At 37.6% G+C, this 72089-nt stretch overlaps 1 protein-coding gene and 1 long non-coding RNA gene across 4 annotated transcripts; both read left to right on the forward strand.

Moving 5' to 3' along the window:
• Window positions 1–7047: 7047 nt before the first annotated feature.
• Window positions 7048–18216, forward strand: LOC110719354. Of its 3 annotated transcripts, none has more exons than XM_021898268.1 (4): window positions 7048–7349; window positions 9797–10081; window positions 12263–12442; window positions 17402–18216. In XM_021898268.1, the coding sequence occupies exons 2-4, from the start codon at window positions 9899–9901 to the stop codon at window positions 18032–18034; spliced, it is 996 nt and encodes a 331-aa protein (XP_021753960.1). In that variant the 5' UTR covers window positions 7048–7349; window positions 9797–9898; the 3' UTR covers window positions 18035–18216. The 3 variants fall into 3 exon arrangements, with proteins under 3 accessions (XP_021753960.1, XP_021753959.1, XP_021753961.1); XM_021898269.1 differs by having other exon boundaries at window positions 7049–7349; window positions 9965–10081; XM_021898267.1 differs by having other exon boundaries at window positions 7048–10081.
• A 2387-nt stretch (window positions 18217–20603) lies between these two features.
• Window positions 20604–28928, forward strand: LOC110719356. The gene is made up of 2 exons (XR_002511081.1): window positions 20604–21586; window positions 27938–28928. It is a non-coding gene; the product is annotated as an uncharacterized LOC110719356 (long non-coding RNA).
• Window positions 28929–72089: the final 43161 nt, after the last annotated feature.

Below are 72089 nucleotides of genomic sequence, written 5' to 3' on the forward strand. Positions count from 1 at the left end.
CTTCCTTTTGAGCGTGAACGGGTGTTAAGCATTCCAATTAGTATGAGACTTTCGGAGGACTCCTCGGGTAAAAGTGTTCTTTTAAAGGGCGTGTAGGGGTGCCTTGCCTACTTTATTGGGGCTGAGCAAGCGGCTGCCTGGGAGGGATTATGTGTTATTTATGCGGGGTGGAGGCTGAATCGGAGATCCACTGCGTCATTGCTCGACTTATATGGGATGTGAGTGGGCTCGGGGGTAATGTGCAGGGTTATTTTAACACTTTTGTTGATTTTGCCCCGGTATGTTTTGAGCGCTTATCTCATAGAGAACATGGGTTATACATGACGATTTGTTGGGCAATATGGAATGCTAGGAATAAGTGGATTTTCGAAGGGGAACATTGCAGTCCTCGGAGCTCGATGGAGTATGTCTCAAAACTAATGGGAGAGTTAAGAAGAGAGGATGAAGGTGCGGTGAAAGTGGGTGGAGGGTCGAAGGTTCGCTGGCAGCCTCCTATGGAGGGATGGGTAAAGCTCAATGTTGATGGAGGTGTGTGCGAAGGGTTTGGGTCGTGTGCTGGTACGGTGGTCCGGGATTGCAATGGTGTGGTGAAGCTCACTGCTGTCCGCATGTCTGCAAATAGATGGCAGCCAAATATTGCTGAAGCAAAGGCTCTTTTCTTCGGGTTGCAGACTGCTGTGAGCTACGATTTCCGGCGGGTCGTGGTTGAGAGTGACTTTTTTGGCCTCATCAATGCAATTACATCACATGAAACGGGAAGGAGTGAATTTCATTTAATCTTAGATGATGATTATCATGTTTGTAGTCTCTTAGAGTCGGTGTCGTGGTCTTTTGTGCGTAAGGAGGGCAATAAAGTAGCTCATGTGCTTGCTCATTGCTTGCCATGGAGTGAAGGTAGTTGTGCGTGGTTGTCAGATTTGCCTTCTTGTATTGCTCGTTCTTTGAACCTTGATCTCCATATGAATGAAAGTTAGTGTTCTTAGGAGCGTTCATAAAAAAAAATAAAAAATAATAATTGTCATGTACTACCTGCGTTTTTACTTAATTCGTTTTATGACAGTCTTTATTTATTATTATTTTTTTATCATACACAACCCCACTTTGTGCTACCCAATTTTATTTAATAAATCTGTTACTCTCTATCTCTCTCCACTTTGATACAAAAGTACCCACATGTATGGTCCTCATTTTTACCTTTTCTTGGTTTACGAAGCTATTATAACTGAGTTAATTTGGAGGTAGTACGACAATTAACCAATGAAATCAGCATAATGACTCGTAAAGTCTACTTTCATAGAAAACTCCTCTAAGCTTTGATTATTTAAAAATAATCGATAGTTAAAAATATTCTGGGAATAAAACGACCATAAGTGAGATTATTTGAATTAATTTTACTAATTACATAAATGCCCTTCACGTAGATTTTTCAACCTAAAAGATTAAACCGCCTTGGTTACCCTTGATCAAGTTTATAAATACAGCTAATACCAGACTACGCTAGTAGATTTCATTTTAACCATAAATTTCTATAGGATAAGAAAATGAAAAAAACGTCAATAGCGGTGATAGAATGGAAAGATGAAATAAGAATGAAACATTATTGGAAAGATAGTGCGATGATGAAGGTTACTCTAATTTCATTCAATAATTATAACGTAAATTTCAATTAATAGTAACGAATTATTGCATTTAAATTTGTTCTAATAATTATATCTTTGTGATATAAACTTAGATTTTTTATTTTCATGTAATTTATTAAAAAATTAATATTGCATGTAATTTTGTTCGGATTATTATGTTTTTTTTTATTCCCCCAATTTTCTCAAATTCATAGAAAAATTGAGATCAAGTGACAAAGGCAAGGACATCGATGAATGCAATGAGTAGGAATATGATCATGATTCCAGTGATAAATAGATATATGGTGAGACATAATTAATTTATTATACTTTGATTATTTGATTAGTATTATTATATGTGACTTAGGATGATTGTATGATGTTTTGTAAGAAACAACGCATTGAAGCTCGGAATGATAAAGGATAGGCTACGAGGACTGCAATGAGCATGATGGAGTACTCTTATATGGTAAGACATAATGAATTAGTTATACTTAATTTTTTTAATAGTACTCTTATATGTAAGTAACTTAGAATGATTAGTTAATTATAATGGACATTTTTTTAATTAGCAAGTATTTCAGCCAAGTTGGGAAAAATAGCTGAAATTTCAGGAAAAATTGGATCAGAAATTCTGATTGTTTGGCAAAAGAAACGGCGATAAGGTCTAATTGTTTAGGAATTTGGAAGAATGTTTAGAGACAAAAGAATTATAATTATTTCTAAATTAACAAATTATATGAAACTACAATTTACTCCCTAGATTTGTTGACCGTGTGCAACTACTCGGGTTTTGCATATTATTTTTTCCTACATCAAATAATCCAATTGTAAATAAATTATTAGTTTTTTTTTTATTTTTTTGTAAAATATTTGTAACAAGAATCTTTTTTTTTTTTTTTTAAATGAGTGGGTAAATTGTGCTCTGAACTTAAATCTGCCCCTTATCAAGTGACTAAATTGAAAATTAGAGGATTTTTCTAACATGGTAGGGGAGATGATAAAGTAGGTGAAAAATAATTTTGAAAAATGGAGGAAATGTCGGATTATATTGCAAAGAAATCTAAAGAAATATGATGTTTTGTTGATGATATCAGTGAATTTGCTTAATAACTCAAGGGCGATGAAATTAAATTCATAAGAGGGTATGAGACTTGAAGCCACGGAAGTTTGGTGAAAAAATCGCTCTACGTAAATTTGGATAGACAACTCAACTGGAAGGCATTGAAGCTGCATACGCTCTATGATAGGTTGTCATACAAATGTCAAAAATAAATCCTAGTAAAACCTCCTAACAATATACTCCCTCTGTTTTTTTTTTTAAAATGCACCAGTTTAACCGGTCAAACATGATATGTGAATAGTGCAAAAGTCAAACTGATGCATTTAAAAAAATGGAGGGAGTAGTAAGGTAAGTAGGGTCGAATCCATAGGGATATGATTATTCAATCTAAATTCTAAAGATTTGGAGAAATTAAAGTATGTATGTCACAAAATTGGGATAGAAATGAAAATATGAATACAATTAATATAAAGACATAGGGTTATGGTTTGAGTCCTAAATCTATCAAAATATCAATAACAATTCAATCAAGTATGTAGAACAATTGCTAAACCTACAGTCGGGTCTTAACTCTTTCAGTTCAACATATGTGTACGGTCGCTAATATAATAAGAATTGTTAATTGTAGGAAAGCTTCTAAAAGTATGATCTTTCGATTCAAACTCTTATTAACATGAATTAACCAAACAATTGATCAGATTGTAAGATTAATAATAAAAACACTATTAATTAGAGAAATCAATAAGTAACATATCAATAACAAATAATCAATCTTCATGGTACTAAACATGAATCCCCAAACCCTAGAAATAAAACTACTCAATCATAGAATAAATAATACTAGATCTAAGAAAGAAATCAATATTATTGAAAACAATAAATAAAAGTAAGAGAAATAAAAATACCTTAATGAATTGAAATAATAAACCCAGATATCATCTATGAAAGAATCCATGGAGATTCCATGAGAAACTAGGGTTCAAAGATAACTACAATGAACATAAAATAATAAAAGGCATAAAAGGCCTAAGCAAAAAATAAATCTCTTTTAGTATATATAAGTTCCTAAATTCGAATCTAAAAATTGTTAAAGAAAAGAAATAAGAAAAAAAAAATTACATAAGTTGTATTATTATTAGACCACAAAATATGGTGTGGCACGAAGACGTGGCATGATAACGCGTGATGGAATTGAGCAACAGGACAAGGACGTTATGCAAAAATGCTCCTTTCATAATGTTGTTGTGCTGCTGTTGTGGGCATCAATTCGAGGAGCTATAGCTAGCTTGGGACTACTGTGGGATTCAGTAGCAGTGAGCTATAACTATTTGTCAAGAGACCTATCGCTCAAGAATGTTGGGCTTGCAACCTATGCGAACTAGCTCGCGAGCTCCTCGCTACTTCGCATTGCAGGCGCGACATCAACTTCACGGGCTTAACTTCTGATTTATATGTCTTATATAGGCGTGTGACCCACTATTAAGAAGCTCTTCAAGTCTAGTTTCCAACCCAACCTGAATCATCTCAATCCGATATGTAGAATTCAAGTTATGATCAAAAGAGAGAACAACGGTCATTTTTTACACTTCATAAAGCATCGTTTAACTCCATTTCTAACTCAAATTCATTCCCTAAAGGTGTATATTAACTCTTGTGGATGCTATATTCATTTTCCATGTATATTATCATCAAAATTAACATATACGAACATAAACTATTCGAACAATGAACTCGATCCATAGACTTTCCGTCCCGATATCATCCAAATCAACTCTAAACACTCCAAAAGCATCCAAATGATTATGAAATCACCCGAAACATTAAGAACGCACTAAAGAAGCGTAATAGAGCTCAAGATAGATAACTTATGCATATATGACCCTAAAAAGCGCCTAAAAGACATAAAAAACAATTACTATAAAAGTAGCATAGTCTTATATAAATATGATTCATCACTCGATCTCATAGAAATAGCTAGTGCTATATATTATTTTCATGGTGGATCGTTAAATCAGGGTCACAAAATACTTACATTTTATTACATTCTTGGGATCGTGGTCGTGATGTCTGTGTTGATTTGACAGGGTATTCTCCTTTGACACATTCTGGGCCTATCTGAATTTGTTATTGGACGGGTTGTGGCTAATGCGGCTCATCAGAAGCAGGTTAAGTATGAAGCTAGTTGTCAGGTGATTGGATATGGTTTCATTCCCTTCTCCTTTTCCTCACTTAGGGAATTAGAGAAGGAGGTTGTTGCATTGCTAAAGCAGGTTTAGAAGATTTTGACGACACAAGACATTAGGACATGTGCTGCTGCTCATATCTTCACTAGGATGAGATTTGCTATAGCTAAAGGAGTGGGGCCCAGATTGTATCTCAGCTTCCCATTATTTTTTTGTACGATGTATGACTTTGTCTATTTTTGAGATACAACAACAACAACAATACCACCAACAACAACAACACCAACAACAACACCACCACCACCAACAACAACAACAACAACACCAACAACAACACCAACACCAACACCAACACCAACACCAACACAACAACAACAACAACAACAACAACAACAACAACAACAACAACAACAACACAAACAACAACACCACCAACAACACCACCACCACCAACAACAACAACACCAACAACAACACCAACAACAACAACACCACCAACAACACCAACAACAACAACAACAACAACAACGACAATAATAATACAATTTTATATTTGTTAGGATTAGCTTTGCTATAGCTAAAGGAGTGGGGGCCCGGATTGTTTATCGGCTTCCCACTAATTTTATGTAAATCTTTTGAGTTTATATAAAATCCTCTTATAAAAAAAAAAAAATAATCCAAAGGTTACTGCTTCTGCAAAATCCACATTTTCTTTATCTCCTTGTCAGTCAGCGTTGTGGAAGTCTCAGCAAGGAGAACACACCTCGGCTTGGCTTCAAGCGGTCCCTATTTGTGTGTTGGATTAGACTATGAACGCTAAGACTTATCGATGTGTGTTGTGTTATCGTTTGGGTGTTCCTTTATTCTCTATTTCAACACCGTGCTCTGCTTGCTATAAAGTATTTGCTGGGGACATTTTTGGGGATCATGCGGTGTCATGTGCTGGTATGGTGGGTATTAAACATCGCCATAATGTTGTTCGGGATACCCTTCTTGATGTCTGTTATCAGTCTGGGATTTTGGCTAGAAAGGAGGTTGACATTTGGTTGTTTAGGGGGAACGACAACACCCTCAAACCTGCAGATGTGTTACTCTACTCTTGGGAATGAGGTCGCGATGTGTGTTGACTTGACAGGGTCTTCTCCTTTGACTCAGACTGGGTTGTTTGACTTTGTACTTGGACGGGTTGTGACTGATGCGGCTCACCATAAGCAGGTCAAGTATGAAGCTAGTTGTCAGCCAATTGGGTACGGTTTCCATCCTTTCTCTTTCTCTTCACTTGGGGAATTAGAAAAGGAGGCGGTTGTGTCACTGAAGTGGGTCTAAAAGTTCTCGAAAACTCAAGACATTGGAGCACGTGCTGCTTCTCATATTTTCACTAGGATAGGATTTGCTATAGCTAGAGGAGTGGGGCCCAAATTGTATCGTGGCTTCCCACTAATTTTTTATAGGTTGTATGACTTTGTCCAATTTTGAGATATAATAATAATAATAATAAAAAAAAATTCCTAATAATAATCATCATCATCATAATAATAATAATAATAATAATAATAATAATAATAAGTGAGAACCAGATGTGCTAGTCTTTTTCCAAAACAATAGTTTAACACTTAAAAATCAATTGCTTACGGAAATTATAAAACTGAAATTAAAACAGAGCAAGTAATATATTTACAGATAAAATTAGATGAATTAAAAAGAGTCGTAGCCTTAAGATCACTAGATGTTGATTCCAATTTCGATTATAATTTCATACGAGTATAAATCAATTAAACTGATTTGGGAATCGAGGGAGCCTCGTTGAACTCCTTGATAAAAGGCATCACCAGAATGAGGTAAAAATGGGTAAAATCGCTAACACCAATAGCGGTTTATCCGTTATCCCAAAACGAGATCAACTTGTACTCCCTTCATCCCATAATATAATTTCTATTTTCGTATTTTGGAAATTTAAAATGTTGCTCCTTTATTTATTTTTGGATATTATATAAAAATCATTATACCCTAATTTTTTTTTTAACTTTATTCATTATACTTACTAAATTACTCCTAAATTTTGCACATGCTTTATACTTTTTTTCAACTTCCTTTTTCTAACTTTTGTCTTTAATTATACTTTTCATTTTTATTAATATACTTCTTTCACTTTCTCCTCCTATTTTCAAATACCGTAAAAAAACACAAACATGAACTTATATTAGGGGACGGAGAAAATATTATCAGAATATCAGGATGAGTCAGCTAGCAGCAAAGTAAGATGATATGCTAAGTTTGACGCGTAGATTTGCAGGCTATATAATTAAGTTTCCCGCCCTCTTCTTTCTCTCTCATCTCCTTCTCAATTCTACCACACGTGTCTACCATGGCCGAACTCCTGTTGCCACCTCTTCATCCTTCTCCTAAACCCTTTTCTCTGTCTTCCGCTCTTGTTTCTGCAACTGTCAGTGAAGTGAACGACTTCCCCATTCTCGAACAACATAGGTTATCACGCTTCATCAATTCTCTACTTTCATTCAATTATTTTCGTTATTGTTCTTTTTATCAACTTCTTCAATTATATATGTATATATGTTTTGTGTTTGTAGTCTGCTGATTTGGTTCAATTTTATCCGGGATTTTGGTGTTTTGCTGATTGTATTTAGATATTGTATTTTTTCAATTGGGTCTGTCAGATAGGGTAAAATATCGATTGAGTTTGTCAGAGATTGTAAAATTTCAACTTGGTCTGTCTAATATTAGATATTTTCATTTGGGTGTTTCAGAAATTGTTAAAATTTCAGTTGGGTTTGTCGGATATTGCAAAAAATTCAGTTGGGTTTGTGAGAACTTGCAAAAATTCAGTTGGGATTGTGAGAACTTGCAAAACTTCAGTTGGGATTGTTAGAGAGTGCAAATATTTCAGTTGGGTTTGTCAGGATTTTGTGTTTATGATTTATGTTTGATGTTCTTATTTCCATGATATATGTTTGTTTAGTGAGGACTTGATAAGTTAATGATAAGGTTGCATATATCTGGTTCGGTTTAGATATGTCAATTGCATGTGGATGTTGGAGTTTGTGCACTTGTATCTTGTGTGGCCAGGAGGTTAGCCTTGGCTATTAACTTTGATTTATGATCGTAGTATGGCATTGGCGTCGTTTTGATTTTTTGAATGTTAAAAGGGTGTCTATGTTCAAGGTTGAAGAGATGGTGTAATTCTGCATCTTTAGCTTTAGATATCAGCATATCACTTTGTGAGTTTGTGAGTAGTCTACTATACAGTGCATTAAAAGGTTTTGAGGTTCCTTTGTAATACAACAAATCTATTCTATTTTAGATAATTTGTTTGTTTCTAAGTCTTGGTCGGACCTTTTATTTTTAAGCTTTTAAGGAGTCGAGTACTACCAGTAAGTCTGCTCTTGCCAAAGTCCAGTGTGAACTTATGTGATGAGAAGCCAAATCCGACATGAATGTGTGTCACATTGGGTATGATATAACTATGTATATTGCTATATTATATCAATTTTCTTTTAAGGTGGATGTAAAAAATTTGCAATTCCCGATGATTCTGGTAGTTTTCGGCTGTTGGTTACAGTTTTCAAATTTTTTAAAGTGGGAACAAAGTTGAGTATGTTATTATGATTATTATTATAGTTAGATGGTTAGTCAGTACTTAGTAGTAAATGATTTTCAAAAAAAAAAAAAAAAAAAAAAAAAAAGATTTTCAATTGTAAAATTTTCCGTTATTTTGTCTAAGCTTAATGCTTATCTTATTTGGAACTTACTGTCTGAAAAACTTGATTTGTCAAAAAAAAAAAATTTATTTTGTTTAAAGTTAGTAATTTTTGTGTGTGAAAATTGTTGTCTAGAATAGGTGAAGATAAATTGAATAGAACAATACCTATGAGAGTGTTTGAGGGATTGGGGGAAAGTTGGAGAACATTGCATGAGCTTAATGTATACAAGTGTAAATTAACACTTGATTATGCAATAGATAGGGGAAAATGAACTTTTCCTTGGGTTGCCTCTATTACAAGCAATGTATAAAAAAGCTCAAGGTGCAAGTTTCATGCGCCAAACGCCTTGGTGCACCTCAATGTGCCTTGAAAATTCTATTAACACTTTGTACTCAAACTTTGTTAGCTGTGATTATTAGGCTTGCTAGCTTTAGCCATTAAATGCTTGTTCAGTGTGTAGGAGAGTAATGGTTAAGTCTTTCTTTACCACTGTCAACCACATGTCTTAGATGTGAAGAAAAAAGATTATGTTATTTTTATTGAGGGGGAGTTGGACATTAGTTGATTTGTGCCCATATCTTTAGGGATCTTGTCTTGTTGCTTTTTACAAGTGGTTTTTTTTTTTAGCAAAAGTTGACTTTAGGGGCAGAGAAGAATTAGAGAGATGCCATAATCTGTGATCCTTATGTAGTTGTAGCCAGTAACATACCCTATTTTTGACAAACTGTGGTTAGATGGTTTGTTACTGTTGTTTGTATGTATAATTTCATATATTATGGGGAGATGGCTTCAAGCCATTGCAAGTATTACTCAGTGGCAGGTAAATTCCCCAATTTCTACTTCGAGTCCTCCCAACATCATTGTATATTGACCTTACATAATGTTTTCACTCGTCTCATGAATTCTGGAGAGAATATGGGGAACTTCTAAAGATTTTATTCAAGATCTCTCACATTAGTAGAATAGTGTCATCCAGGATATGTGATAGTATATGACTGTTCGTTTGTTTTTAGTATTTTTGCGGTCAGTTTCCATGCTAGAAGATTACTTCTTGGTACTGTAACATTGTATAACAAGATCATTGCTCTGTTGCATTGTTGTTACAACAGAATTCTATATCCCCAGTTAATTGTGGCTACCTTTACAATCATGTTTCTGTCTACAAGGTACAAGCATATACTTGTACCTTTGACTAATGTAGAAAATTTTCAGACATGTAGTACAGTTATTTGGAGCCTGCTTCAAAAGCTGCTGGGATTGATTCACAACAATCACAAGTACTGGCTGCTGTTGTTTGTGTTAGCATAAATTTTCATGCTGAAGCTCATGTTCTTACTTTTTATGAGAAGCTTTTGGTTATCGATCGTTACTTGGATGCAGCTTCTAGGACTGATTGCTAACTGGCACGCAAATATGTGCTGGAGATTTATCCTATGGACTGTGAGCATCACAACTCTTCCTATACGAGCGTTAGGTGCACTCCGCAGGGAGAAAGTGGTACGTCTTCTCCATACTTTCTTTCATAGGTCTTGTAGTTTTCGTGGTCAGGCTGTCCCCAAGTTCTCAAAATTCTCTAATCAGTCAAATAGCAAATAGTTGTCTGATTCCTAATCTCCATATGTGAATATTACTGGTTTCACGTGCAGGCATCACTAGTTGTTTAGTTAGCCGTTAGCATTAACTCTTTATAATGATGTTGATTAAAAAAAAAAGGGAAATTTTCTTTGGTAACATCGAAGTTTTTAATTTTCTCAGTGCTGAATTGTAAAAAATTTTATAATCCTTGGTAAACTCTAATTAGCTATAATAGTCAAATGGTAACATTAATGATGTTTATGTGCAATTATAAGCCTAACCATGGTTAATTATTTATTTTTTAATAATAAAATTATATTAAAAAAAAAAAAAAAACAATACCTTCCCCCACTCACCCAGCCACCACCTGGCCCCCTCCTCGGCTGGCGGCGCCAAGCTGTGGCGATCCCCTACCCCTCCCTCTCTTCTGGCGACCCCCAACCCTTCCTCATCCCCGATTCCCATCTCCCCTCTCCCACTCCCCCACCCCGATTCCCATCCCTCTCACTCCCCCACCAAAATCCGTCCCCTCCGGCCGAGTCCTGTTCTCTGCCACCCTAAACGCCAAATGCGACGAATCTGCCTCATTTCACGCACACACAGTCCTACAAAACAACCTCTTTTCTTGCGAATTTGTTTGAACAAGCTTAATATAATGTAGTGAAATTGAGATGGGTTTTGGGATTCAAGGGCAAAAGAAGCGATTCCTGCGAAAATTAGGGTTTTTCCGAGGTTAGTGTTGTAGCCTAGAGAGGGAGGAGATGAAGGTGAAAAAAGTCGCCAACGAAATTGAAGGTGAAGGGGAAGGTGAAGGTGAAGGTTGAAATTGCAGAGCTGCGTTTTGGAGGTTCAAATTGGGGAAATTTCAAGCGATTGTTTGGGGATGGGGATTCAGGGTTGAGGCCGGTGGTGGGCGGTGGTGGCTGCTGTCGGTTCGGGGGGAGGGGGAGGCCGGCGTGTCGGCGATAGAGAGGCTGGGCGCCAGCGTGGGTGGGGGTGGAGAGTGGTGGCTGGCTGGAGGGGGAAGGGGTGGTTTTTTTTGTTTAAAAAAAGTTATTTTTTTTTAAAGTAAAAAAGTATCAATAAAATAAATAAATAAATAAGCTAACTATAGTTAAATATTTAACTACAATTTATCATTAATGTTATGGTTAGCTTAAAATAAAAAATTCAAGTTTACCAAGGATAATAAGAATTTTCGCAGTTTACCACTGAGAAAATTAAAAACCACAATGTTACCATAGAGAATTTCTAGGTGCAAGTGTTGGTTGTTAGCTGTTAATATGTAGAATGACTTATCTGTTTTAGCTCACATCAGTAAAATGACTTGCCATTTTACCAATAAGCTGGTCCATTCAGCTTGTTTCAGAGGCTGAAAATTTTGGCTTTCTCAATTAGCCAGCTATCTAGCTAACATATTTTAGAAATCTGGCAACATTATAAGCTAAAATATAATAGTTTTAAAAAAAAAAAATGTAGCCAAATCTGTCTACCAAACAAGGCCTTTTTAGAGAATTTCACTATCGTCTCTTCTTATTGTCATATTGATATTTATGCACTTTCTAATGCATTAGTACTACATAAGGTAGATATTTGTAATATATTTTAAGTTCCTCTTTTCTTATTTATTTGTTGAAAGCTTCTTCAACCTTAGATACCTAGTTGATTTTCATTCTCTCTAGAATCTCCAGAAGGGACCAAGAGGCTTACCTTTATGGACTGGTGTATGAAACCGTAAAATGTAGAACCTTGGCTTCCTTGATGGCTTAGCCTATTTCTGTCATTGATGGAGTTTTATATGGTGCCTCTGTGTTTAAGGCATTTCATCTTGATGTGTTGTTTTTTCACCTTGGCCTTGGTAACGTCTCCACAATATACTATAATCAATTTTTTGTTAGAACTTGAGATGCTTTTGTCCATATATAAGTCTTCCACTTTGTGCACTAAATTTCAAGGCCTGATAAGTGTAGTTTCATTTATGTTTCTTACGATCCCTTCTCAATTTCTTTCTTTGTTATTTTATTTATTTATTTTTGCTGCCGTGTATTTGGGTATGAAGAGAACTTGTGATCGACAACTATTTTAAATATACCTTTGATGCAGATGGAGAGGCTTCTCCAGGAAATGCAAAGTGAGCTAGAGAGCCTCTCATGGGATAGTGAGAAGCTAGCAGGACATTTGAGGCTAGCTGTCAAGGAACATCATCTAATGGAGTCGATGTTGGCTGATTTAGAAGAGGAGCATGACAAAGCTATTGGTAAAATTGAATTCCTTGAGAAAGAGGTGAGAATTTCTCTCTTTTACAATCTGCGTTTGTGTCCTAGATTTCCTTCTCTCTGAAAATATTGCATAATGTTGATCAACTTTAATCTGTGTTGTTTAATTTTTACATATTTTTTTTCCAATTGCTTTTTCTAGATTATTAGACCTTCAATTTTGCTAGAATTTCTGATCTAAACTATGCTATTAAATTCTGACAAACTCCTTGGAATTTCTCTCTTATCTGTATTCTTTCTTACAAAAAAAATGGTCATTGTAATGGCAAAGGTGCCATACTACATCCAAAATAGTAAGCATCCTCAAACTATAGGAGCTTTCAATAGAAAATGTAGGAATATGTCCGTGACTTATCATTGCTTAGCATAGGAGTATATATACAAAGTACCTAGGGAATGATTATACAATGATAGTAAATACAACTACACATTTACATAGGCTAATACACCCCCGCAATCGTAGCGGGAGGTAATCGAACGCTAAGGCTGGCACGAAAGTCTTCGAATAGGAGTTGCGGCAACCCCTTTGTAAAGATGTCATTTGGTAGTGAGAAGGGACATGGAGGACACGAACTTGCCTGCGGTTGACTTTTTCCCTAACAAAATGGATGTCCATTTCGATGTGTTTCATTCTTTGGTGTTGCACGGGCCGGAGAGATATGCGGCGCTGACATTATCGCAATGTACAACCGTCGCCTTGCGAATAGGACACCGTAATTTAAGGAGTAAGTTGCGGAGCCAGCATGATTCTGCCACAACATTTGCTACGCTGCGGTATTTAGCTTTGGCGCTTGATCGGGATAGAGTGGGCCGGCGTTTTGCCGACCAAGATATGAGGTTGTCGCCAAGAAAAAACGCAGTAGCCGGAGGTAGACCGTCCGGTGTCTAGGCAGCCGCCCTAGTTAGACGTCGGTGTATGAGACTAATGCCGAGATAGAGGAGGGGTAAAGATGTAGGCCGAGCTTGAGAGTACCCTGCAGGTACTAAAGGATGCGGCAAAGTGCTTGCATATGTTCTTGGCGAGGGTCATGCATGAAGAGGCATATTTGCTGCACCGCGTAAGAGATGTCGGGGCGGGTGAAGGTGAGATATTGTAAGGCGCTGGGAAGGCTGCGGTAGAGGGTGGGATCCCCGGGGACCCGAAGTGGCACTTAGCTTGGCCTTAGTATCTACCGGTGTGGAGGACGGTTTGCAAGAAGACATGTTGGCCCTGGCTATGACATCTTCGGCATATGATTTTTGAGATAAGAAGAGACCATTTGAGTGGTGTGTGACCGAAATACCAAGGAAGGAGTTAAGAGTGCTGAGGTCCTTCATTGCAAATTCGGAATGGAGCTTAGCCATGATGGACAACCGAAGGGCGGGAGATGAGGCGGTGAGAATAATGTCGTCCACATAGAGGAGTATGTATGCTATTTCCTTGTCATGACAATATATGAAGAGGGAATGATCGGACTTGCTGTGAATGAAGCCAATGGTGGAGACAAACGTGGCGAACCGGCGGCACCAAGCCCTTGGAGCTTGCTTCAAACCGTAGAGTGCCTTTTTGAGAAGGCATACATGAGAGGGCTTGCTAAAATCTCCCGGTGGTTGGTGTATATAAACGGTTTCATCAATAGCACCATTCAAGAAGGCATTTTTTACGTCCATTTGGTGTATGGACCATGCCTTGGATAAAGCAATGCTAAGGACGGTGCGGATTGTAGCGGGCTTGACCACGAGGCTAAAAGTTCCATCGCAATCGACACCAACCTGTTTATTCCTGCCATTAACAACAAGACGGGCTTTGTGCCTCTCAAAATCACCGTTAACATTTTTCTTGTGGCGATAAAGCCACATACAAGGAATAACATTGGCATTATATGGACGGGGCACCAACTCCCACGTCTTATTTTTAATTAGAGCATTGTATTCATCCAGCATGGCATTTTTCCAATTCGGATTGGAGAGGGTGGCGATCGGGTTGCGGGGAAGAGGAGATGGCAGAGAAGAAACTGTTAAGTTGAATTGACGTTTGGGCTTGAATATCCCATGGGAGCTTCTTGTGGCCATTTTGGGTGGAGGTGGGTTTCTGTGATGTTGGGCCTGGGCTGGGATAGAGGGCCGTGAGGGGGGAGAGGGAGGAGGGAGAGTTATGGTTTGATGTGTGGGCAGGGGCGGACTTGGCCTTGTGCCTGGTGGGTCAAATGACTCACCAGGGCCCAAATTTCTAAGTCTTTTTTTTTTTTTTTTTTTAAAAAAAATAAAATTATTAGTTTGTTAATTTTAGTCTTGTCAATTCTAAGCTTGTTAAATGTTAGTTAGTATTGTAATCTTGTCAATTTTCTATTTGGATGATCTTTGTAAATAATTTTTTTTGGGAATTTTGGTAAAAAAATATTTTTTTACATATTTGGTTATCGATTGTGAGTTTGTGACTCACCGGTCAGAAATTCCTGGGTCCGCCACTGTGTGGGAGTGGGCTGATGAGGGGAGCCCACGGTCTGTTGGTCCGGACTGATTGGTGAGGTGGGTGACAATGGCACATGGGCCGTGGGTATAGGAGGGGTTGGAGTGGCAGATTGGAGTTGACTCATGTGATGGATAATGGTGGGAGAAAGCCCAACGTCTAAGAAATCATAAGTGTGGGCTGATGGAGTGTGGATTTTAGCAAATGGGAATTGTGTTTCATCAAAGATCACGTGTCTAGAGATGAAGATTTTGTGACTTGACATGTCGTAACATTTATAACAACACATTTCCTGTAGTAGGCTGCCATAATTAGGAGAGAGATACAATTTCCCACAGGGTATAAAAGAATCACGGAATGATGGGGTAATTTTATTAGATAGTATCATAACTAAATATCAATTAACAATTAAACCATTGCTGGGTCACTGTTTAAGATGCAATCTTATTGTGATGGATCATGGAGGTTAAGGCTGAGAAAGAGTAGGAAGTAGACTAGTGTTATGCTATATCATTAAAAGGTGGTAGTGTAGTAGCTGTGCTGTTTATATGGTATTTTTACCTTTTAACTTTGTCCTATATCTGGTATATGGTGACTGTTGAATCATATGAGCTATCTTGATGATTTTTTTGGCAGTCCTTCCAGGTGACTTCGCCTTTTGTCATATCTAATCTCTTTTGTGCTATAACTGATGAGGTCTGGAATATCAATTCTTATTCCTCTCTGATTCAACTTAGAAAAGGCTTTGTGCTAACAAGATTCACAAATAATTGATGGTTTACAGCAAATTTTGACGGGATCGTGCTCACAAACATGTTTATCTAGCTATTATATCCATCATCATGCAAATAGAAGCGTTCATGGAATAGTGGGTCTTACGTAAGAGAGCTTGGAGGTGGGGGTGAACAGTCACTTGGGAGCCTTTTAATGGGATAAGGCCCATAAGGGTTAACTTATTAAAAGTGACCTATAAAAGGAAGTATGATTGGATAAAAAAAAATTATATGAGAGTTAGGACATGGGATCATTTTACCTGTATTTAGTAAGGTGGATTTTGTAATTTATCAAGAATAAGTGGAAGGGAGGGAAGCAGAATTATATATTTAAAAAAGTTATTAATAAAAGAATCGGAGAAGTTTTGACTTTTTTGAGAGCTGAAGAGAAAGCAAAATTATTTCTGTATCCTTTTCTGAATGAGTGTAGTTGAACACCTTTAGGCTGTCGTGTTCTGCAGTAGCATATTGATATAGGCAATCATCAGTGCTGGCACCATAAGTGTAGAGCAAAAACAATCAAATGTGCATGTTCCAATAGTGGGGTACAGACTACTTTTGGGACTAAATTGGTATGATACTCGCATGTTTATATCCATAGCTGTTGCCAAGTATTGATTACGTGCAAGCTACAAAATATTGTGCACTTGTAGAAAGTTCTGCATGATTTACCAAGTTAGATTTGTTTTTACTACTAAAGAAGATTAATTTTGCTACAGCTATGTTAGTTGCTCAATTGGTTTGCGAAAGATTGGTTGCTAGCAATCGCAGTGACTTACCTAGAGGGTCCCTAATATTTGCAACTAACAGTCGGCTTCCACATTCTAGTTGCTACTTTCCAATTAGCAACCTGGGCTGCAGTTGCAAGAAAAGTTGTAAAGATGGAAACTGCCAACGATCTTGAATATGTAAGAAGCCAGGAAATTACTTCATAATTTCAAACTCAGAAACTCACACTTGTACCATTTCTGCCTTAGAATATAAAACAAATCTCAATTGATTATTAATCCTCTTAATGATAAAAAAAATTAATCACAACTCATGAACAGTTGAAAGTTATCAAGTTACTTAAAATAAAGGCTCAACTAATTACTTATACTATTATAAACCTAATGAATAGTACAAAATATATAGAAAAAAAATCAGACATCTGGTACTCTACAACAAAACGCCTGACTTCTCCAATGAGGAAAAATCCTGTAAGCTGTAGGAATAGAAAACAAGAGAGGAGACGAAAAGAGGAGAAGAATGGAGAGAGAAATGCCAATGGTAGAGAGAGGTCCAAGGGGCAAAGGTTTATTATAGTTCTCATTTCATATGGGGGTGCTGATGCACGAAGAACTGAGTGTTATTGGTTTTTTATTAGCAATCGTGTAGGCAAAAGAAGGAATATTCAGCTGACTTACTGCCTCAACTCTAAAATTAGTGACTGCTGACGTAGTTATCCTCTTTATTTTTGAGCAACCCTTCCTATTCTTTTTGTTGGCTGAAACAATAACAAAAGATAGAATTATTGTGAGAAATGCTAATGAACTTCACATTCATGTACTTATTTTCTGTATGATCATGTCGCACTACTATTGAGAAGATGGAACTCGCTTTTGAATAACATTCCAACAAGTTATACATTTTGGCTTAAGCCAGTATGTATTCCAAAAAAAAAAAAAAAAATGTGTGCATTTTTTAAACGAGATAGTCTAAACAAAATTTAGTGTTTTAAATTAATTAAATCGTCTTCTAATAGGTGGAGCGCCTAAAAGACAAGAATCTTAGACTGAAGGAAGTTCAGACTAAAGGAATCTGTGATCGAGGGAAAGTGGAAGTGTTGATTGATCCTGAAAAGGGTGGCCATCATGAGCGTCTTTGGCATTCTAGCAAAAGTGAAAATGACAACTTGCAAGAAGACCTACAGTTGCCAAAAACAACCAGGGCTACCAAGGAGCAACTCCGAACAGGGATGAATCCTTCAAGGCTTGTGGATCCACTTACACCATTGATTTTCTCAAGCAACGTAGATGTAGATGCAGCTCTTAATCAACGAAGGGAGGTTGCTCTATCCCAGAGTCTTTTTAGTTCCTTGTTATCTCTGCTGGTTGGAATGATTATATGGGAAGCTAAAGATCCTTGCATGCCTCTTGTGTTGGCTCTGTTCACTGTGGTGGGTCTGTCTTTGAGGAGTGTAGTGCAGTTCTTCTCGACCATTAAAAATAGACCAGCTGCTGATGCAGTTGCACTTTTAAGTGTCAACTGGTTTATCCTTGGCACACTTTCCTATCCTACATTGCCGAAGGTTGCCCATATGTTGTCTCCAGTCATTTCAACCTTTCTAGGGCAAGGGTCAGGGTCAGGATCAGGGTCTGAACTTGGTTCTTTGTAGTAGGTCGGTTTTAAGGTGTGTATTATATAATTAAATACTTGACTTTGTTTTCTTCTTCGTAGGTCTGTGTAACTTATTGCTCGTGTAGGAGTCTGTTAAAGTTGATTGAGGCGGTGTGCAACCGTCTACAACCCCCCCTCCCCAAAAAATTCCTTTGAGAAGAAAAGGGTTTTACAGTTGGTATCTGCAGATGTTTTCATAGTTGTATAATAGAACTGGCTTTTGTTTTCGCCCTTTAAGTTTCCCCCCTTTAATGGCAGGCTATGTATAGCCATATAGGTAATCACTTCGTACAGGCAGTATGGAGATCTACCGCAATTTGTAGTTTGTATAGATAGGCTGAGGTACATGAACATAGCCATTTGAAAAGTGCAGGTTCGGATGTGCTAAAAATATTACTCAATTGATGCGTATGTGAACAAGTTAGGAGTCAGAATTCATATTTCGAGTACGGATGAGCTGAATTCTTCATCATGTGGAGCCAGGCCGAATGCATGATGACTGAAGCCCATGTCATCAACAGATTGCCTCAAGCGAAACTTGGCTTTCTCTCGCCTACTCCTTGCAGCATGTCAAATGTCAACTAGAACAATGTCCTAAAAAGTTGCAAAGGATTCAAGTAAAAGGTATCTGGCTTAGCAAACTGTTTAATCCAACTAACTCATCTAATCTTCCCAAAAAAATCAATTATTCTATCCATATCTAGACGCATGCATCACATTTCTTGTGGTTTTTGCACTATCATGCAATTTATGTCAGTATTACAACTTTGCCGATTTCATTAATTTTAATGACTTAATCATTAGGTAAGATCATGTATAGTCTTCACACACTTAGTAAACTTGTAAAAAAATTAGCATCCTTGACATTATTTTTTTATTTTATAATTTTTTATTATTCCAATATTTCCAATTATGCTACTTGTATCTTTTTTATATTCAAGTCAATTAATTTGGCTAATATTATGTATCAGTCAAAGTGTAATGACGGAGATAGTAAAAAATGTATATTATCTGGTGTGCAACTCAAGCTGGATAACCTTGTTTTTTATTCGGGTTGAATTTTCAACTCATGGTTGTTTTTTTTTCTTGACAAACCAAATTAGTCCAAACTTGATTGTGATGTATCAATTTCTTCATTTGCAAGCTGCTACCTTATCCTCTAATTATTGATTTTTGTAAACAATCACATGCCAAAACTATGACAAATTAATTAAGGACAATAAAACACATCAATCTCATACATGCCACAACTATTTATAAGTTTCTTAAGGAACTTTTCATTTCTTAACAATTGTTTCATAAAATTGCGCTATCAAAATCCGTGTTTTCAGCGATTGAACATATACTTCAAATTCTTAATTTTCAAATTATATCCAATCTATTATTTTTTAAAAGGCTAACACTATCTATTCCACTAACTTTTCTACTTTCATATTAAGGGACCCCAAAATCTAAAATTATATTTCTTTGTGCTAGATATTTCTGTATATTTAGCACAAAGACATTCTACAAGTACTAAATTAGTGCTTGTGCGATACACGGTAATAATATAATAGTCTTTTTCATAATTAATTTGTGATATTATATAAAATTGAGGGAATAAACAAATGTTATGCATATAAGAAAGATGAAATAATAAGGCAAAAATTATTAAAACTATAATTGAAAAAAAAAAAAATTTGATTAGTTGTGTTGAAAATATTTAAACATAGGATACATTATATTACATTAATTATGCATGTTATTCGTAATAATACTATATAATGTAGATATCGTATGGCTTTATTTTTTAATGAATTAAAATAAGTAGAATGAATTAATTAATTTAGTTTGAAAAAAAATATACTATACAATATACTTCCAAAAAATAAGCTAAGTAGAATAACTTTTTTTTTTAAGAAAAAAAACCTTAAAGTTGACATCATATATTGTATTCGCGGGAAAATTTTAAATTATAACTTGACATATGTCCAAAGTGATCAATATAAGCAAGACCTGTTTTAGTAATAATTTAAAAGGTTTTTTGAAAGAAAAAAAAAGTTAGTTGGTAAAATTATTACAGAAATACTTAACAGAAAACTAACTCAATTATTATTATTTCATAAGATTTCAAATCAACACCATGAATAGAATTATTTTATTTTATTTTATTTTATTTTGTTTTTTTTTCATTGAACCCCATTATTGTACAATTACATAAAAGTAATTTAAACGTTAACATTGTATTTTTCACTCCGTTATTTTATACTCTCCACCATATTTCAACCATCTAAATTATAACTTATTTTCTCTTAAATAAAAAGTCTCAAAATCTTATGTAGCTATTTTAAGTAAATAGAACACGAAATAAAAAGGAATACAATTATAATAAAGATAATATATATGATTAGGAATGATATATTATTATAGTTGTATTATACAAATATTTCAGAAATAAAAGATTTTTGCTAAAAAGGGAGGGGGGAGTTTTGAAGGGGAAAAACAGCACCAGGAAGTGACACATGTCATTCCTGGTGTTTATTTTAGTATTATGTTATTGATTATTTTTAAAAATAAAGCCAAACAATTTTGTAAAGATAAACTAAAATGAAATTGTAAAAAAAAAAAAAAGCTAAAGTGTAAAAAGAACATGTTTTAGGGTAATGAGTGACATGCAATTTTCTATATGATAGACTAAAGGTGTTTCCCTAACAAAAAAAAAAAGACTAAAGGTGTTCATTCGGATACTTGAGTCGGGTTTGATCGAGTCGGGTTTCATCTATTTCAAAATTAAGTCGGACTAAATTATTGTGTCCATATAAATTGAATTTTAAATCGAATTTTTTAAGTTAGATCGAATCGAGTCGATATTTTGACACCTCAATACTCCGTAATATGAAAATGAATTATTTAACGCAGCAAAAAGTTGAAAAAAAAAAAAAAAAAAAAAACAGAGATCACACAAGTCACAAAACACAAAAACGTTCACACAAACTTTATTGACTTGAGAAGCAAGGTACACAAAAATGGTGGGCCCAAAGTAGAAACCCATCATAATTAAAAAAAACCTAAAAAAAGAAACCCGTTTTAGAAACACCGTCAAGTACGGGCGGGTTATTTACCGATTACCATCATTAAGGTAACCTACAAACGTGTCAAAATCCTAGTCGTCTGTTACTCCTTATAATAACCAACTTAAATCTTTCTCTCTCCTCAAAAACACATAGTTGTTAGATTAGATTAGCTGAAAATAGGTATAGCCTCAGGAAATCAACAGCACAAAACCAAAACTAGACTTTTTTTTTTTTTTTCACTATAAAGAGATTCTCTCTCATTTGCTTACATTCACAAATCTAGAGAGAGAAAGTTGTGATTTTATTAGAGAGAGAAAGAGCGGCGAAGATAGATTTGCGGCAGCCTCTGATTCGCTTGGTGCAGGTCGGGAACTGGTTGAAATTAATGTTCCGCCGCCGTAGTAGCCGCCGCGTAATCAGCGGCGTGAGTTTAATTGTTTCTGCTTAGCCGGTGGTATTCCGGATCCCGCCTTGCATCAACTGAATCGGAGTCTGTGGTGAATTACTTACTCGTTTTTTTATCAGATCGGATGAGTTTTGTTTTCGTGGTTCATTTTGAGCTGGTTATTGATTCATTTCTTTGTTTTTTTGTATTGATTGATTGTTGGTTAATGTTGTTGGATTGATTTTGATAGCTTTTTGGTTGATTTGTTTGTTGATGTGAGTTATTGAGATTTGAATTTGTTTGGAAGAGTTTTGATTTGGGGAAATGTGATTTGGTGATTGAATTTGTTTTTGGTGGATTGGAGTAGGTTTGATTTGAATAGATTGGAAATTTAGTATGTTGAAATTTACTCATTTCGCGATATTGTGTAGTATGTTTTGTTGTAGAACTAGGTGACTAATCGATGATAGATTAATAATTAAGGTAGCTGAGCTTATTAAATGATTAGATAGACAATGAATTTAAAGTTTTATTGCTGTAGAATTGATATGAAATCGATTGTTATTGGTCTAACCTTGTTGAAGTATGGTTGACATCTCTTGTTCTGATTAATGAATTACATCTCCAATTGATGAAATTGATTGATATTGGTATAAATAAATCTCTTGTTTTGAAGATGGTTTGGATTTGTATTGGAGCTTGTCTCATTTTGTGGTTGATAGGGATATTGAAGTGTAAAGTAAAGGTCTTTTGTTTTGAATGTTGGGGTGAGGGGGTGTGAATCTTTTGGATGGTTCATTGTTGATTATATATTCTTCAGCTACTTTCGGGTTTACCTTGAATGGATTCTATTAGCTTTGAATGCTGGCTTGATAATTGATGTCTTGATGACAGCGTTAACTTTTTAGTAAGTGTCTTTGTAATTAGGATTTGACTGTTATTGCAACTACTGAAATTTTGTTGGTGCATCAAAGCACCATATGAAGTGGCTAAGAGCACAGGGGATTCTAGGAAGCTGTGTTGATAAGTTATTGCCTCATTCAGTTTGATTTACAGACTATATGTTGAGTGTTACAGATTATGGACTTGTTGAGTTTTATTGTTTAGGTGATGCACCACATGAAGTGGCTAGAAGCACATGTGGAAGTGGTAAGCTGTATTGATAAACTACCGATTCATTTTGACTGAACGGACTATGTTGAAGTGCATGAAGGTTTTACCATACATTAGAGATTAGACTGTAAAATTTGTATTGCTTGCATTTGCCAGCAGCATGGTCCTCAACACTCATTTGTTAGTTGTTACTAGCTCAATAATGACTAAAAACCAATTTGTTTAGATTTAAAGAGAAGATACTGTGAGGAATATTGTGCATTTATTATAAATGGTTCTCTGTATTGCACTATTGCTTTGAGTGTGATGAATATATGAATTTGCAGCATGTTGCATTTGGTAATAACTAATAAGGTTTAAAGGATATCATGCATTCTTTTGGGCTTCTGGGCCTGGAAGTAATAACAAGTGACCTTTTAAGTTTATGTACAATATACCCCTTGTAATGGTCAACATCATTGATGTTAGTCAGTCTGATATGTTAATTATGAATGGTCTGAAAGTGGTGATGTTTACCTTCATATTTGATCTTCACCCATTGGAAAGCTAGACTCCGGATTCAGGTACAAATTGCTGTTCTGATGGACTTTTCTGCAGCTTATGGCCTGATGCCTGAAGTGTTGCATGGAAGTAATTTGGAGCTATGCTTTGCAATTCATCTTTCTTTATGTTTTGGCTTCATATTCATAAAAATCACTCTAGTTAGATTTTTGTCCCTGGCACATGTTTATTGGTTATGGTTAATATTTGCTGTCAGCTACAGGAGCTACAGATATGTATGGCAGTAAGTGGTGATTGATTTGTTTGTTCTGCGCAGCCATGGTTTGTGGATCCTGCATTCATCATTTAATCAGAGTCTGTGGTGAACTTGCTTATTTTTATCAGACTGGATGACTAAATGTGTTTTTTTGGTGGTTATTTTTGAGCTAGTTCTTAATTCATTTCACTAGTTTTTTAATTAATTGATCAATAAATATTCTTGGATTGATTTTGATAGCATTTTAAGTAGATTTAATTGGTTTTATGAGTTATTGAGATTTGCATTCAGATTGCAGAAATTGAGATTTCGTAATTCAGTTTGTTTGTGGTGACGTTTTTTTCGGTTGGATAGGAGTAGCTTTGATTTGAATTAATTGGAGATTTGTTAATTGTAATTTGGTATGCTGTTGGAATTTGCGGTGTTAATGTTTATCTGTAGAACTAAGCACCTAAATAATGTTAAAGAATTAAGATAGTTGAGGTGCTTGAATATTTAGATAAACAATGAATTTGAAGTTCCATTAGCTGTAGTATCTAAATAACATCGATTGTTATTGGTGTTGTCCTTGTGGAACCATTGTTCTGACATCCATAGTTCCGTTGAATGATTGAATGAATCCCATTTTCAACTATAATTTGGATATATATTAGAGCTTATCTCCCTTTGTGGTTGATAGGGTTTTTGAAGTATGAAGTAAAGGTCTTTTGTTTTGAATGTTGGGTCGTTGAGGTGATGGGGATGTGAACTTTTTGGATGGTTCAGTGTTGATTCTTCAGCTAGTTTGGGTTTTCCTTGAATGGGTTTTAGTTGTTTTGATTGCTGGCTTGAATTATAATTGATGTCTTAAGGACAACGTTTACTATTTAGTGTCTTTGTAATTCAGGAATAGACTGACATTGTAACTACTGTATTTTTTGTTGTGCACCATATGAAGTGGCTAGGAGCTTATGGGAATTTAAGTAAGCTTTATTGATAAAAAATCACCTCATTCAGTTTTGATAAATTGGATATACAGACTATATATGTTGAGTTTTATAAATTATGGAATCATTGAGTTTTATACTTTTGGTGATGCACCACATTAAGTGGCTAGAAGCACATGATAATTAGTAAGCTGTATCAATAAACCATCGACTCATTGAGTTTTTTATAAGTTCAAATGATACCATACATTTGACTTTGAAATCTGTATTGTTAGCATATGCCTGCAGAACAGTCCCTAATAATTTTTTTTTTTTTTTTTTTTTTTTTTTTTTTTTTTTTTTTTTTGTTTTGTTATATGGTACTAAATGTTGGGCTTCTAAGAAAGAACACATTAAAAATATGGATGTTATGGAAATGCGCATGTTAAGGTGTATGTGTGGAAACACTCTAAGGGATAGAATCAGAAATGAGGTTATTCGCCAGAAAGTAGGTGTGGCAGGCATTGCAAATAAACTAAGGGAAAATCGCCTGTGTTGGTTTGGGCATGTAAGACGGAGACCCGAGGGTGCACCGGTGCGAAGTGTGGAAGAGTGGGACCATGGAGGGGTTAAACGAGGGAGAGGAAGACCGAAAATGACTTGGTTGGAAAAAGTTAGGAAGGATATGAAGTGTATGGTTTACATGAGGATGAAGCATTGGATCGTAAGGTATGGAGGAGGAAGATTTATGTTGACGACTACACGGAATAATCAAATTTGGTTCATGTTAGCTGACCCCACTTATGGGATTTAGGCTTTGATTGATTGATTTGTACTAAATGTTGGGTTGTGAAGCATTGTCACATGCATAAAGATGAATTTGGCGGAGATGCTTATGTTGCGATGGATGTGTGGTCGTACAAGAAAGGATTGGTTGAGCAATGAGATAATTAGGAAGAAAGTAGGGGTTACATCTATTGAATATAAGAAGCGGAAGAATCGCCTAAGGTGGTTTGATCAGGAGACCAAGTAAGACTCCATTAAGGAAATTTAGAGTGGCAGAGTGTTACATCTATTGATTATTTTGTTCTGCTCTTTTTCCTTTTCAGACGGTTTCTTATGATGGTTCATGCTAACTGACCTAAATCATTTTGGGACTAAGGCATTGTTGTTGTTTTTTATTAGCTTAAGAGTCAGAATGACTTGAAAGTAATTTATGTAGGTTTTGACTCTTTTGAGAGAAGTTATTGTGAGGAATATTGTGCATTTGTTAGATATTATTCTTAGTATTGCACTATTGCTTTGAGTGTGATGCATATGTTTACGTGATTTGCAGCATAACGCATTTGGTTGTTGAGCTTAATAAAGCTTAAAGGATATCTTGTAATCTTTTTCGACTAGTAAACTGTAATGTCCTGCGAATTCTGGGCCTTGAACATACCTGAGCATAAATATTTACCTTCAGATTATTAGCTATTTTCTGCCATCAAAGACAAGTGAGGGGCTGTTAAGTTATGTACTATATATCCCTTGCAACAGTCAGTGTCATTGTTATAGTTAGTGGGTAAGTCTGATATGTTAATTATAATTACTCTGATAATGGTGTTTGAGTAATTGCCCTCATCTTCTATCGTCACACATTTTAGAGCTTGACTTCGGATTCAGGTACAAATCGCTGCTCTGCTTAACTTTTTAATAGCTGATGCCTGAAGTGTTGCATGAATATGATTTGCTGTTATGTTCTGCAAGTAATCTCTCTTTATGTTTTGGCTCCATACTCATAAAGGTCACTCTAATTAGATTTTTGTCCACGGGTGCACATTTCGATTGGCTATGTTTAGATTTTTCTGTCAGCTACAGGAGCTACGTATGTACATGCCATGATATATGCTTCGTATTTAATATGGCATGTTCTGTAGGTGAGCTAATTTTTATTTTTTGTAAAAAAGATAACAGAGAGAGTTGGTTAAAGTTATCTTTCAGGACTGGCTTCCTATTGCCTTCAAAAGGACATTTGCTATATACTTTGTAGTTAAGTGGTTAACAGTTTGAAAAGAAGTTTCTGAAAATGGATTACCTGCAAACTTTTGGCTTCATCCCATGGATTCCGGTAATCTTGTCCAATTCAAGAATACAGTTGTCTTTTAAGTTTTTTGTTGTGGCTATATAACTAGTTTCATCCCTTCGATGATTACAGTATAAAAGATGGATGAATAATTATTCCTTGGGTTGCACCTCAGTAATGTTTGATATGGAAATCTGCATTGCTATACCTGTTAGTTGCTTCTGTGATCTGCGGACGTGCTTGTTGCCCCAAGTCAATGATATCTGCAGATTTTGAATTAATAAGTGGGGTTCAGTGTTTGCTGCGGTCTTGCCAGATTTTCAATTGAATCCATGGCCATCTGTTTGATTTTTAATCTTAACCAGCTTTTGCCTCTTATATGTTGAAGCTGTAATATACCGCTATTATAAAACTGTCCTTTTTAACCTGGTTTGCATTATCTTGTCCAAGAGCTCTTGTTCATTTTGTCCATAATTGTGGAGTTTACTTGTTACTATCTTTTTGGAACACACTCTCTACTCCTTACTTGTTATGTGTAACTAATAAGCTCATATCCATAGCCTCTGCTTTGGGTGGGACACATACCAATATTACCTTTTGCACTGGTGAATGGTGCTGCCTATTTTTTGACGTAGTGAATTTTCATGATTGATCTTCTGATGACGCTTATTCTTTGGAAAAATTGCCCACCTATCTGCATCTATCATCCTGATTCTTGAATTTCTATAACCACACCCCTTATTGGAAGTCTGTATATTTTACCCTATAAGCTTTTTAAAACTCTCACTCTCTCTTCTATGCAATTGAGAAGAAAACCGCTTCCATCGTAAACCTCATTTTTTCCTCTTCCCAGAGCCCAACTACCCTTGACTAGTTGGCTGCCTTATATTTAACAACGCACCATCAGTCCCTCACCTCTCTGCTCGCCCTGGTTATTGATTACGCACCATGTGAAAAAGGAAATGATTTAGGACTATTTCACTGGTATCTATGGCTGTAAACCCTGCGGGTGGCCTTTAATATCAAGTTTCATCCTAAACCTCCTCCCCCTTCTGAGCTACCAACAGTAAGGCAGTGACAAATTTTGGAGAGGTGGTTATTCTGAGTTTGACATCTTGTCTGATCTTTGAAAACAGTGAAGGCTGTGAGCTTTTGACTTAATATTACAGGGAGGAGGAGAGGTGGGTTTATTATTTAACTGTACTTGGTGACAACTTATTGATGGGTCAAGTATGACAGAGAGGAGAGGCAGGTTATTATTAACCTTTACTACTTGACAACTTATTGATTAATAAGTATAGATTATGGTTGATTAAGGATTTTTTTTTTTTTTTTTTTTTTGAAGAAGGTTAATTAAGGATATAATGATGAATAATATATGAATATCTACATAGAAAACTAATGGTTTTAGATGGAAATTGTTTGGGTGTGGATTTTATACCCTGATTAATATTTTGGTTATGTTGATGGATAATAAAATGTTTAGTTGATAAATTTTATGTCCTTTGATGTCAACTGCATTATTACTTTGGTCTTCCTTTTATATTTTTAAGCTATTTGTCTAAACATCGCTTTATGCATCTTTAGGCATTTAACATTTCAGTTTATTGCATTATTTCTCAGAGATATCACGAAACTAGATCTCTATCTTCAATTTTTATGTGGCTGGTGCTGGTTCTCAAAGGTCTAAAATTAAGACATGACGGTCAAGGAAGCCTAGTAGATGCTGTTGGTTGCCTTCTTAAGTCATCATCGATGTAACTTGTTCCACATCTCAGATGTTGAAAATAGCAGCTCCTGGATTCAACCATGTTGTTGGCAGAATAAATGGCTAGAGATGGCTATCGAGTGAGAAACTCCATAAGTTGTCCAAGATTTGCTTAAGATGATGCTTTAAAGTTGAAAACGGAACACCTTTGATCTGTTTCATTCAGATCATGCAGTGTTCTGAGAAACCCAAAAGACATCATGGAAAGTTTCAAAAAATTTGGACCATGGAGCTGCACCAACTAATGTTTCTATCATTACGTATATTGTGTGTGTCACCCAAAAGTTAACTCTAAACTTTGATTGGAAATTTACCTGATAGCCCTGCAGTATTTGAGCCTGTTTTTCTGAAAGAGGCCGATGTCCAGTGATGTGCGTCATGATTACAGATGGATCTATCTATTATGTGGTGAATGAAGGCCGGCAGGGGTGACCTGAGAACACATGTGCACCACAGGATAGCAACCTACCCAGAACCCTGAGCTAAACCACCCTTAAATAGGTGATCTGGTTTGGGAAGGTGCATATGCCTCAGCCATGTGGTCTCAGGTCGCTCCTGTGGGACTTCACCACCTGTTATAATACAAACTATTTTCATAATTTCATGATATTGTGCTGAATTGTTGGTAATTGTTACTAAGATTTCTGGATGTTGTTTTTATAGTGCAACCAGAATAGTACACGAGTACTCCAGTGTTGTACTACATGAAATGTTGTGGTACTACTGTACTAGCTTTGGGAGTTGTACAAGTCACCTCAGAGTTTCAGTTTGTACTACTAGTCTACTACTGATGATGTGGTACTAACGAACTCTAGAGAGTTGTATAAGATCTTCTAATTTGTACCACTGTTGGTTTTCTTGGCTTACAACTTCCCAGCTTTGAAGATTATGATTGTTCATCGATCCAACCGATCCCGGAATGTCGGTACCATTTACCACCCTAGAAAAACCATATACCTCCCAAATTTACGAAAATATCCTTCTAGTTTCACTCTCTCACTTACCTTCCTCTCCCTAACCACCCTCTTGCTATGTGGTATTCTACACATGATTAAGCATTCATTATCTCATACCCAAACCTCATCAAATTTAACCAACAAGCCAATGAGAAAAGTGCAATTGTTTGGGAAAAATAAAAGTCAATTGTGTGCTGTTTATACAGGGGATAAGTAATAAAGCCATATTTCTAAGATATTTCCTCCCACAGCCATAATAATGCAGCTTCTTCCCTTAATAAAGATTTTCATAGTCCATAAATTTAATTTTGTTGAGGTTATGCTATAGTATTAGTCTATTTTTTGGCATCATAAGTTCATAGCCGGATTACCCACAATAAACATTTTCATAGTCCGTAAATCTAATTCTTTAACTAGGGCTGTGTTTGTTTGATACATAAGCATTTGTTAAATTTTGTTGTAACGTACTCGTACAATGCTTTTATGTCTTTCTGCTAGGGTATCAATTAGCAGGGTGAGTTGGTTTTTACCATGCATGTATGATGCTATGCGTATTTCACAATTGCAGACTTGCAGTAGCTCTGAAGTCATCTCTGGTTATGATTAATTCATTAGCATTTTTTTTTTAAATAGTAAGAAAAATTCATTTAAAAAATTCATACCACATCTACAAAAGAAATTCGACTTAAACAAATACATAAGATATTGAATCAAATAAAAATTTCCTTTATAAAAACTACGATCGTCGAGTAGATCTTGCACTGTGCAACATCTCTCACTGATATCGCTGGTAAATACAGCCTTGATGGAGAAACAATCTAACGATCCTTTGTAGCCGTGAGAATGTTTTCCTTCTGATTCATCCGATTGTATTTGAAAGCTTGATAACCCTTGCGATTTCGCATAATTTTGCACCAACGAAATAATTTCATGACAATCCATTAGATCTAATACCATGGATTTAAACCTAAGAAAATTCTTCCCGAAAAGAGGAAATAAACCTTGCATTTCGAAGGAGGTCGAAAAACCCTTGTCTTTTTTCTTTCGAGGGAGAAAAATTCCTCCCAAAAGGAGGAAGCATTATTATAAACCTAAAAAAACTTTTAAAGAAATAAGGATTGGGGCTTTCCACCGGTTAAAACCAATAGAATCCCCTTAAAAAAACAACAATGGAGGCTAGGGTTTGATTAATACACCGTATATATCTTCTTTTGGCTATTGAATATGTATCAATTCAATGTTAATAGCTGATGGAGGTACAGGGATCAAAGAGTTACAATTTTTACTCTTGAGAGCATGCTTGGATTGAGGGAGATGTATTATTAGGGTAATAAAGTCAAACTAAGCAAAATGAAAGTGAATATAAGAAAGGAGGAGATAGTGATAGTGTGATTGTAAGGAAAATTATGTATTGATGGTGTAGTATGAGATGAATAAAGAGGAACTAATACCCTCATTTTGGAGGTAATAGTTACACTAAGGGAGAGCGGGTAACTATTACCCTCATTATCAAGATAATAATTCCTCCATCTCTCTCTTTTCCTCATGACACAACTATCTTTCTCATTTATAAACACCTTGTCTCCTACAACAACACTGCTAATTACTTATGTTTTTTCAAGTTTGACTTTTATTACCCCTTAAAATATTACCTCCAATCCAAGCATGTCTTGAATGTAAAAAAAAAAAAAAGAGAGAGAAATAACCTATTTACCTGTGGTGTGATATGATATGCATGCAAATCTTGAGCCTTCGTTTCAGAGATTTGTACCAACTGGCTCAGCTATCAACAAATAACTGAAATTTATATCAGCATGAGAAAATTTTAGTCATTTGATGAATTGCTGAGCAGTTAGTCCGCATCCCTGATCTTAAAATCGCGGTATATTCATTAAGAAAATTTTCAGAAGGTAGATGTTTTGCTGCTGTTTGCAGGATTTCTGATGTTTCTAAATGATAAGTAGTTCTTTGCATTTGTAGCAGCCAGATGTTAGGCTTATTGGAATGTAACCACAACAGATTGATACACCCAAAACCCAACTCAATTATTAAAATAATATACTCTATACAGTATAGGATTTTCTAGAAATGAATCAGAAGTGATATATAGTTTTTTCTAGATTTTCTTACATGTACTTTTCTAAATGTATTGTACTATACCAAGATTCGGTTCACTTTAACTTTAAGAATTTTTTTTTTTTTTTTTTTTTTACTATACATTAAGTTTTAAGGGGTGTGTTTTTTTTCACTTGATCTATTGTAAAAAGTTTTATGTGTGTCATGTCTTTTGAAGGAAAAAAATCTTTCTAAAAGAAGAAAAATCCTTTCTTTCAAGGAATTATAAACCTAAATCAAACAAAAATAAATTGAAAAAGCACTGAAAATAAATAAATAAATTAGGGCTTTACACCGTTAAAAATTGATGGAATTCCCTCCAAAATTCAATAATAGAAGCTATGGTTTTACTGTTTTAGAAAGAGAAGTGGGGAGAGAGGAGAGAGGAGAGAGGAGAGAGGCCGTTTGCGGAAGTATTAAGACTATTAACACTATTATAGCTAATATTGGTAAATTATTATTATATCAGGAGGAAAACTTTAACAAACTGAACAATCTCCCTAACTCTCTCAAATAAGACTTTTATTTGATTGGGATGAAAAAAATACATACTCATAGTATTATATCCTTGTGAACCGTACGTGAGCCTTTATTTCAGGAATGTGCACCAATTGCGTCTGCAATTCACCAAATCACTTATAATGTTTAATATCTCTACTAAGACAGAACCCAAATCATATGATGAATTGCAGAACATTTGGTGCATTTTCCTGTTCTCAAATAATTTGTTGGAATATTTCCTTAGCTTTAACCATTGAAGACGATTTAAGACCTTAAACTTTATGTGTATATTGGTGTTTAATAGATGATGAATACTTGTATGTTACAAGAAGTTGATTACTGTGTATATATAGTAGCCAAATGTTTGGCTTTATAATATGATATGTAATCATAAAGGATTGCACCTATTTAAATAAATCATGTACATATATATGGAAATGTTAGATCTCATGAACCGGTGGAAATGTGAAATGAATCATCTATAAATTGAAAGATATTTTTCACTTTTGGGAAAATTGTTGTCCATACTTTGCTAATCAAATAATAGAAAATGTGAAAAAAAAAATTTCATTAGAAAATGTTTTCCGTCAAAATAAATAGAGCCCTAACTTCTTATGTATGTTCAAAAACATCTTTCTCGTTCCATACTATTTTACATTCATGTATAGCAAGTTAGCAACAAATAAATTAAAAGGTACTCCCTATGTTCCTTAATTTTTGCCCCATTGTAAACACCAAAAATTTGACTATGAATTCTCGTTAATTTATAAGTGATAATATATTAATGTGTGGCCTTGTTAGAACCGTCTCATTATATAGCTTATTAATATCAAAATTTTATAATTTTTGCGCATATAAAAATGGAGATATATAGGTTTGAAGACGCGTCATGAAGATAAGGAAAAGTCAAATTAAGACAAAAAATAAGCGACAGAGTAATGATTTACGAAGACAATATTTTTATTTTTATTTTTTTGAAAGAAGGAAGACAATATCTTTGGAAGAGCACTAAATAATTTGGGTTACAACCAACCGTACATTTGCTTCATCGGGGATGCCAATTAGCTTGTGCTAGGGGGCAACCAGAAAGTGTGAAAATTAAGTCTTTGTTTGGTTTAATATTAGTAAAGAAAAGAAAGGGGAAGGAAGGAAAGGGAAAAGAAAGGAAGTAAAGGAAAAGAAAGAAAAGGAAGGAAAGAGAGGATAAAACTAATTTTAAGTTTGATAGATTTAATTTCTTTCTTTTCTCCTAAATTTATCCAATTTTAGAAAGAAAGGAAAGGGAAGATTTTGTGAAGGGAGCTTTCCTTCCATTTCCCATCAATTCTTATTGAATCCCATTTAATTTTTAGAAACAAACATAGGAATCCATCCCAACTAAAAAGGACCTTAAGGTTCAATTTGGTATTATTGTTTTATTATACTTCCTCCTTTTTTTATTAGATATGATGCATCACTTTCTATGTATGGAAGTTTTAATTTAGATGCATTGTTTTCCATTTTAGTCAATAAAATCTCTCTATCTCTCTCATGTCATGTGGATCCTCTTTACTTTTTGTCTCTCTATCTCTCTATACTCTAAAAATTGCCTAGGAGTCCATAATTTAAAAGTGATGTATCTAATAAAAAACGGAGGAAGTTTGTGTAATAAAGCTCAATATATGTTAATTTGCCTTTAAAAATAATCAATTTTGCCATTATAGTACTCAATAGTATTTAAACAATATCATTAATAAGTGATCGGATATTGGATATCCGAACTATTATGATCCCAAAGTTTTTGGATATCCGAAAATTTCGGATCGGATTCGGATATCAAATATTGGAATTTTCGAATACGGATATCCGATCCGAAATCCAATTCTGAATTGGATATTTTCTGATCGGATATCCAATCCCTGCTCACCCCTAGTTACACGGATTATAAAACTTAAAACATCAATGAGTAATTGTGTTAAATTTCAGTATTAGTTAAGACGTATTTCAATAATGTTAAAATGACCAACTCAACCAAAAGTTTAAATTTATGGTTGAAACTCATGATCAATTAATATACTTCATCCTTTTTTTTTATAATTTTTTTTTATTATTTTCATCACTTGCAAATGCGCGGATTTTTCGAGAATTAATTTGATATAATATAATAGTATGAGTGGATGAATAATATATTGTAGTTAAAGTAATGTAAGGACCATGAAAGTGAAAGTATGTGAGAGAGACTAGTGGATCATGAGAGAGAGAAATGATAAATTATTTGAGTGGGGTTGTTTAAAGTAAGAAAGAGAAATAATAAAATATAGTATGAAGTTACTATATATAGAAGTAATGTAAATAAAAAAAAAACATCCATAAAAGGAAAGTGATGCAAATAAAAAAAACACGGAGCGAGTACTGGATTTGGGCATTTTCACCCCGCCACGTGGACCAACTAGAGCGTGACACATGTCACCCAAGGGAGAGCCCAAAGTGGACTTACCAGGGCTAAACACATGGCAGGCATATACCCCATATGGAATTGGCGGCCTTCAAGGCCCAATTCCCTAGACCGCCCAAAAACGGCGCAGCCAAATAGTCCTAGGTTTCCATAACCTAGGACAGGGGCACAAATCCCAATGACCCTATAAATTAGGGAGATTTACCCCACCTTGGGAACGAGATTGAATGATTGCACCATAATCAATTCTTGATCTCGGAATCCGAGAAGATCTCACTTTACTTTCCGCACCTTTTTACATTCTCTGTACATGTTCTAACTTGATCGTCAGAGCCGAAACTCCACCCAACCGGAGTCTCCGTTGTTTTGCAGGTACAGGCGCCCGGAATCTAGACTTAGTGACGTAACTCACCTAAGGGACACAGAAAACACCGAAACATTTGGCGCCGTATGTTGGGAGAGTACCTCTAAGATGGCTTCACAACAGTTTGTACCGCCTCTTAATGATAAACGGCCTACGGACGAAGCTGAGGTCTATTCGGACCATGACAATGATGATAAATTGAAGTCGAAACGTATGTAGCCGCTGATGGGTCACTCAGAACCAGACGCACCCGTCCCAAGGAAAGAAGGGAACGGGGCGATGATCAAGATGGTCCAAGTAAGTCATCCGGACAGTCGTCTAGACAACACCAAGCGGCGGAATGCATAACCCCAGTCACTCAAGACGAACTCATGAAATTCATGACAAGTTTCAAGGGGGAGATAAAGGACCTGATCAACAAAAGGACGCTTGGCTCCAACAGATGACAGTCGGCCAAGAAGCCTTTTCTTCCTGAGAAGAACAAGCCAATCAGGGACCGAGAGCCCACTCCGCATCCTAAATCAAAGGAGGGGAAGCGGCCCTTGGTTGATCTTTCCAAATCTGATTCCCTGATACAGGGAAGAGAAAGGCCATCCGGCATGTTTAGCCGGATGACTCTAAGAAGACATACTCTGATGCCCGGTTCCTAATTGAGCAGAAGAGAAACCAGCAACTGTCTGAGTCGGCTTCAACGTCGAGTTACCCAGACAACTTTCAGAATATCTCAATGAGGTATTCTCAATCTGTACGAGAGAGCCAGTCAGGCGGCCTGTTTGTTTACACTGGTCCTCAGATGATCCATTCGGCCCCGTTTGTGCCTCAGCAGCAATACATGTCGTATGGACAACCTTACATGCAACCGGCCCTCTTTGGAGTTTAGGCGGCACAAAACGTCCAACCTTTGACTGGCAGCTCTGTCTACTAAAACTTGGGGAACAACCTTCTACATTTTATAAGGAAATAACCAAGGCAGCACAGTCGACCAAGGTTAAGAATGTCATGGTGGGTATTTATGATGGTACCACCAACCCTGAAGACAACCTCATGGCCTACACCAACCTCATGTACTTGCAAGTGCTGGATGACGCCACCTGGTGCAGATGCTTCCCGACTACATTGAAGGGCATCACCCAACAATGGTTCGGCAACTTGCCAGACGGCTGCATCAATAGCTTCAAGACGCTTGCGTTCTTGTTTGCTTCTAACTTCTTTATGAATATCCCTGCCAAGAAAACAAGTCTTGACTTGGGTGCAGTGCAGCAGGGGGATAGAGAAGGGATGAGGTCATACGCCAGGCGGTTCAATCTGGTGAGAATCCAGATTCAAGGGCTGTCGGACGTTGTGGCTTATACAGACTTCTTCAAGGGTCTGAAGAATGGGTCGACTTTTAAGTTTGACCTCGTCAGAAAGAGGGTTTCCAACCTCTAAGAAACGCTGATGGAGGCGGAAGCCTATATACAGGCGACCGAGCTCTGCTCCACGAGCAAGTAGTCGGACTCCAAGAAGTCTAACAAAAAAGAGAGTCGCTAAGCTCAGCCGGCTAAGAAAGCCGAAGAGAATAAGAAGAGAAAAGAGATTTGGGCTGTTGACGACTCTAATCAGCCGCCCCAGAAGAAAAAGAAAGAGTTTAAACCGTACGTCCCAAAGTACAAGTTTAACAAAGACTGCTACTTCATCCTCATGGAGATAAAGGACTGGGTGACCATAGAGAAGATCGGTGCTATGAAAGGTTATGCCAAAAGCCAGAATAAAAACAAGTACTGCCATTTCCATGAGGATATTGGCCACGACACCAACGACTACTATAGTCTCAAGCGTCTGTTAGACCGTCTAGCTGATAAGGGGGTGCTGAAGTCTTACATCTTGAAGTCTATGGTGACCTGAAGACAAACCTCAGGCAGTCGTCCAAAAAGGATGCCTAACCTGCTAGTAGTTCGGACATTGACAAAGAGTCGATCTACATAATAGCAGGCGACTTTGCTGGAGGGGGCCCAACAATCAGGGGCACCAAGGACCATGTTAGACGGCTGGATGTCAGTTCAGTTGATGAGGGCCAGGCGTCTACTAACACCTTCCCTAAGGTCATCATCACTGAAAAGGACAGGGGCAAGGTCCGCCGACCGCATGATGACCCCATTGTCATTGAGTGCAAAGTGGCCAACCACAAGGTCGGCCGGATCCTCATTGACACCAGAAGCTCGTCTGACATCATCAGCCATAAGTGCTTGTCAAAGCTAAAGTACAAGCCCGGCAGCATGCACAAGGTGTCTCACCCCTTGGTTGGTTTTGGGGGTGGGGTTGTGCACCCAGTCGGACGGATTAACCTACCCATCCGGCTGGGAGAGAAAGGAGAAAGACGCCACATGGGAGTCCGGTTCTTGTTCGTATAGGAGCTGACTGCCTATAATCTGATATTAGGCCATCCGACTCTGAACGAATCCAAGGCCGTTATTATTCCATCCCTCACGTTGTTGAAATTTGAGAAGGATGATTGGTCCGTTGGCTCCCTGAACGGGGATCAGAAGAAGGATAGAGAGTGTTACCTCTCAGACGTCAAGCCCACAATGGCCGCAGCCGACCAGGGTGAGGAGCCAATAGATCTTGACGATGTCAAGGAAGCCGAGCCTGCTCCAATTGCAGCTAGCAAGAAGAGAAAGGCCGACTAGCTGGTGGCCTTGAAGAAGGAAAGGCAATAGCAATCACTGACCAGGGAATGGTCGGATAAAATTTGTCCCTAGTCGGCTGGTGAACACATTGATATTGCTCTGAACGACACACATTCAGAGCGTACTGTTAAGGTGGGGACGGTTGCTTTTGCAAAATTGGGTGTAGACTTGCACAATTTGTTGAAGGTATTCAAAGACATCTTTGAATTTGAGATGGAAGAGATGCCAAGCATCAGCCCAGATATAGCTTTCCACAACCTTGCCGTGGATCCCAAAAAGAAGTCGATTAGGCAAAAGAAAAAAACCACGGTGAGGAGAAAAGTCAGGCGGCAGCCGCCGAAGTGAAAAAGCTGTTAGACGATGGGTTCATTCGGTAGTGTCACTTCATAAATTGGGTTGCGAATCTTGTGCTTGTAAAGAATTCGAATGGTACCTGGCGCATGTGTGTTGATTAAATTGACTTGAACAAGGCATGTTCGAAGGATAATTATCTACTTCCAAAGATCGACGGTCTGGTCGATTCTACAGCCGGACATGCTTTGATGAGCTTTATGGACGCCTATTTAGGCTTTCACCAGATACCCTTGTGGAAAAAAGATCAAGAGAAGACGACATTCATCACTGATCAGGGGTTATTCTGCTATAATGTGATGTCGTTTGGCTTGAAAAATGCGCCTGCTACTTTCTAACGAATGATTAATACAGTCTTCATTAATCAAATTGGAAGGAATGTAGAGGTTTACATCGATGATATGATAGTCAAATCCAAGCTACAGGCGGATCACCTTGCTGACCTCCGAGAAACCTTCACCACACTCAGGCGACACAAGGTCATGCTCAATCCCAAGAAATGTGTCTTTGGTGTTGAGTCTGGGAAGTTTCTCGGATTCTTAATTGATCAAAGGGGAATAGAGGCCAACCTAGAGAAGATACAGGCGGTCATTGACATGTAGTTACCCTGCACTATCAAAGAAGTTCAGAAGCTAACAGGTTGTCTGGTGGCATTGGGGAGAATCTTCAGCCGTCAGGCGACAAGTACCACTATTTTTTCCAAGCTATCAAAAAGAAGACTAGGTTTGAATGGAGGGATGATGCTGAGGCGGCCTTTTAGAAATTGAAAGAACACTTACACTCTTTGCCAAGGCTTGTTAACCCTCTACCAAAGTAGACACTTTACATGTAGTTAGCCGTCTCAGACTATGCTCTCAGTGCTATTATCCTTGCTAAGAGAGACGGCATCTAGTTGTGGTGCCGGGGTTATATGTCAGTCCCCTAAAGGGGACAAGTTTGAATATACACTACGGTTCAAGTTTCAAGTCTCAATAACGAGAAGGAATATGAAGCCTGTTAGGTTTTGTAGTGTCTGACACTACGCGGAAGAGAAACCCACCCAAGACCCGCACGCTGATTAATGTAACTAAACATGCAATCACATAATTATACAACAAGAGAGAGAAAGAGAAAAGACAATTTTACCCTCGATGCGTGCTTCGCTCGCTTACGAGCTCTTACTTCAAAGCTCTAGACTCGCAAGTGCGTAAGCCTCCGACGGCTCGCACCCTTGACCTGACCTGAGCGGTCTTTATCCCGAAAGTTAGTCGGGTCTTGACCAAATAAAAACTAGAGTATTGCGAACTTAAAGGTTTTCTCACTTTCAAGGAGATGCCTTATTGAGTTCAACTCAAGTGATTTTTCCTAAACCCAAAACTTGGGTATTTATAGGGAAGGGAGCCTTGATCTCCCTTCTCCCATCAATTTGGGAGAATTGCATTTTCCCTCAATTTATTTTAATCAAAAACAAATTAAAACGCAAAGCAATCAATAAGCTCTAAGTGGCACATGGTGAGCAAGGGTTGGTAAGGACCACTGAAAGGGGGGGGGGACCAAAACCCCTTGCTCCCCAAGCAAAGCCACCAAGAAAATGGTCCCACCTTGACCGAGCTGACCAACGCACACTTGGCTGGCAGGCAGCCTGCCTTGGCAGCCAAGGCTGCCCAGCTGGCGCCTAGCACCAAGGTAGTGCTGCCCAGCCAGGTCGCACACGCATGGGTGCTGCAAGAAGGCCACGCATGCATTGCGGGCTATTGTTGCGATGCATTGCAAGTGTGCGAGAGTGCTGAAATGCGAGGCCTAGCTCCTTGTGACTGGTGCTGCTATGCTAGCACGTAGCCCCACAGCACAGCGCGCAAAGCATGCTGTTGTGATGCTCGTGCTAGCGATGATGCGGCTGGTGCTGCTATGCTAGCAAGCACGCACAACAATGCACGCATAGCCACAACACACACACGCATGGCACGCAGCTTACGATGCTCGTGCTGTGCGATGTGCCTGTGCTGGGCAATGCTAGGCACGCTAGCACGCATGCGGTTGGTGACCTTGCCTAGCTTTGAACTTGCTTGGCTAGGCTAATGCGAGGCTACGGCTTGGCTCGAACTTGTCGCTTGCTTGATTCTACGTCTCATCGAATTCTAAAATCGACTTGACTTGCGACGCTCGGTTTTGACGTTCTAAGCTCGATATCCGACGTCTTTGTTCGTAATAATCTAATGACTCATCTAATTCGTCGATTGATTCATCGTTTCGGATTAGTTATTCAATTGGGGTGCGATCCGAAGGGTTCAGTCAAGATTGTGCTTAACATTGATTATACATTAATATTACTGATCGGAAGCGGCCTCCACCTAGGCATTCCGATCACTTGACCTCACTGAAGAATTATCTTTCTAATAATTCCGAACCCTCGATCGAAATAATACACTTGTTGGAAGGACACCATTCCTTCCAATCTCCCATTTGTTCTTCCGAACAAGTGTGCCTATAGTGTATAGCCCATTTCCTTTTTCGCTTAATGTCTCTTCATGAACTATAAGGTAAGATTCTTCGTCATCCTCATTACGTCCCGAAGTGTTTCTTGATTTCCGAGTTCGACTGTCAATAAGCTGATGATTTCTAAAATCCATCTGTGCACGGCCATGCATTTTCACAGTCTCGCTCTTCGAGAGGCCTTGTAAACAACAAAGACATGTTCCCTATTGTTAATAGGGGGACATTCCCAGTCTTGCATTGTTAGCTTCCCTTACTAAGAGGACCTAGTCGCTCGAGTGTTGCCGTTATAATCCCCTTTTACGGCAGACGTTTGGCAACATCAAAATGGACTAGTAATCAAACAAGAGAACTTACAATACTCATGGTCGAGGAAAAAGGTTTCGATAGCTATAATGATAAATATACTTATAATGATTTTAAATCTCTTAAAGTATTCTCATAAGTCGATCCGGTACAGTTCCAAACCAATACATGTGCAAATGATTTTGACAATCATGTCCTCGTGGCACAAGAAACGGTGCTATAAATCATACTACACACTAATCTCAAGTGGTCATTAATCGCCCATCATTTAAATGACCTTGATTAGGGATAAATTTCAATTGAAATATTCAATGTTCACTTAACAGGTTTTTCTTTATCCAAGACATGGTCTTAATTCCCTGTTTTAAATAATCTTTAAAAATCGAATGGACTCATTATTTTATCCTAAACCACAATTAAATAGCTGGTGGAACATTTAGAAATTCTTTTATTCCACTATGAAACTTTTCAACATTTCATCTAATGATAAATGGTTTCCCCCAAATGTTTCAAGAGTAACACTTTTCACAAAACATTTATAGAAATCACACCAATATTTAATATGCTTGATTTCTTTCATGCAATTCTAGTGAATGTTGTCGTTTTCTTATTGCATAGGTTTAGATATGATTACTTTGCAAATCTTAGCATCTATATTATCGAACACTTTCATAATAAGATGATAAAATTTGAAAGTGTTATTGATCATATGTGATTTAGGATTTATTGTTCAAGTGATGACTCCCACTCATTTTCATGATTTGAGATCTTTCAACTTGACAACCTACAATCATCAACGTTCGACAATTCATTAAACATTTTTCTTATCAACAATATTCTCAACATATATTTCAGTAGACTTTCTGATGGTGCTCTACTCAAATTTCATTCCAAACGGCTCACAATAATTTGGGAGACCCTAGTCACTTGTGATTATGGAAATTTACCTTAAATTTCCGCACATTATACATGGATACACGTCCATGTTACCACTCTCAAGCTACGACACATTCCTTCTCATGCTTATAAACAACTTCCTTATTAAGGATCTAATCCTTGCTAAGGATGTGCTTGCAACATCAATTCTCAATTTACATTTGTTTCCATGCGTTAAGAACTTATCCTCTTTACTTATCAAAGTACTTTGGACTTTTCTTGATCATAATTTAACGATCCATCACTTAGATTTTAAATGATTGGTATTGTATACTTCTCATGCTCTAAGCATGTAAGTTGAGTGGCGATTCCATATCATAGCATACATGATGGTTTTAATTGAAGAATTATTCCCAATATATATTCCATTCATGTGAGCTTTTAGCTCATCTAGTTTCACCGAGTCTTGCTAAACTGTTTACTATGTGATACGGTTGAAAGTCTCTACTAGAGTCTTTCTTGTTTGACTTAGTATTTGCCTAGCTTATACTTAGTTCAAACATTTACTTAGTTTTATACATATGGGTCTAAAGACTTTCAAAGTCCTTCATGTTTAACATGGTAAATTCCTCTACTCGTTTAAACATTTCATTAAGTCTATCCAATAGATCTTAATTCCCACTATGTACTAAGTATCGCCTTTTGCTTGGTCCATTGTCGAAAATCCTTTCAAATCTAAGCATTTAGCATTTGACAGTCATTTCACAATAGAGTTAGTAAACTTCTTGTTGGACCATACAAGATTGACTCTTGCTCCCACTAAACTTCTTGTTTCTATGATTCTCCATAAGCCAAACCTTTTATTAACTTTATGAGAATACATGTTCCAATTCCTCATACAATGCTTCACTTAATCCCACAATGGATTTCTTGAGCTTGCTTTCAAATCTAGCATTATTTAGAATTATAAAGCCCGTAGACTATTTCCATAGTCTCTTCCAAAATCCCATTTTAGGAAGGCGGTTTCGTTTTCTATTTTTCCCTATTTCATATGCGCAATTTTGCTAGAATAATCACGAAAAGACTTAAGCGTTCCGATTGGTGAATAGATGTTTATTAAAATCAACGCTGTGAATTAATTGTATCCTTTTCAACCAATCTAGCTATGTATGCTTATGCATTTCCACATTTGTCAGTTTTCTCCTTCATGCAAATAAATCAAGTTTCAAACATGATTTACAAACATGGAGTCTATTTCGGATTTTATGGCCTCTAACCATTATTCGAAATTTGGATTTGCCGTAACTAATTTACAAGACACTATTCCCTTACCATCCAATGATAAATAGTATGCTTGTAAGTCTTAGGTTTATTTCTAACTTAATAGAAATTTATAGGATTCAATCCAAGCCTTTGGTGAATTCTATACCTATACGGGGTAATTGCATCAAACACTGAGTTTCAAGGTGTTTTTGAAGCCCTTTGATTATATTGATCTTACTCCACCACTTCTAAAGTTTTGTGAGAATTGAATTCTCATTTAAGGCACTTGTGAAGTCCTTTGAGTATTCTTGATCAATTATTCTCATGAAGCCCTTCTAAAGTCTTCGGAGATTCTCAGTTTAAGTTTGTTGCTAATCTTGATGGTCATTGAGTTCATTTTCCTCCCACTTGTAGTTTTGGAAATGTGTTACTTTCCAGAAAGAAACCACTTAGAGCAACAAATACTATGTTCTCAATTAGGTTGTGGAAGTAATGCCCGTAGTCTCACTTGAATACTTACAAAGAGACATGTATATTGTCTTTGGGTAAAAGTTCGTTGTGAAACAAACAGTTAGCTCCTTCTCGAGCTACCTTAGCCCTTATTGAGCCACTTAGCTCCCACTGAGCCAATGAACTCATATTGAGCTAAGAGCCCTAGACATATACTTGAAAAGACGCTAGAAACTATTTCTATCCATAACTGAATATGGTGTCCTTTCTTAGCTTCAACAATTTTTTTGTTTAGTGTAACACTAGTCATTTGTGCAAATCCTTAAGAACTTTATAGGAAGGGATGTGATCCATCATCATTCGAGTCATTTCAAAATGGAATCGAGGTCTCCGTCAAGACATACTATATTCTTGCATTATGAAATTTCAATTTCATAACTTTGATATGATCACTCTTGGCTCAAGCAAACATCGCTCGATATAATCTAGACATTTTGATATCTTGCCAAGTCAATTCTATACTTTACTGAACATTTGAGCTACTCAAGGTCCAGTTTGTTCACATTTGATGAATGTAGATACATTCTTGTAAATTCTTGTGAGACGTTGAAGTAATGGAATCCTCTTTAGCTTTTGGAGTCAATTGTCTATGCCAAGAAAAATAGCTCCTTTCATTGTCGATTTCAACAAGTAAGACTTGTTTGTTTTAGAACGATTCCGAATCGATCAACTATTAAGAGTCTATCTAATAGAGCCTTGAGTACGTTCTTGTCGATGTGACATTGCTAAAGATGTTTGGAACAGAAATCATGTCCATGACTTGAACCTTGTGAGTTTTTCATGTTAGGGAAATGTTTGGTTATAATATAGCATTCTTGACTCATGGCTTAGACAACCATGCCATTCAAATAGAACCCGTAACTATTTCTCTTTTACTTTGAATGTGAGTCTTTCCGTGTGTAAATGGATCGTTTGCTGATTATGGAACATAATAGCCATTATTTGTTTCAGCCTTGGCTTAAAAGGATTTTAAACAAAACAAATGACCTTACAACTGATGTACCACTACTTGCTTCATTCTAAGCTTGTAAGTCAATAACTTAGCTTGACTTCAATGGTTTGAGGTCACTTTCAAAGTGGAACACTCAAGAAGTATCCAATATGTGTGAAGATAACGAATTGCTAAGTTAACCACAATAACATGAACACATGGGTAGAAAAGGAATCTTATTCCTTTCCTTTGTTCCTTGTTTCCTATATTTCTTATCATACACCATCTCATAACTTTAAGAACAATTTCTTTAAGTGCCTTGACTTTTACACTTTGTTAGGAATAATTAAGCATCTAATGCGCCGTGAGACAAAGCTCCATCTTTTCCTTCATTTCTTACTTGAATTACTACATCAATGAGTCCTACTCATTAGTGTATGAAGCAAAAAGATATATATGTTGGTTGTCAACTATTGACAATTTGAGTTTTTCAACTAATATTTCATATTCATCAAAACTACCTACTATTTTGAATACATGATATCCAATCGTCCTTTTGGACTTTAGTTATAAAAGTCAATTATGAGAAGTTGTATTTTAGATTTCCCTTTCTTTCCTTAAGAACCATTCTCAAAAGATTTCCTTTACCAATCATTAAAAACAATATAATTGATTTAGAATTATACAAATATAAGTGCAAAGTATAACCATTTATCAAGTTCATAACATAATAAGTTCTAAATTCAAAGCATACATGAAAACTTTCAATCTTATACAAATATAAGTGCAAATTATAACCATTTATCAAGTCCACGCATTGAAATTTGTCCCTTTTAGGCGAGAATAAAACGATTCCAAGATCCCAAAATTCAGAAAGTGATTAAGCATGATTTGGCTTGTCTTAACACTTAATATTTTAAGGTAAGCAATCCAATTGCTAATAGCTCTAAGCTACTCTTGGTTTAATAAAACGTCGCATCTAATGCTTCCATGACATTTTATCTCCTTTGCCACGAAATCTAAGGACTCCTTACTTATATCGTTGAGTTTAACCAAGACCAACTTGTATACCTAGTATACCTTACGTTCCTAGGGAAGTAGTGATGCCTCGCTTTGGTGTAGCCCATCACTACGCGCATTAGTTCAGTAAGTGTTGTTCTTGGAATGGAAAATTTGGCTCAATATTATAGGGACCTAGGGTTTCTATGTTAGTTGATTTAAGTGAACTTAATAAATCATCGCAACATTTGAAATCCTAAACATGCATCTATCATACCATTCAATCATATATAAACACAATTATATAGATAGAACATAAGTAAAAGATGCATTTGGCAACTAGCCTAACCCCTTGAGTCTTCAAATCTCCATGGTTCTTTGATGCAACTTCTTGGCTTGTCTTCTTAGAAACGCCGTCTTCGAGACATCTCCACCAAATATGCAACTACTAGTTACTATGACTAGGATTAATCTAAATAATAAGGTACAAAAATACACAACGGTACGCAGGACGTATTTAGATTTACAAAAATACATAACGGATCGCAGTCCGTATTTACTATCCTAGTCGGGCCCCACTAGTTTCCATTTTCACAAAACATGTGATGGAATACACATTCCATTCATCCATTCACTACATGTGAATGGCCCATGCATTTTACAACGAAAAACAAGTAACAATGCATAACGTGCGCAAACTAGTAACTAACTTAGGTGGTTAATCTGATTAACACGTCTAATTAAAACAAGTCAAATTTGTTAACCGATTATGTGATTAAGACGCAATAAGTTAGCTCAAGTAATTAACGAAGCTCCCACTAAATTTCGCATCCAACTTAATTAATCCAATTAACCCATATTTTGCCAAATTATTTTGCAAGTGCCGGAGGAACCGAGGCTTAGCCTCGTTAAAATAATTAAATAAAATAATTAAAATCTGCTTAAGTAACGCAAAAAGATAACCCACCAAATGGCCAAGTGCCTAGCATCCATGCCATGGGCTAGGCTTGCTAGGCTTGCTTAGGTGCTAGCCTGCCTAGCTAGCAGCGCACGCCACGCCTGCTGGCACCAGCAGCCTCGTAGCATGCTACGCATGCTCGTATGCTGCTAGCGTTGGCAGCTTGTGGGTGGCCTGCTAGCATGGTTGGCTTGCTTCCCCTAGTGCCGCACAAAACGCAGCCTATTGCACAACTCGTAGCACCAAGTGTGCACCACACTTGCACACACCACATACTTGCGCATCAACAAGGCAAGGCAGCCCACACACGCACATTGGCAGCCATATGTGGGTTGCTTGAGCAAGCCGGCTAGCCTAAAGGTGTGTTTTGGGCGGTTTTGCCTCGATTTGCGTGCACTTGTCTCGGGATTTTAATTCCGATTTGTGTGTGGCATAAAATTGATTCTACATTTATTTTAGAACCAACATTGAGCAAAAATGAAAATATAACAAGTCTAACTTAAATAAATTCTATTTTATAGTGCGCAAACCTAAATTATTCAAAAATCATTCTTTAAATCATATTTAGGATCATCATGATGCTAAAAAATGAAGGGCTATACTCACAATTAATTTAACCATACATAAACTAATAATGAGAATTGACAAAATTAAAGAGGTTGGAAAAATAAACTCATTCATCTAATGAAAAAATTTCCAACACTAACTTGTGTATAATTAAAAAATTACACCTTCCAACATGAAGATTAATTAAATTTGAATCACAAGTTTTGAACTTTTAGGACTTTAATCAACTCAAAAATGATTAAATCCAAAAATTAGTTCAACATGGAATTTAGAAATCAAAGTTCTAACCAAATAAACAATTAAAGATTACATCTTTAACATATTAGGGACTTCAGAATTACACACTCACCATAAACATTCACACTTGAAGCAATTGATTTGCAAAAATGTGAAATTTCAAGTTTATGTGAAAAATGAGCTTACCAAATCAAGCACAAATTATGACATCATAAACATGCTTAATAAGGTTTATTATTGTAGTAGATTAGTGTGCAACCATACATTTAATCTAACTTTAACATGCCATAATTAATTAAGGTTTAAAGATTTAAATTTTTTCGTCAAAAACAAAAACCCCTCGAAAAACATGTTTCTGGGTGGATTTTGGCTTCTGGATGGTTTTCAAAGAAGGTCAAAAACGATTTAGAACATTGATTCCACCCAAAATTCACAAGTTTTAGGTCGAAATCTGGGTTCATGAGCCAAAATTAGTAAAATATGAGATTAAGACTAATTAAAACGAGTTTCTAATCTAATTGGAAAACAAAAACAGAAAATTGAAATCCATTCTAAATCACCTCAATTAATTATTAGTTACAATAATCAAAGTGAGCGCGACTCCGATACCGCTGTTGGGTTTTGTAGTGTCCGACATTACGCGGAAGAGAAACCCGCCCAAGTCCCACACACTAATTAATGTAACTAAACAAGCAATCACATAATTAATCAACAAGAGAGAGAAAGAGAAAAGACGATCTTACCCTCGACGTGTGCTTCGATCATTCGCTCGCTTACGAGCTCTTAATTCAAAGCTCTAGGCTCGCAAGTGCATAGGCCTCTGACGGCTCGCACCCTCGACCCGACCCGAGTGGTCTTTATCCCAAAGGTTAGTCGGGACTTGACCAAATAAAAACTACAGTATTACAAACTTAAAGGTGTTCTCACTTTTAAGGAGATGCCTTATTGAGTTCAACTCAAGTGATTTTTCCCAAACCCAAAATTTGGGTATTTATAGGGAAAGGAGCCTTGATCTCCCTTCTCCCATCAATGTGGGAGCATTGCATTTTCCCTCAATTTATTTTAATCAAAAACAAATTAAAACGCAAAGCAATCAACAAGCTCTAAGTGGCACATGGTGAGCAAGGGTTGGTAAGGACCACCAAAAAGGGGGGACCAAAACCCCTTGCTCCCCAAGCAAAGCCACTAAGCAAATGGTCCCCACCTTGACCGGGCTGACCAACGCACACTTGGCTGGCTGGCAGCCCGCCTTGGCTACCAATGCCCAGCTGGTGCCTAGCACCAAGGCTAGGCTGCCCAGCCAGCTCGCACACGCATGCGTGCAGCAAGCAGGCCACGCATGCGTTGCGGGCTGTTTCTGCGATGCGTTGTGAGTGTGCGAAAGTGCTGCGATGCGAGGCCAAGCTCCTTGTGGCTGGTGCAGCTATGCTAGCACGCATCGCCACAACACAGCACGCAAAGCACGCTACTATAATGCTCGTGCTAGCGATGATGCGGCAGGTGTTGCTATGCTAGCAAGCATGCACAACCATGCACGCATAGCCACAATACACACACGCATGGCACACAGCTTACAATGCTCGTGCTGTGCGATGTGCGTGTGCTGGGCAATGCTAGGCACGCTAGCATGCATGCGGTTGGTGACCTCGCCTAGCTTAGCACTCGCATGGCTAGGCACATTCGAGGTTACGACTTGGCTCGAACTTGTCGCTTGCTTGATTCTACGTCTCGTCGAATTCTAAATTGGACTAAACATGCGACGCTCGATTTTGACGCATTATGCTCGATATCCGACGTCTTTGTTCATAATACTCTAATGAATCATCTAATCCTTCGGATTGATTCTTCGTTTCGGATCGGTTATTCGATTGGGGTGCGACCCGAAGGGTTCAGTCAAGATTAAGCTGTAACATTAATTATATATTAATATTACTGATCGGAAGCGGCCTCCATCTCGGCATTCTGATCACTTGACCTCACTAAAGAACTAGCTTTCTAATAATTTTGAATCCTCTAACGGAATAATACACTTGTTGGAAGGACACCATCTTTCGAACCAAGGAAGATAGTGAAGGGTAAGGCGTTTGTCGTCTTCATTGTCGAAATGACAAGGCCGGCTGATCCGGGGAATCTTTACCGGGTTTGGAAAGTGTATGTAGACGGGAGCTCTACTATGCACTGCTGTGGTGCCGGGGTTATATGTCAGTCCCCTGAAGGGGACAAGTTTGAATATGCACTACGGTTTAAGTTTCAAGTCTCAATAACGAGGAGGAATATGAAGCTCTGATAGTTGGTATCCGCATGCGCAAGGCGGTAGGGGCAAGAAAAATTGACGCTTGCTCCGATCCACATTTAGTCGTTAGCCAGTACCATGGTGACTATGAGGCCACCAATCCGGCCATGATCAAATATTTGCAGGCGGTCAAAGAAGAGGCTGGGATACCTGATGAATTTCATCTAAGTTAGGTGCCTAGGTTAGAGAACAATCAGGCGAATGCTCTTTCTAAGCTAGCATCATCTGCCTCCTGTGGTACACCTCAGTCGGTCTTTTGGGAAGTAATGGAAAAGCGAAGTATTAAGGAACCCATTCGAATACTAAACTAGAGTTCAACCTAGATGGATGGCATCCGAGCCTATCTTCTAGGCGGCACTTTGCCGAATACATATCCAGAAATGGCTGCAATGAAAAACCGTGCGGCAAACTTTGAGATTCATAATGGAGAGGTTTCAAAAATGGTATTCTGCAACCGCTTTTGAATTGGATCGCCCCAGAAAGGGGACAAGAGATTCTGGAGGATCTGCACTCGGGATTTTGTGCCTTCCACATAGGCGGCATGTCTCTAGCAGAAAGGGTCAAGCGGCAAGGCTACTTCTGGCCCACTCTTGAGGCAAAAGCCATGGAAATGGTGAAGAAGTGTGACAAATGTCGAAGATTCAGCAGACTCATTCACCGCCTGGCCACTGATCTAACGGCCATCCATAACCCAGTACTATTCGCCAAATAGGGCATGAACATTCTGGGTCCATATACGCTTGCACCAAGCAGATGACGCTATATTCTAGTCGTCGTTGACTACTTCACCAAGTGGGTAGAATCAGAGGTGGTGAAAGGCATTAAGACAAAGGATGTCATCTCCTTTATCTGGAAGCATTAAGCGAAAACATGTAATCTGCACCGGTTCAAAACCCCCATTTAGCACCGGTTTTGATCCGGTCCTGAGTTGGGGGGTGCTAAAACCCCAGACATTTCGCACCGGTTCTGGGTGAGAACCGGTGCGAAAAACCACACTTTTCGTACCGGTTTTGACTTAGAATCGGTGCCAAAAGTCCCCAAAAATATTTTTTTTTAAAACTTTTAGCACCGGTTCTTTTCCAAAACCGGTGCCAAAAATGCCCAAATTATTATTATTATTTTTTTTCACTTAAATTGTACCAAATACTTATATATAATCATAATATACATAAAACACATAATTTTCTTCAATAACTTGTAATATTACACTTTAAAAAACTAAAAATAAATATCGGACTTGTAACTAATCACTTAATTTTATTAATTAATGCACATAATGTGACAAAATGCAATCGTAAAGTACACTCCTAAATTTAGTGTTCTATACAACAAGCATGCATAATAACATCAACATGAAGACTAGAATAGACAAAGTAGAAACATGAACAAGAGGTGCAAATCAGAGCAATTTAGAGCAGCATTGAATATATTTTGGGCAGGGGTGCCTCTACCAGTTCTAGAAAATGGGGTCAGTAGGAAAGAGAGCAATGGAAAACACCAATCCCCAACAATGTAGGGCCTAACAGGATGTCCCCTCACATTGACGACTTTATCCCAGACAACATCACCAAAGATGAGCTTATTGTAGAGAACACTATCCCTGATAGCATGTGCACAGTGCTGATCGGTGCAGTATGCCCTTTGAGCCCTTCTAGAACTTGGTGTGTTTTCTTATCCCATACCAAGAGAGATTGATTGTCTGATCCTGATACTATCTTTCCTCGGTCAGAGCTTATAGCACGCACGGCTCTGGAAGACAGCAATACTTAAGAATATACATCAATAAATGTAAAGAAGACAAAGAGGGACATGAAAATAAGAAATAAGTCAAGACAATACAAGCCAAAAGGGAAAAAGTGAGTCACTTGTCTTTGGGAAAATAAGAGGTACTAACTTTAGTGTTAGCACATTCTTTATTTGGTAAAAATGTCTACACAAGTGTTTGCCAAATAAACAGTTTTTGTGATACTGATACCAGGTCAACTTTACTAGGAATCAGCTGAGGTCTCAAATTATGGTTATTTATTTTTATATTTTCAGTAGATGCCATCAAGATGAATTCACTTCTTCATCAGACCAAATTCAGTTACCTCAATCAACAAATTTTCAGTAGGATCAAAATAGAATTTCCAGGACCCTAATTCCAATTACATGTATTGTTTCAAAGCTTCATCTATAAGATGATACCATAAAAAATGCTAGGGGAAAAAAAGTTATGAGGGAACCAAGTATATGGAGCACGAGCCTACTCAAATACTATAAAGCTGAACTAAGTGCGACCCAAATGGTCCCTATCCAAAAAAATTGAAACTGACTACTGAGCATACTTGATTTGACCTGACACAAACAACTGATTTTCAGACAATGTAACATTTAGCACTATAAGGCATGACAAATATATCTCTACACTTCCTTTTAAATGAGTGTCAGTCACCAACTAGTACTCCTTTTAACACTATAATCCTTCATTATTTATCCCAAAAAGAAAACAATAAATAAATATAAGATGTAGAAGTTACCCGGTATGGCCTTGCAAAGTGGCCCGAAGCTCAGAACCACGAAGACTTGGATCCCATATCTTAACCTGGAAGATTTTGAAGTGAATGAAAGGTAAATCAGTTTCAAAATCTTAACAATCATTAATATATCCTCGTCAAGATGTAAATGCACACAAATAAACACTCCTAGACAATTAGTGCTCCCAAGAGCTCAACAGGCAACATTCAACTTGACTTTAACTTCAGTTGATAAGCTACACTTGAGAAACAAAACAAACTTATATTTTGGTGGTGGGGGGGGGGGGGGTGGAGGAACTTTTTTTTTTTTTTTTTTAAATCAAGAAATGGCAAACATTTATAACTAAATTGTATATTTTTTAAACAATGGTCTTTCATCTATTTTAGACAGGTAATAGATTCTATTTTACACAACTTAACAACATACTTGAGATCAGAATAATTGTGAAAACTACACTCATATTGATTTAAGAATCTAGTAGATATAATTTTTAGATAAATTATAGTACTAAGTTAATAATAACAATAAACACTCTTAGTTGTAAATCTTGTAATACATGTATAGGTGTAGGTGAAAAAACTAAACAAGCAAGGACATAAGAAAAACTATAACCAAAACTATGAAGTGTAAAATGCTTCTCTCCAAGTAAAAATTTAAAAGAGAAAAAAGATACAGTTTCACATAAGGCTTGATCCTGTGAACTTCGTATATATGTTTGACACTGGATGCTTTTCAAGGAACAAGATTTACCAACCCAGCTAAATTTTTCTTTAGCATCAACCACTATAGCCAACATTTAAAGATTGCCCCTCACCCCCAAAATATTTCCCCTCATAACGCCCCCAATATAAGGCAACAGTATTAAATGTTGACATGATTAGGAAAAAATGTTCACATACCAGGCAATCAGTGCTTCCACTAATAAAGAAGCTTGCATCCTCACGGTCACCAACAAGATCCCACACCTCCTTTCTTGTGACACATTGTAAAGCGTGATTGCACCATTATGGCCCCTAAGTACACGCACATTTGTTTGAGGCTTCTTTTGACCGACAGCATTTGCCGGATCCAATTTACCCTCATTTGCAACTGAATCCATCAGAATATGCAATTAGTGATCCAATTTATCCTCATTTGTCATGTGCAGCATCTTGTGGGCGTGGAGATTGAACTCCATTAGCGGACAATGATTGTACATTTGTAGCAGCAATTCCCCAGTAAGCAAAGCGAAGTTGGTGGATATATGACAAAAGCCCTCTTAATTGAATCTGGGACCAAAAAAAATAGTTAACAATCAATAAAAGACGTCATAAATCTATCAACTGCAACAAATAAAAAGAAATAATGTCAGACGAGGAAGCAAAGGAGAGGAGAGAAAAGAAACTTTCCAATGCATGTCACAACACATGTCTACTTGCGTTTTGCTTTTTATATTTCCATGTTTGAATATTTTGTATGGGCTCTATATTAGATTGGTCAGCAATTTCATTGCAAATTGTAGTGAAGAGACCCAACTACGCATAGCACAAGGTGTACCCGGGATTCTGGGAACACCTAGAAAATTTATTTGTTGCATGAGATAAAAACTAATTTAATAGTCAATAACTAATGTATTTAACTCTCTCAAAGTGATTATGCAGTAGTAAATAATTAAAATTCAGTAATCAGCAGCAGTGTCAATCATGTGGTTAAAAATAAGAGTAGAGTGTACCATATGTGAAGCTACTACAATAAGCTGTGTCATAACCAGAGTGACGTAATTGGATGACCTGAAGGGACCAAAAGAATCAGAAGTGATGCAAAATCTGATGAAATAATACTCAAAAAGTACATCACGGAATCCTCAGCTTATTACAAAAAGTTCTAGCAAAAAAAGTTTAGTAAGAATAAGTTCCAAAAAATTCAACTAAGTACATTCCATTTTAAACAAATTTAACCAGTATCACACAGCCTAGGCATTTTAAACAAAGTCCTCACATTGGTTGGGATCAATAGGAACACATACAAGACCTAAACATCAACACAGAATAATTTAAGGAATGAGATTTTATACAGGCTCATAATGCATAAATATTTTGGAAACAGATTCTCGAAAAGAAGTCTAACAATTTGATAAATCAAAGAAATATATTCAAAGGGCCAGAAAAATTCAAGCGGAGGGTTCACACTATTGAAACAGAACTCAAAAATATCCAGAACTTGGAAACATATCCTTAGACAAGCAAGAACAGCTGCTAACCTGTTTTTGGATGTATACAGAATGACGCCTTCAATAAATGATTCATGTGTTTTGAGACCTGAGATATTGAAACAAAACATATTTTTGTTAGCTTGTCACAGTTGTGGAGAGAGTATAACACTTGCTCTAAGTTGAGGTAATGACTTGTTTTGGAGAGAACAAGAGTGAGCATACCTCACTATCTAGGGTGGGGTATGTATAAGAAAATACAATCTCCTCAACACATCTGCGAAGTCCTGCCCCTAAAACATTGGGAGCCATTAATTAACTTTGACTGGTTATTCAATCAAGAGTTGAACTAGTTCTAATTATCTGTGTGAACAATGTTGACTAGACACAAATAAAACTGACAACCAGCAACAATCAAACCACCACTACAGCAACCACACCCACCACCGCACCCATGAAACCACCACCGTAACTCCTATCCATCTCCAATTCCCCCAACATTCCACAAACAGCCTCGAGAAATTAGAAAACCCTTAATTTCATCCAATTAACCTCAATTGGCAAAAATCACTCAAACATAGAACAAATTCACGAGTAAATCCATTAAAAATCAATCCAATAGCACAACCAGATTCGACAACCCTAAAACAACAACAACAAAATCAACCAACAATTCATCAATCGCAAAGAAGATCAAAATTAAGAACATCAAAAAAATAAAACAGAATCAAAACCAAAAGGAAGAAAATCGAAGCAAACCAAGAGCAACAAGTCGTTCAAGGCCGATTTCTTCAGTAGAAACCATAGTTAGACGAGCGCCAACTTCTTCATGAACAACATCACCAAATTTAGGCCAAGAACGACGTTCAATCTAGTCTTCATCTTCGTCTACTTCCCAATTCCTTTGTTGATTAGGGTTTGTTTGAGAAGAGAGGTAGATGCTGAGAGAGGAGGAGAGATCGAGGAAAGAGAAATTAAGACAGAAGATAGAAAGAGAAATTAAAGAAAGAAGAAAAAAAAGACCGGTTTTTTTTTACAATAGCTTTCGCACCGGTTTGGTTCGAACTGGTGCGAAAAACTCATTTTTCGCACCGGTTTGGTTGGAACCGGTGCGAAAAGTCTTTTTCCCCATCCCGCCCATTTTTTTTAACACTGGTTTTCAAAAACCGGTGCAAAAACTACGGTGCCTATTTAATTTTTTCAACTAGTGAAGAATATCATCACTCGGTTTGGGGTACCTATGTCTATGGTATTTGACAATGACCCTCAGTTTGAGACATCTACCCTCAAGAATTTGTTGGGAGACCAAGGGATCTCTCATTGCTTTGCATCAGTCGGCCGTCCCCAAGCAAACGACCAGGTTGAAGCCTTCAACAAGCTTATCTCAGACGGCATTAAAAAGAAAATTGAAAGAGCTGGCGGTCTATGGGCGGATGAGTTGCCTCATGTCTTATGGGCCATCAGAACAACATCAAAAGGGGCAACCGGCAAAACCCCATTTTCTCATGGTTTATGATGCTGAAGTTGTCTTGCCCATCAAACACTATGAGTCAACTCTTCGAGTCATGCTATATGATGAAGAGGCAAACTGGGAGGCCATGTGGTTAGCATTGGACCCGCTCCCAGAGCGCCGGGGCAATGCTGCTTTGCATCATGAGATTTACCGTCTGAGAATGACAAGAGCCGACAACAAAAGAGTATACAAGCGGCCCTTGAAATTAGGGGACTTTGTGTTATGGGAAATGGAGGCAACCGGTAGGGCTAATGAGCAAGGAAAGTTGACTTCCAATTGGGAAGGACACTACCGGATCTATGAAGAAGTGAGAGGCGGCACCTACCGCCTAGAAACTCTTAAGACTTGTAAATTTTTTGTAAAAATCCCATCAATGAAAAGTTGATTTTTATTTTCAGCAATATTTATTGCTTTAACTATATACATCTCCCAATGGGAATACTGTATGTGCAATGTGCAGAGGGCTTTATTAAAACCCAACGTCTGCTCCAACATGAGTAAATATCCAGCGACACCCATCCGGGTGAATTCGTCGCAGAGAGCACCTCCCATCCGGATGGTACATTGCTCTATAAACGTAAAAAAACAAACGACCCTACCGACTTTCTAGATTAAGATAAGCTCGCAGCCGTTTGAATTGATTTGATGAGACCTAGATAACTAAAGATTACTGTCTATTCTATAACAAACAGTAATCGACTACTATCTTGGTTGGATATAACCTTATTTCGGTACACCGTTAAACCCCTGCTATTGCACAGGGTCAATACAAGCGGCAAAATTCTAAATAATAAATATAAGCTAAGTCCAAAAACTTAGCAACTACTATCTTGCTCGATGGTTGATCGTTTGCTTAGTTTGGGGAAATCACTATAGTGATTGATTGACTTGGAAACCAATCATACTCTCTAAAGTATCAAAAATTTCCAAGTCAATCAATTCACCTTTGGAACCAAGCGCACAGCCGTCCAGGGGCAAAAACAGCGGGTATAGTGAAAAAATGTCATTGAAAAAAAGCAAGTTAAATACTTAGCTAAAATCTATGCATATCAAAAATTCAAAGCAAGTGCAATATGACAAAACTGGACTCATGGCCGGATAATTCATTGATTAACTTAACTGACCTCATGGTCGACTAAAAAAGAGAGTTAACCGGTACAACCGGCATAAATTGTCAAGTTACCCGACCCCTTGGTCAGTAAAAGATGCAGAGATACACGACAAACAGGCCGGAGAAGTTTATAAATGACCATCTGGCCGCAGAAGCAAATAGCAAGCTTAATTATCAGGAGGGAGCTCCTCAGTATCAACAGTCGCATCCTCTTTCTCCTAGTCAGCTGCCGGTCATTTTCATCCTCCTATTCCTCCTCCTGATCAGACCCCCCGGATGATCCCCGAGTAGAGGTGGACGACTCCTCCTATTCCTCTTGGGCTTTTCTCATAAGCCTATCATTGAACTCAAGGGAGGCTACGCCAAATTGATGCTTCCACCCATCATAGTTAGTACTAGGGAAGAGGGACTCCCAAGTCATCTGCATGATGGCCTCGCAGTCCCCCATCATCTGCTTCACCAAGGCCTTTTTCTCCTCCTCGGCTCTTGAGGTATACTTCTTTCCAAGTTGGACCTCCTGGTTTTGCAGCCTCTTCTTGAGGTTCTCCACCCGGGTGCGGAGTCCGTCTGCCTCAATGTCCACCTCCTAAAGGGGATCGAGCTTGGCCTTGAGGTCCTTAACCACCTTCTCTAGCTCGGATATCCGCCTCTTCGCTCCATCCAATTCGGCCTTGACCTGCAGATTGGTCGCCGCTTGAGAATACAATATATCAGTTGTCAGTAGTTCATTTTGAGAAATCTCAAACGTGGTCGTATCTAGAGAAAAGGCGGCCAAAGCGTTTGCGGCTTTTACCTCTTTGGTCTTCTCGTTGAACAGTTTTTTAAGGCCATTCACTCGCAGCATAGCCTGCATCCGGCAAAGGGGCAAAACATTAATATCAAGCGGCTCGAAGAGTTGCACAAAAAACAAAAATTACAAGTTATTGCACCTCAGCAAGGAGGGCGAGGATGGCATCAAAATTTAGGGAGCCGACTCCTTTGATAGACTCCTTGTCCTCACAGGAGATGGCCCTCAACATGGTCTTCGCCAGATGTTGAATATCCGGCCTTTGGGGGACATCTGTACATTAAACACTCTGTAAGTAGTAGACGTAAATCCGGCCATTAGACCGGGTGTCTTCAGAAGTGCTGGTCAATTGTTGATTGAACTTGACCTTACAAGGGTAGGGAAAGGGATTAAAAACTTGTAATACCTCCCGCGTCCGCCTCATCTCTCTCTCTCTAGGGAGCTTGCTTCCACCAGCAGTCGCCTTCTCCTTGGAGGCCTTGTGCCTACCAGACGCCTCCCTGTCTTTTGGGGGTTTTCTTTCCCAAGCTGCTGAGCCGATAACAGCATCGAGTGGACCCTTGCCACTCTTCGACGCTTTATGGGATTTCGGCTTCTTTAAGGCCTCTAGGCCTGCTGGAGATTTTACCACAGTTGAGGGGTTGGAGCCCTCTCTTGCCTTGGTCTTTCTAGGCTTGTGGGCCACATGCTTCTTGGGCTTGCCAGGAGTCTTCACATCACCGCCCGACTGCTTTTGAAGCTTCGGGTCCGATTGAGAAGAGGGAGAAGGTTTGGTTAATAAATCGCCCTACACATAAACCAAAGTGAGTAAATAGCAGGCGGGGAAAATAAATCCAACCTATCCAACTAAAGAATATGGCTCACCTTGGGCGTTTTGGCTGCCTCTGGATCCTTGTTCTTCCGCTTGCCCAAAATGGAGCGGTAGTAGGCGGCGGAGTGGGCAGCCGACTTCTTGGAGGCCGAAAACTTTTCTTTTGCTCTGTCTGCATAAGAAGTTAGAAGTAGTTAGTAAGATGAACAAAACATACAAGTCTTACTGAAAAAAAAAATCAAAGCACATTTGGTCGTCTACCTCTCGACCTCTCAACACTCAAGTCGCAGGCGGCCAAGTAATTCCCATCAGCCAGCCAATCATGGCGGGGAATGTGGCTGTGGGGAATGACTTCTTTCTCCCCAGTCTCCTTATTAGACTGCACGGTCACTTTGAAGAGACCCTTGTCCAGTATATACTGCCTAGCCCTTCTTGGGACAAGCGACAATTCAGCTCTGCCTGAGAGCAAAGGGGGACTCCGATTCCACCGGTTATATATATTTTGTTTTTCATCCGATCAGGGGAGGTGATAATGTAAAACTGTTTCTCCAATCCTTCGATTTAGACTCCTTCACTAGTAGAAAAAATCAAATAGGCACCCCCCCTTTAGCATCGGTTCTTGAAAACCGGTGCCAAAAGAAATGGGCGGGATTGGAAAATAAGGAGTTGGCACCGGTTCCAACCAAAAGCGGTGCCAACTCATTTAATTAGCACATGTTCAAACCGGTGCCAACCTTTAAAAAAAAAAATAAAAAAAAAACAAAGAGAGCAATAGAGTTGGCACCGATTCGCCTTAAACCGGTGCCAACTATAGTAATTAGCACCGGTTTGAACCAGTGCCATTTTAAAATAAAAAGCCCGGTTTAAGGCGCGTCTTCTTCTTCATTTCCTTGCTCTTTCCTCTTCGTTCTCATCTGATCTGCCTCTCTCTCTCCTCCATTGTAGCGTACTCGAATTTCTCCATTGAAGGGGCTTCTGAGCTTTCCTAACACTCCGTCTCTCTCCTTCGATCTTCTTCTCCATTAAAGGCCTCCATTCCTATTTCCTAAGTCTCTGAGTTATTTCATTGAAGCGCACTCAATGTTCTCCGTTGAATCTAATTCTTGTATCCCCCATTGAAGCAGCTTCTAAGGTAAGTTGTTTGTTGTTGTTATCATCACATCAATTTCACAATCTAGGGTTTATATTTGATCTAATCTAATTTAATTATCAGTGCTTTAAGTTTAGGGTTCGCAAATTCTTAGATTATGAAACATCATATCCAAAATAAAAGAAAATTATGAGCTTAATTTGATTATTGAATTGAATCAAGTATCCCTAAAATTATGTATTTTTCGTGATAATTCGATATGAAATCAAATCTCTTTTCCCTGGGCCTAGGGCGGCCGCCCCTCCTGCCCTGCCTCTGGGACGGGCCTGATTGAATTATATTTTGGTGTTTCATTAGTTGCTGAATTGCTGGAGTTTTTCTACTGATATTCTTATAAGTGAGAAGAATTTAATTTGAGAATTGTGTCAAATTTGGTTTGCTAATGTGGTGCAAAATCCTTAAATTATGTGAGAATTAGTGGAATTTGTTAGATTAAAGCTCGTATTTTTATAATAAATTAGCAGTATTTTTTTTCTTTTTTTTTTCTTGATGACATATAGATGGCATTTAGAGGTAGAGGACGTGGGAGAGGATTTGGTGGAAGTGACTTCAAGTTTGTGAAGCCAGAATCTTTTGTACTTTTTCCGGTGAATATATAATTTGACCCAATTTTATCATTTTTCATTGTTTTGAATCTTTTGATCTTGGATGCCAAAATTTGTTCTCAACAACTGTTGTAATGCAACTTTGCCAGCTTTTTTCTTTGTCGAAAGAACCTGATTATTTAGTTTATGTTAGTGGAACCCAATTCATTTCAGGACTACGGCTTTGTTGTTGTTGTAGGAGAAACCAAACTATTCTATGAATTTGATCACTTTAAACCTTCATAATTGCCCTGTTCCCGTCTAGTTTCACTAGAGGTAAGACTCACATATGTGGCTGTTGCCTGGATCATTACTGGAAAAAACGCAGACCATAATTTTTTTTTCCTTTTTAGAAGAGAGGGTAGAGGAAATGTCTTTCAAGTTGGACTTGTTGAAGATGTTATTGATTTATAGTTGGTCGTATATATTTTGTAAGGATATTATCAACATACAGGAATATATGCTAAGTTGAACCTTGGAAGTTAGTAATCTCTTGTGTTGGACAATCTGTTGGTCTTGAATAGTCTTCAATCGGATCTATTATTTGTGGAAATGGTAAAGTGCACTTGCTCAAACTCATCAAATTTAGGCTACGATGATATCTTTTGACTGGTGGTAGTGTAGTGATTTTGGTTAGGTTTATTATGTGTACCGCTACATTCTTAATTAGGGGAACTTTCACTCTTAATTATTGTTTGACACTCGTTCCTGTGATTTATTTATAACATTTATATCACTCCCTAAAATCCTTGATTTCTGTCCTCAGTCCTCACCTTCATATTTGATCATTGCTGTATCTATTTGTTTAATGCTATACATTTTTTTTTTAATTTGCCACAGGATATTGAGTTGCCTGACAGAAACAATGTTCCTGAAGAGAAGGGTTTAGCATTACGTAATTTTAAAATTCGGAACTACTTTCAAAGCTCACCGTACCACCTTGAGGAAACATTCTCTGGTGGTAAGCAATCTGGCTGCATTTTTTTTAATGGTGTGCTTGTATTTTATATTCAGAAAGTCAACTGTCAAGGAGAATGAAGTTTGTGACAGTGTGTATCTATACAGTTTGGTTTTGTAATTTTATACTGTATGTAAACTTATTGAAGATCACTAAGCACAATGGTAACGTGGATGTACTTGAGCTATGTCTGTTCAGGATGCTTTTTGCACTACCTGTGTTGTCGGTTATGTGCTCTTGTCTCTTTACTCTGTTTGACATTGCCCCTCCCGACTTCCTGAGTGTTCCAACACAAACCAGTAAATTCTGGTGAACTTATTCTGTAAATTCCATTGGTATTGAATTTGGTATTTAAGCATAGGTGTAGAATTAAGTTTTCTCTTTATTACTGAACTCAACTTCTCTCAGTGATTGGAAAGTAGATATTTCTTTTCTGGAAATTAACATTTAACATAAATACTCTTTGCATTTAAACATAATTATTGAGATTTACATGCTATTATTTTAACTATCCTTATTTTTGTTGTTTGTCATCTTGGCAGAAGAAGCTGTAGACATTGAGAGATATTCTGATAAGGTCAACAAAAAAAAAAAATAGTATTATTGTGTTGATGCCAGTTAATGACAGATTACTACTCTGGCTTGAAACTAGAGTATTTCATTGAAGGTGTATAAATTATTATTTGTATGTCTCTTTGTTCTGCTATCAGATATTAAGATTTGGATATTAGTGTTGTTGACTTGTTAGCTCATCTTTAAGCAGCTCTCAGTTCTCAGTTTCTTATACTCTTACACTACACAGAATTGACCTTTCCAGTATGCACATAGAAAATGTGTTCAGCGCTGGTGCAATGAGAAAGGGGACATAACATGTGAGATATGCCACCAGGTATGCTAAAAGTATTCTTCTTTATGCCACCAGGTGCAATGACAGATTACTACTCTGGCTTGAAACTAGAAGATTTATTGAATGTGTTTTAAGGTGGTCCATGTCAGTTATAGGATTTTGATTTTGAATTTGTGGTTTGCTTTTGTGGTGTATTCATTCTTTGGCAAGAGTTGGGAGTTTGGGATCCACAAGTTGATCATTGAAAGTGTGTTGATGTAATTTGTTGTGGTTGTTGTTTTCGAATGGCAGTTTGTTTAGCAGTGTGTAATTCTACTTGTACAACTTCGTATCTGGTTATGAATCTAAATGTCGTATGATATACACATTGAGACTCATAAGTAAAGTTCATTGAAAAAACATATTATTTAGTTACTTGAATATACAAAAAAATATGGGAGACCATGTATGAATTCTATATCCTTTGAAAATGGGGTTGGGCAGAGTATCCACCAGTTTGAGATGGCATAGAAGATTGAAATTGCTTATAGCCTGACAACAAGGAACATTATGTGATAAAACAATTGGCATTGCTAATTTTAACTATTGATTGAATTAGCTCTATGGGGTAAGTTGTTTGTGTTAGTTTAGAATTTCTCTTGATATTAAACATATGTCTTGCCTGCATCAATCATTTATTTCAGGTCCAGGCGGTTCTGACAGTGCGTCACTAGTAAATAACCGCTTAAAGTCTTGGGATTGCTCCAGCCCTTCGTGTATAGCACACACTCTTTTTGGAATGGATATATTTGAACAAATGAATTGCTATAGTTGTCATTTGGAGTCCAGGCATATGAAGTACACTTCTTTTTTTCATCACATTAATGCCAGTGCCCTGCGAACAATGAAGGTATGACTTTTAGAGCGATATATTAGACACTATCAATCATCTTCTTGTCTTATGCTTCATAAGTTCAATAGGGCTTAAAAAAATTTTATCCGTCAGGCATATCTTTGGCTTACTACTTGACTTCCTGTTATTTTCAGATAATCTTTTTTTAATTCACCTTCATTAAACAATGTCTTGACTTTTGAGGTTAATATGCTTGATATTAATTAAACGTCTGACTTTAAAATAGGTCTTTCTGCTACAATGGAAGTCCGCATAGTCTACTTTGATATCATGAGACCAGCAGAACAGCAGTAGCAGTGCAGAACCAGGACAACAGTACCAGTGCAGACAGAAGACACACAGCAGCCAGAAACCTTGGACACTTCAAATTTTTTTTTTGGACGAAAATTGTAATATTTTAGCCTTTTTAGTGAAATAATGTAACTTTATATATATGTTAATGTTTCTATATCAATTTAAGTGAAAAAAATGCAAAAAAAATTTTTTGGGGTATTTTTGGCACCGGTGCCAAAAGTTTTTTTAAATTTTTTTTTTTTGAAACTTTTGGCACCGGTTCTTGCTTTGAACGTGGGGGTAATAGGCAACATACTGTTCTCGGCGATGGGCAGAAGGCTCGGCCCATCCCCCACCCATCTCTGAGAAAAGGGACTCTCTCGCTGTCTCCAACCGAGAGCGCTTTTCATCAGAGTCCACAGAGACTCTGTCAGAAGTAGACAGCTTTGATTTGTCGTCAGAGCTGTTGGACCTTACGTCCGAATGAGAGGCCTGATGAACAAAGCCAGAGACATCACTCTTGCAAAATCGAAACGCTCGGGGTACTTGGAGTACCAGGCTGCCATCCAGGATTTTGCTGCCTGGATGTTTGTTTCTTTCTGGCCATGGTGTCCTGCACAGACACAAAGATAGTCGGATTCGGGGAAGTTCACAAAGGGGAGTCCAAGAAGGGGCAATCGACACTCTTAGTTCTAGACTTAGCTGTCCCCGGTAACCGACTGATCACTAACTTAAGCCGTGCTGTGTGCGTTTGGGAAACCATTTTCAAAAGAACAGAAGCAAAATTAAATAAAGAAAGAGAAAAGCAGACGGTTACCTTAGATTTGAAGGTACTGAGGACGCTTGAAAAGTCTTAGTCGGTTGTAGAAACAGACGGACAAATTGCAGGCAGCAGGTGCTTTTCTTAGAAAAAGACAAATTCTCTCAAAGTCAAAGATTCTCTTTCGAAGACTTTATCGTAAATGTGCGAAAGTGAGAGGGGGGTGAAAACTATTTATAGAAGGGTTAAAATTTGGGAGTCAACCCTAATTTTACCCCCAAAGGTGAACAGTAAAAACTCTTCACCAATGTACAAGGGAAGCCTGTCACAGGCGCCACGTGGCACACCACGGCACCCCTGTGAGGGGCAAATGATTTGGGTATTTTCACCCTGCCACGTGGATTAACCTGAGCGTGACACGTGTCACCTAAGGGAGAGCCCAAAGTGGACCTACCAGGGCTAGACTCGTGGCAGGCAGATACCCCATATGGAATTGGCGGCCATCATGGCTGGTAGGCGTGTCGCGTACCTATCAAAAATAACCTAACAGACCAATACTAATGTAGACTGGCAAGTAAGGGTCGGATCCCAAGAGACTAAGGTTCAGAAACAATTAATTAGACTCGAATTTCTACTAAGCAAGAATCAATTATAACCAATTATCTACAGAACTAAGTATGAGAAGAATTCGAAAATAAACTAATTAATATGATTAAATCAAGTACTTAAAACATCCAAGATCTAGTTTCACCACAATTATTATCGATGCAATTGTAATTCTACCCTTAACATACGATTTCAATCGAACGGGGAAAAGTAAACCCTAATAAATACCAAGGATCTCTCTCGAGTATCAATGGCTTCCCTAACATACAATCAAGCCTATTCTCATGGTATCATGCATATTAGAGACATTAAACACATTACTCTCACTTCCCAATTATCAAACCCAACTACTCTCGCGTTGAGAATCAAACCCTAAATTGATTTACTCAAATCCGTTTATACCCAACTCTCGTTGTGATAAAAACAATGGAATAATCGCAATACTATAGTTACGTCTAACCTAGCATTGGCATAATCATAATCAATTTAGCAATTCAATTGTTAAAGTTATTAAAGAATTTAAAGATTTAATTCATGCATCAATAATAATAGGGCTACACTAGATCTTGAATTAAAGAATCTACTCACACATGATTAAAGAAACAAAAAAAATAATAAATAATGAAAACATAATTAAATAACAAAGGATGAAAAATAAATACCAAATCTTAAATAAAATTGAAAGTAGAAAGCTTGAATCTTGAATTACAAAAACTTGGAAAAATAATAATGGAGAACTAGTTCTTAAGGAGAGAATAATAAAAAAAATAATAAAAAAAAACAAGGCTTAATGAATGAATAATCCTCCAAAAAAACACGGCTAAAAGGTTTTTAAACAAACCTATAAAGATAAGATTTAACTCCTAAGTTTGGCGTACTGAAATTCCAGGAGGCACGGACGTGCCTAGTGTGAGGCACGGACATGCCTCTCTATAAATAAAAACGCTGCTGAGTCTGTCTTCCAGGCACGGACGTGCCTGAATACTGGGCACAGACGTGCCTGCTTCTTTCTCTAGGCATGGGCGTGTCTCCTTGTTAAGCACGGTCATGCCTGCTTCTTTACCTAGGCACGGACGTGCCTAAGGTCTTCCTTTGGCGCAGCTTTATTCTCAGAGGCACGGACGTGCCTCATAGTAGGCACGGCCGTGCCTACCTCTAAAATGGCCTTTTCTTGACTTTTCTTCAATCTCCGAACTTCATGGGCTTTGACTTACTTCGTGGATCTATAATTCATCCAAATTAGCTCCATTATTCCTGAAAATCATAAAAAACAACAAAACTACCCGTAAAAGCATCAGATTATCCAAAATAAAGCAAATTACGCCAAAACGGACTCAATTACTCATCTAAACTAGCAAAACTAACTAAGAATAAATCAAATAATATACACAAAACACAACATATCAAACTCCCCCAAGCTAAACTAGTGCTTGTCCTCAAGCATTTAACCATGAATCATAAAGGAGGAGAGTGACAACTCCTCAAACAATCACAATGTGCTATAAGTTCAAAATCGCGATAAAAACAAAATCAAGAGTCAACATGCACAAAAACCACCATTCATCTCATATACTTGGACTTGACAACCAATCTTACCACACATCTCCCCATACCTACTCACACAAACATGAATAGTTCTCACTTTAGTCGTGAAAAATAAAAACAATAACGCTCATGTGTTTTCGGGGTGGAACATGAAGCCACTCAACCTAAGTATAGCATGCATATCAACTTCACACAATCGGCCTCTTTAGGCTTGCAATGTGACTTTCTCCACTTTCAGTGATTGATGCAAACACGAAAATCATGAAATCCATATTAGGTAAGCTCGGTAGATAAGGGTTGGACGACGTATTTTGGGAATGTGGTGCTCAAAATAAAACAAATCCTAATCCCACTACACATTCAAATGTCGGGTTCAAACCAACCTTATTTCCTCCAACTCCATACAATTACAAACATAGCCCTTTTATTCTTTCTTTTCTTTTTGTGTTTTTTTTTTTCTTTTTTTTTTCTTTTCTTCACAAAGAGGAAGGAATTAATAAATAAAAACAAATGGAAGAACTCTCAATTTTTTCAAGAGACTTTAAGACCATATTTCTTTTCTTCCTTTTTTTCTTTTTCTTTTCTCATAATCTCCCTTCTTTTCTCTTTGTTTTCTTTTTTTTTTTTTTTTTTTTTTTTTTTTCATTTTTTCCATTTTTTTTCGTTTTTTTCCAACATCATTCACACTCATAGGGCTTAACAAATGTAAAACACCTTCAAAATAAACCTAGAAAAAATAGCTCTAAAGCTTTAAATGTAGGGTATCAAGAAGGGGTTAATATGGCTCAAATTGGTTCAACCTACGGGTGAATGTAAAATAAAAATAAATAAAAACAAAAAGAAAAAACATGAAGGCCTAAAATGTGGAGGCTCTAATTTCTACAAGGAAATTTCAATCATCTTTTCGCGACATGCATCATAAAGTCTCAAATAGTCATAAAGCAAGACCAAGAATTCGATTATATGAAGGACAATCTAATCACACAAGAAGAAACATGACTGAGGTAGAGTGAAATCAGTCAAATAAGGCTCAAGACTCTCACCGGGTACACAAACTATTCACATAAGTAGAGCGGGGAGACCATCCTGGCCACAACCTAGCTCAAATCCAAGCACATCAATGAATGGGTTTTCAAAAACTCTTTTTTTTTTTTTTTTCAAAAAGCACACATATGTGATTATAATCATAGAAGCATAGTCATGCAATGGCATATTATTCGACACTAGAAAGAAATAAACTACCCAAAAACTGAAATAAATCTAATATATACAAAGTGAAAAGCATATCCTCCCCCAAGCTAAATCATACATTGTTCTCAATGTATGCATAAATCAAAGCAAATAAACAAGGGAAAGGGAAAACAAACTACTGATCAGGAGGGCTGGGGGGAAAGCCATACCTCGGGTCGGTGCTAGGACCGCCCTGGAAGTGTTGTCGCATCATGCCCCCGATGGCTTCGAAGGTTTGGGGTTAGGAGAGAGAGCTTCGAAGGTTTGGGGATTTTTTTTTTTTTTAAAATAAATAAATAAAAAAAAATAAAAAAAATAAATAAAAAAGATACGAAAAACCTGAGGCACGGACGTGCCTCTCTAAAAATTCAACCCCCAAACTTTCTGCCTCAGAGGCACGGACGTGCCTCTACAGAAATTGATTTTTCTCCTTTTTCCTTCCTTCTGGCGCTTTTCCTCCTTGTTTCTTCTTCTTTTTTCTTACTTTTCACCTATATAAAAAGACCACAAACAAAAAAAAAGCTAGACACAAGAATCAAAACAAAAAAAATCAAGAAAAATAATGAAATTAAAGAAGAAAAATTAACGAAATAAGAGTAAGAACTCGAGAATGGGTTGCCTCCCATTTAGCGCTTGTTTAAAAGGTCTTTAGCTCGACCTCCCTTGTTGGCTCAACCGAGATCATTACACGGAGGAGGAGGACCGCGATGTGGTTCATGAATTCCTCCAAGTGACTCTTTCATCGGCTTATTCACTTGCCTTATAATCGAATTCACCTTCATATAGCCAAACATGCCATCGGGTGGAACTTTATCCTTTCCTTTCACAAAATTCCTGTCAAACACATACCTATCAAACGGGGGGTTAGTAGCATCGATTCTCAAACAGGTACCACCATCGAACGTAGAGTTATGCCCATCAAGCACAGCTTTTGACAACCGTTGCGAGAAAGGCATCGGTTCATCATTGGCCGGTGGAGCTACATATTTAGAGCCTTGAACATCCTTGCTCTTTACGTCCTTTCTAGGCTCCTTGATGCACACCTTCTCAACAATTTTCTTCGGGAATAGTTCATGTCTTCTCAGGGGCATTGTTCTTTCTGAACCTTCGCTTGATCTTGAAGAGTCGATAGGCGGTTCACCTGTTGCGAAAGTTGGCTTATCTGATAAATAGTGTCTCCCGTAGAGGGAACACCCATGACATTCAAAAGTGAGTATTCCAACTTTTCATCACCTACTTCAAAAGTGATCTTACCTTTCTTCATGTCTATGATTGCACCTGCAGTAGCTAGGAAAGGTCTACCAAGTATGATCGGAACATTCACATCTTCTTCCATCTCCATCACAACAAAATCACATGGAATGAAAAACTTACCTACTCTGAGGGGTACATCCTCAAGTACACCCAAAGGAAACTTCACTGACCTGTCTACAAGTTGTAGAGATATTCATGTGGGTTTAAGCTCACCCAGATGTAGCTTCTTACATATGGACAACGACATAAGACTCACACTTGCACCTAGATCGCATAGTGCCCTATTGATCTCAATATCTCCAAGCTTCACTAGAATTGAATAGCTACCTGGATCTCCTAATTTCTTAGGGAGAGTGTTCTGTAAAATAGCACTACACTCTGCATTCAAAGCAACAATAGTATTCTCTTCTAATTTCCTCTTGTTAGATAGCATATCTTTTAAAAATTTTGCATAAGAAGGCATCTCAGATATGGCATCTAGGAATGGAATATTAATATGAAGCTTTTTAAGAATATCGAGGAGCTTACTGAACTTTTTCTCAAGTTTAGCTTGTGCTAACCTTTGAGGAAAAGGAATCTTGGGCACATATGGAGCAAGTGGCTTTGGTGGCGCTTTCTTTGATGCCTCCTCAACCCTAGCATCTTATACTTCCTTCTCACTTGCCTCCACTTCTTCATTGACCTCCCTTGATGGCTCCATGGTAGGAGGATCGTCCAACTGCCTTCCACTCCTCAGGGCTACAAAATTCATTTGGGCTTTTTGAGGTTGTTCTGTCTGGCCCGGGAAGGTTCCTGGAGTCTTTAAAGCTTGGTTAAATTGGTTGGCCAGTTGGCTTATCTGATTCTCCATAAGTTTACTCTAGGCCTGCAACTGTTGGATAGAGCTATTTTGATGTTGGATGGCACTGTTTTTTGCGGTTATGAAGCTCTCTAAGGTCACATCTAGGCTTGATTTCTGAGGTTGTGTTTGCATAGGTTGTTGGGCATTGGGTGGTTTCTGTTGGAAGCCTGGTGGTGGTTGGTTGTAGGTATTGGGTTGAGGTGGTGGTGGAGGGTTTTGTTGCGCTTGGGAGTTTTTGTAGGAAAAGTTGGGATGGTGTTTCCATCCTTCATTGTAGGTGTTGGAATAAGGTTCATAAGGCCTCTTTGGGTTAGAGGAGTAGAAAGCATTGGCTTGCTCGATTGACATTTCTTCCGCATTCTGCAAATCTGTGGGCAATCTGGAGCAACATGACCCTGCACATGACATAACTGACACAACTCCTGTGGGGTGTTAGAAGTTCCTGCTTGGAACTTATCAAACCTGCTTGTTAGTGCCTGCACAGAACTATTTAGCATAGTTAAAGCATCAACATCAAGTTTACCTCCCTTTTTCACAGTGTTTCGGCCTCCAGGATGATAGTTATCATTGGCCGCCATCTTCTCTATGAGCTCCCTAGCTTCAGTGGGGTTCTTTGTCAAGAGAGAACCTCCTGAGGCAGCATCTATGTAAATACGGAACTCATGAGTCATGCCATTGTAAAAGGTCTGCATCAAAATCCAATCTGGAATGCCATGGTGAGGGCATTGTCTCTGCAATCTTTTAAATCTCCTCCAAGCCTCATAGAGAGACTCATCATCTAACTGCCTAAAAGTTTGTAGCTCATTCCTCAATCTTGCAGTCTTCTCATTCCCTAAAAACTTCACTAGGAAGGCTTTCACTAACTTGTCCCATGTATCGAACGAGCCAGTGCCTTCATCTCTTAACCACTCCTTTGCCCTGTCTCGAAGTGAGAAAGGGAAAAGGCGTAGTCTGATTGCATCATCTGTAACACCGTTCAACTTCATAGTATCACATTTCTCCAAAAAGCTATCTATATTACTTACGGGGCAATCATGTGGTAGCCCTGCGAATGGATCATTGGAGATGAATTGTATGAACTGTGGCTTGAGCTCAAAGTGTTGAGCCGTGACTGGTGATCTTATGATGCTTGAAAGGACTCCGGTAGTCGTATCAGGAATACCGTACTCCAAGAGGGATTTCGTTGGTTGGTCTACCATGTTTCTCTTGCGTCTGTTCCTTGTTCTCCTTCTTCTTATAGTTTCCTCGATCTCAGAATCAAATGGTTCAAGATCTTCTGAACCTGAGCTACGTGTGGCATGCACAAGAAAAACTAGAGAAAGGTATCAAAGACACAAGGGAAAATAGCCGAAGCAACGAAATAAACTTAGTAAAGATGAATCACAAATAATTCTAATGAAACCGTTAATTAGTCCCCGGCAACGGCGCCAAAATTTGGTAGGCGTGTCGCGTACCTATAAAAAATAACCTAATAGACCAATACTAATATAGACTGGCAAGTAAGGGTCGGATCCCAAGAGACTAAGGTTCAGAAACAATTAACTAGACTCAAATTTCTACTAAGCAAGAATCAATTATAACCAATTATCTACAGAACTAAGTATGAGAAGAATTCGAAAATAAACTAATTAAGATGATTAAATCAAGTACTTAAAACATCCAAGATATAGTTTCACCACAATTATTATCGATGCAATTGTAATTCTACCCTTAACATACGATTTCAATCGAACGGGGAAAAGTAAACCCTAATAAATACCAAGGATCTCTCTCGAGTATCAATGGCTTCCCTAACATACAATCAAGCCTATTCTCATGGTATCATGCATATTAGAGACATTAAACACATTACTCTCACTTCCCAATTATCAAACCCAACTACTCTCGTGTTAAGAATCAAACCCTAAATTGAATTACTCAAATCCGTTTATACCCAACTCTCGTTGTGATAAAAACAATGGAATAATCGCAATACTATAGTTACGTCTAACCTAGCATTGGCATAATCACAATCAATTTAGCAATTCAATTGTTAAAGTTATTAAAGAATTTAAAGATTTAATTCATGCATCAATAATAATAGGGCTACACTAGATCTTGAATTAAAGAATCTACTCACACATGATTAAAGAAACAAAAACAATAATAAATAATGAAAACATAATTAAATAACAAATGATGAAAAATAAATACCAAATCTTGAATAAAATTGAAAGTAGAAAGCTTGAATCTTGAATTACAAAAACTTGGAAAATAATAATGGAGAACTAGTTCTTAAGGAGAGAATAATAAAAAAAATAATAAAAAAAAACAAGGCTTAATGAATGAATATTCCTCCAAAAAAACACGGCTAAAAGGTTTTTAAACAAACCTAAAAAGATAAGATTTAACTCCTAAGTTTGGCGTACTGAAATTCCAGGAGGCATGGACGTGCCTAGTGTGAGGCACGGACGTGCCTCTCTAAAAATAAAAACGCTGCTGAGTCTGTCTGTCCGTGCCTGAATGCTGGGCACGGACGTGCCTGCTTTTTTCTCTAGGCATGGGTGTGTCTCCTTATTAAGCACGGTCATGCCTGCTTCTTTACCTAGGCACGGACGTGCCTCTTCTGCTAGGCACGGACGTGCCTCTTCTGCTAGGCACGGACGTGCCTAGGGTCTTCCTTTGGCGCAACTTTATTCTCTGAGGCACGGACGTGTCTCATAGTAGGCACGACCGTGCCTACCTCTAAAATGGCCTTTTCTTGACTTTTCTTCAATCTCCGAACTTCATGGGCTTTGACTTACTTCGTGGATCTATAATTCATCCAAATTAGCTCCATTATTCCTGAAAATCATCAAAAACAACAAAACTACCCAGAAAAGCGTCAGATTATCCAAAATAAAGCAAATTACGCCAAAACAGACTCAATTACTCATCTAAACTAGCAAAACTAACTAAGAATAAATCAAATAATATACACAAAACACAACATATCAATGGCCCAATTCCTTATACCGCCCAAAAACGGCGCAAGCCAATAGTCCTAGGTTTCCGTAACCTAGGACAGGGACACAAATCCCAATGACCCTATAAATAGGGAGATTTACACCTTCTTGGGAACGAGATTGAATGATTGCACCATAATCAATTCTCTCACAACAGAGAAAACACCTGATCTCGGAATTCGAGAAGATCTCAATTTACTTTCCGTACCTTTTTACATTCTCCGTACACGATCTAACTTGATCGTCGGTGGCGAAACTCCACCCAACCGGAGTCTCCATTGTTTTGCAAGTACAGGCGCCCGAAATCAAGACTTAGTGACGTAACTCTCCCGAGGGACATAGAAAACCTGAAACAAG

The sequence above is a fragment of the Chenopodium quinoa genome, unplaced genomic scaffold, assembly GCF_001683475.1.
Source record: "Chenopodium quinoa cultivar QQ74 unplaced genomic scaffold, ASM168347v1, whole genome shotgun sequence".
NCBI classification, from domain to species: domain Eukaryota; kingdom Viridiplantae; phylum Streptophyta; class Magnoliopsida; order Caryophyllales; family Amaranthaceae; genus Chenopodium; species Chenopodium quinoa.

Excerpts from the sequence above, each read along its gene's own strand:
- LOC110719354 (XM_021898267.1), top strand. The coding sequence starts at position 9,899 with ATGCTGAAGCTCATGTTCTTACTTTTTATGAGAAGCTTTTGGTTATCG. Across the intron at positions 10,082-12,262 it reads CACTCCGCAGGGAGAAAGTG|ATGGAGAGGCTTCTCCAGGA; the intron begins GTACGTCTTCTC and ends CCTTTGATGCAG. Across the intron at positions 12,443-17,401 it reads TTGAATTCCTTGAGAAAGAG|GTGGAGCGCCTAAAAGACAA; the intron begins GTGAGAATTTCT and ends GTCTTCTAATAG.